This window comes from Solea senegalensis, linkage group LG5 (assembly GCF_019176455.1).
Source record: "Solea senegalensis isolate Sse05_10M linkage group LG5, IFAPA_SoseM_1, whole genome shotgun sequence".
Classification (NCBI taxonomy): Eukaryota; Metazoa; Chordata; class Actinopteri; order Pleuronectiformes; family Soleidae; genus Solea; species Solea senegalensis.
This window is the reverse complement of record NC_058025.1, coordinates 2,328,790-2,400,878: the sequence shown is the minus strand read 5'-3', so window position 1 is coordinate 2,400,878 and position 72,089 is coordinate 2,328,790. Positions and strand designations below refer to the sequence as shown.

The following is a 72,089-nucleotide window of genomic DNA, read 5'->3' as shown; positions in this document are numbered from 1 at the left end:
CTCATGCTTAAATGTGATCATTTCAAGATTTTCACCCATTTTTTATGCACAAATTGAATGGGGAGCCCGTGTGTTGTCTCTCCATTTGACTGTGTCCTCGTGTTCCGAGGACCTACCTCTACTTAAAAGCCTGTCTCGTAGATAATCCTCGTGCTCAGTCAGTCAATAAGTGTGTCGGGGTGACTTTAGCTGTCACTTTTTAACCCCGGCAGAGCAGGCTGTCCGTTCTCTATCCGTCGCTCTCTCTTTGTCTCCGTGACTGACCGCCGGTGTCAAGCACTTACCTCCGCTCTCCGAGGCCTGACGCCTGCAGCTTCAGCATAATCTTATTGTCAGTTGGGACGATCACACACACAGATAGACCCCGTTATCTTAATGAGCATCCAGCACTAATGCTATTGTCTGCATCTGCCCCTCTGGGCTACAATCCCCCCCCAAAGCTAAGTGGCTTTTTAAATAAAACCTATCAGAGCCACGGTTGTTTCTAAAAACGTGCGTGTTATTCATTATCATGTGTTGTATCAGCAAACTGCATTGACCTGGTGGTCCATGAGTCAACGTGAGACTAATGAGCCTCAATACAAAACCTGGTAACTTTGATTTTTTGTCTACTTCAGATGATGAGTGTAGAGGACGTAACGAGCCTCAGATGTGGATGACACTGACTGCCAACACAGGCTGAGTCATCCCACTGTCCTACTTTAGCTGCACTCATACTACTATGTTTTCATTTAAAGAGGGGAGAGGTTTCGAATAAAAAACGACCTGCTTCCAGACGACCGTTTCAGCGCCGTGTCGGAAATAATCTGCGTCCAATTTGAGGCCCGGTCCACACGTCGGTGGGTGTTTTTCATAACTGAGGTTTCCCTCGTACCGTTTTTTAAAAAAAAAAAATAATCCTGTCCACATAAGTTTTCAGAAACGTCTTCATCTGCATGTAAACACAAAAATGTTAACTGTCAACAGGGGGCAATATATGCAACTGTGAGTGTAAAGCCTTGTTGGCCAGTCAGAAGATGACACTTAAACACTTAAAAATTCAAAACCACTCTGTATTGTCCGACTTTTCGAGTCTCAAGTCAGAAGTTTTAACTGAAAACACCCTCAAGTTGGATTTCCAACTCAGAAAGTTGGGGAAATTTCACAAACCCTGACTTAGGATTCCAAGAAGGCCACTCGTGTCGGTCAAACGATAAATAAATAAAGTACTATTGGATCTGTACCATCTGTGGACTTGCTGCTATGCTTTTTGTGTGTGCAAATAACCATTGTTAGCAATACAAGTGGATAACAAACTGTGGTTTGTCCAAGATACGTCTCAAATGAAACCCCTGTCAACGCTCCCAGTTCCAAATTCTGATGTTAATTGAATGCACCAAATATGGACGTGTAAGCATGTTAAAAGTCCAGTTTGCTAATGCTAACACTAGCCCAAGTTTGGCTCAGTCCAAGGCCATTGCACAACTTGTCTCATGTAAACAAACATGCTAACATTGTCAAATAGAAGAAGTTGTCGAAGTTTTCAAAAAATACCCTCCTACATGTGGACAGGACCTGATCACACCTGAAAACGTGCGGTCGTTTTCTAAGTTTTAGAAAGTTTTACGTATGACAAACGAATGTAAGACAGACAACAAGATTTAACGTCAACTTGAAATAAATTCGAAAATTTAGCGGATAAGAACCAGTAAAGATAGAGTTCTGGAACCGTCGTGGTTTCCAAAGGTCTCCAGTTTTAAACATCCTGACTAAAAACACTTTCAAACTAACACTATTTCAAACTGAAATGGAGCCAGAAGCATTACTACTACTACTGCTACTACTACGAAGCGCTAAAATGCCGGGGTAGTATGGAGGCCAAACGAGTCATTTTTATAGAAAACTTTACTAGTATAGATGCAGCAACTCATGCTCAAATCTGTGCCTTTCTTTAAAATGTCCAAATGCACTGAGCTGTACTCTGAGACCAGCAGCTCTGTGAGGAACCTTTTTCCTTCTTTGACTGAACACAGCGCAGCGCGCCTCGGAATTTTCTCGCACAAATTCAGAAGGGGAAAGAAAAAACAATATTGCAAAGTGAATAAAGACAAGGAAGGTCCCATCTGAGCGACACGGGGGTATATGAGCCTGTCACTGGAACCAAGACAAGAAAGAGGGGTTTGGGTGTGAGCCCAGACCAGTGTATCATGGACCAGAATGGCTCAGCTCAGTAGGGGAAGACCAACATTTAGCCCAAGCCTTTTAATCTGCTAATTGTTTACCCTATTTCCCACAGTGCCAAGCAACCACCAGAGGACCTAATCCAAGGTGTGTTGACGAGAGGTAGCTAGGTCAAAGGATTAAGAGCAATGATCCTCTCAGAGGGGCTTCTGGCATTGGGGGTGATAATCAATGTTACGCCAGCACAGAGGGAGGATAATCAGTGTTACTCAGCCAAAGTCTCCTGGTAAAGTAAAAACCGGGGGAGCATTGCTTTCTCTCTGCTTTGAGGCAGCAGGGCGTCACGTTTACAGGCACGACGGCAACACTCATCCCCGGAATCAGCTTGTCGTAAGAATAAAACTCTTCCACGGGTTTAACTGGAGTTTGAACAACACCCAGGAAACTTTATTCCGACAACACGAACACGCGGTTTCCCTTTGAACCAAAAATACGGCGAGTGGCGTCATTGAAAACCTATAAGTAAGTGATATCACTGCACTTAAAGGCTTCTCCACCTCCTAATTTTGGTTTGTAAAGACAGATTTTAGCTCCGCTGAGGAGCTGTAATCCACATTGTAATTACACTTAACTCTCCTACAGCAGTTTTATAAAGACAGCATTATTCCCTTTTGTGTATAAACTCAACATTGATGCCATGTTGTCAAGGAAGAGTTGATTTTATCGAGCGGTGATTGCAGCGCTCGCTCGTCTCAGCCATTTATCTTGCAACACCAAACATCTCGACAACACTGTGATGTCTTCAGCTCTCCCCGAAGCACCTTTGTTTTTGTTTGTTATTCCCCGTCTTTTCTTTTGTTTTTTGCCAACAAGCAAAGCTTGAGGTTTGTACCGCAACAAGAAGATCAATAAATAAGGACGAAGAACCATGAATAATGAAGCTGACACAGCAATATTGTCTTCCAAGGATCAGCGAGTTCGTCAAAGCTGGTTTTCTTTCCACAGCAAAGATGGTATGATATTTATAATCCCCCCAAATCTTACTCTTCTATACATTCTGACACAAATATGAACCCTACTTGGGATTGGTATCAATAAGGTTTTCATCGATACCAATGCTGATATCGATAATGATTATCATATACATAATGCCAACCCTTTTTGTGATATCTTTCTATAATTTGATGATGAGGATGATTGAATGCAGATGGACAGTTGTGAGGAAGACAGGCTTCCCATGCATCCTTGAAATCCTTGAAAAAGACAAGAGAGAGCAAATGACGACGTGATGTCTCTCTCTCACCAAAGACAAAAAAAGATCCCAAAAAGGACAATCAGTTGTCCAGATACAGAGTGTTCTGCAAATCAATAAAAGGGCTTATCATCATGGACGAAGACAAAGCTCTTACAAGTCTTCCTCCCATCTTATTAAGCTGTGTCAACACATTTGATCATTGAATTTGATAGAATTGGACCTGGAAAGTCCTGAAATGGTCGAAGTTGAATTTGGGGTCATCCAAGGTGTGGGAACCCTGTGAAGAGTGCACTACTTAAATCACCACCAGAGGGCAGGTCCTTGCATTTTTCACAAATTTAAGCTAATGAGCGCAAAAAAAATTGGGTACTAGTTTGAAGTATAATATTGTGTTTTTTTATGCCAATTTTTAGAAGTCAGAACAGATTAATCGTTCGACTTCTGGAGTAAACAGTGCAGGGAAATATCAAACTTTGGTATTCGGTGAAGATTTGTAGGGAAAAACGCTTGCGAGCTGCTCTGCGATTTTCTCCTAAAGTTAAGTTGAAATAAACATGAATATTGATAGTGGCACCTTTTTCTTAGATACATTGGTACGAACCTACGAGGAACACGCACCAATTCGTTCCAGACTCTCAGTGCCCGCCCCTAACCACTGCTCCTTGCACTGATCAAGGTTTCTTCTCATTATTGCAGCTTTAAGCACATGTTGTGCTCTCCTGTGACTCGTATACTGTACAACAAAGCCAGCACTGCACTGTATTGCTGTCTCTCCATCTGCCGCTCCCAATCAAGCTGGCAGCAAAAAAAAAAAATTCCCCCCCTCCAATATCAAGCGCACTCCATCTGTGTCGTCGTCTGCGCTGTGGGAAATCTGCCTCTCACAGTTTTATGGAGTGGAAGCCGTGTTTCAGTGTATGTACGTATTCACATGGGTAATATTCTTAGCATTCATCCTGCTCCAGCTCTATCACCCATTCATCTGCTCGGGGCCAGAGAGCGAGTGCAAAGGGTCCATTAGGCGTTAATTACCGGATTGTTTTTCACATATGCTAAAAGGGGCCGCTTTTTTTTTTGACCCGCAGATCTTTTCAGATAAAGCGTAAAAATGATGGCTTCGCAGCGTGGCATTTATTGACCCAGGCTGGATCATTTGCACTTGAAAAGATTGTCCTTTAAGTGGCGAGTCTGGCCCCCGCGTTCGCTCGCACCTGCTGAGGTGCCTCTGAGCAAAGAGCCATTGACTTCTCCTTAAAGACACCAGAGGGGCCGCTCACAAAACCCCAACATCTGATCGCCCTGGAGAGATTTGGGAAAGGGAGAATTTTCCAACTGGTCTTAATTTTAATGTCACATTATCATTTATGCTGCCCCTTGGGATGTTTCCCCCTTTTATTTCTTGTATAAATGTGATCTTTTCTAGAATTCCTATTAGAATTAACAAAGGTAAACTTCTATGTTGGAGTGGAAACAGGTGCTTTACAAAGTAATGTCAATAAATGACGTTATTTTATATGAAATGTTTTGATTTTCATGCATATTCATCCTCTTTGAAACCTTGTCACGGCACTTTCGCGCACCCATGTTGAGGAGGAACTATGAAGTAATGGAAGACAACGTGACTGATATTGTATAATGGAAAAGTGCCAATAAATGCTCTAAACGGGGAATAAATCCGGGAACAAAAACAACAACAAAAAAGATCTCAGCAGAAAAAAAGGCTAATTTCCAAAAGGATAAACCATGAAAGTTTCATTTTTATTCATGAATGAGGATAGAGGTCGTACGTCTTTACATCTAGGCCCACTTTGTGCCAGCTAAAGCATCCGACTTGTGTGTCACAACACACTCAGATGTCATATCAACCAGCTCATGAATACAGCAGCCACCAACCCTTTTCTTAAAAAAAAAAAAGAACAAATTCTGCCAGTGTTTGATTTATGACTCAACGTTTGGTGTCACTCTAAAAGCAATTACAGGCTATGAATGGATATTATACGCACGTGCCGTCTCTGTGAGCACGACATTCTGCCAAGTGCCGGAACACAAGTGATGCTCTTTTTCAAGAGCATCATCGCTTAAGCGTTTGAGTGCTTATGTGAGGATGAAGCAGCTCGTATTGTGTTATGTGTTTTCGAGGTGGATTAGCATCTGTGTGTGTGTGTGTGTGTGTGTATAGGTGAATTAGCATCTCTGTGTGTGCGTGTGTGTTTGTCGAGTTTGTTCAAATATTCTACCGTGTGCACTTGTTGCTCCGTAAGTGTTTGTATAAACAAATTAAAGTAGCAGTTTATGATTAAAAAGCGTATCACACACTGTGTCCTGTGAAGTGAGTTGACCTAGTTAACGGCAGTATTTACAGTATTAAACTGATGCACTGTACACATATACTGTATAAAGAGACACATACAAATTAGAGATCATCTCTTTTTTCTATTTTCCTTGTCATTTCATGTAGTACAATATTACATTTTAATAATAATAATACTTACAGTCTGTCTCTGCGATCTGTTTTCTAACAAACAAACACAATTAAGTTCATAGCTGCTCTCTCGTGTGTGTAAACTGACCCAGGATGTGATGTCAATTTGAATTTAAAGTACAAATGCAACTGTCTGTAGCTAGTTCTAGCGAGCTATCTAGCTAGCTCAATACCTCTCTGTCTTGCTAGTTGAAAGAAAGCACATTATCCATTTATTTATCTAGAAACCTACCTAACTTACACTTCTATATATCTCACTCTAGCTAGCTACCCTAGACAGACAGACAGAAAAAAGAAAGAAAGCTGATGTCTAGCTCATTAGATTATTACATTATCTAGCTAGCTTGAAAGGTGCCATCTGTCAAACTAGCTATTTATCTAGAACAAATAATACATAACCTAATAATAAATACATGAAACAGGTAATCAAAAGAAAACTGTGTGAACATTTGAATTAAACATGTAGTTTTAGTGCACTTAACAACCATTGTCCTGATGAATTGGCCATGCGGCTAATCAGTACACCTCTGGTACAAATGCATGAAAACACACTTGAGTGTTCCTGCTTTGCCCTCCTGTCCTGTTGTTCGACGCCGGTGTCTGCCAGCAGGCTTTGTGTTATAAAAGGGGCTGTGGATCCTGAATCCCGTGCGGCCCAACATTGATTTATGTCATTGTGTGCATTTTCAGCCTCTTCAAAGGTCACCTTGTGTGTCTCCTTCACTCTGCATTCCGCTGCTGCTGCTACTGTTGTGCATTAGCTGCATTAGTTTCTCCATCTTTCTGAAAAACCCTCTCAGCTTTTCCTGTGTTCACAAACAACCATGTCAACTGACACCCAGAGAAAGCATAATAATATAATCGTAGGCAGTTTCTATGCAGTGCCCAAGATTACCCCATTCAGCGTGGACGGACGGGAAAGAGGCTGTCTTTGTTGAGTTATTGTCGATGAAAGCTGCCACTCAGCAGAGCTACAGGCCGCGCTTATCCGCGCAGACGAAACACACCCATCACTGAAGAAAAGTACAATCTGAATTTAGACACGGTGGGAAAACAGCAATCAATGTCAGATGCTGTTTTCAGTCGCCATGTAAGCGCAATGTTACGTTTCAGAGTCTGGTTTTAATCTTTGCTTGTTGTGTCCCTCCTGCACAGAGTCTCTGGAGCCCACCTATCAGCAGCTGCAAAAGATGAAGCTGGACAAAAGTCCCTTTGTGGTGGTGTCCGTGATTGGGCAGGAGCTGCTGACAGCCAGCCACCACACGGCTTCTGTTGTGGTGCTGGAGGCAGCTTTGAAGATCGGCACGTGCAGCCTCAAGCTACGCGGCTCCGTCTTCTCGGCCCTCAGCAGCGCCCACTGGTCCCTGGGCAACACGGAGAAGAGCACGGGCTACATGCAGCAGGACTTAGAGGTGGCCAAGACCTTAGGTAAGACACAACTGGAGAATAACTTGTTATTATTGGGTATAAAATATATTCCCAGATTGTTTTATGGAGCTAATGTGAGCTAATGTTTTTACTAATTATAACAACTGTGGTGTGACCCCTTCACGTTTTCAACAAACCTTTTGCCTCGTACTTGGGTTCACAACTCAAGTAAAGACACCTCTGCCAGTTGAGCTAGTTAGCATATGTAGCATGCTGCAACACACACACAAAAGATAGTAGGCTAAACTTAGGCTATCATTTTACGATAGCATTCTAATGCTACCATTTGGCTTAAAGCACTCTGGAGCAGGCATTTGCGAGTGTGGCATAAACGTCGACAAAAATAAAAAATTAAAATAAACATTCTTATAGTGTAAACTAATAGTTTTTGGGTCAACGGGAGGAAACTTGTTAGCACATAATATGCTAGCTGAGCTGTTAGCATGGCTGCTGGTTCTAGTTCCTGTGTTTCTCAGTTAAAAAGCAGATTGCCAGTGTAAAATACTGTGTTATGCAAATATAAGGATAATAAAGAAATCAGTTGGGTAAGTACGATTTTTAGCATCTCACATAAGAGACAAACAATCCGACATAATGTACGCGAGGGCATATTCAAAAAAAGTTTTATCTGATCTTATGGTTGCCTTTTATATGCTTTTAATGTATTTATTGTATTTTTACTTTAACTTCCTTTATTTTACTGTTTTTTATCTGTTGTGCAGCACTTTGGTAACTTTAATTGTTTTTAAAATCTTTAAAAAGTCTTTACTGGAAAAAGTGTTGATATTCACGGAGTTCAGTGAAGAAACACGAGAGAAAGACAGTGAAGGACGGAAGGAAGGGCAACAAAGGAAGGTGAGATAGGAGGAAAATGAAAACAGAGAGTAGTACTGACTGGCTCCACTCTTCTCACCCCCACACAGTTTGACACATGACTGGGTGAAGCAGCTGGAGATAAGGAGCTGTGGTTCTCAGGTGGCACACAGAGACTCACACTTTAACTTTGGCCCCGTGTGTGTGTGTGTGTGTGTGTGTGAGGCAGAAATAATAAGGCTTTCCGCTGCTTTTTATCCTCTGCCGCTCTGAGATCAACACGACCAGCTGTCAGTGAAGCTGCTGTACTGTGAACAACATGTAACGTCCACTCTCCCTTTTAAGGCGACAGTGGCACGTCGGCAGCGGCATAGATGTGGGTTCATCACATCACATGTTTCATAAGCGGTGGCCGCGGCGCGATGATGTCAAATAAACACCAGCTGCTTTTTTTAATCTTGTGGTTCCGGACTGTAATTATTCCCCCCCCTCCCCTCTCTGTCCAGGTGACCAAACAGGGGAATGCCGCGCTCATGGGAATCTGGGCTCGGCATTCTTCTCCAAGGGAAACTACCGCGAGGCGCTGACTAACCATCGCAACCAGCTGGTTCTGGCCATGAAGCTAAAGGACAGAGAGGTAAGAGGCGGCTGCCGTTCACGTGTAGCGTCACAAAAATCTGCCGTAAAACCTGGGAGCTGCTGAGATGACTGAAGTGGCAGCTTCACTGAATAATTAGCCCAATGGTGGAGCCCAATTTAAATGTCCACTGTGCAGGAATTAGTGACCTCTAGTGGTGACACTGCAAAGTGTTGCGACACTGTGAGTGTCATGTCACTAGAGCTGCCTTCAAAAACCAGAAAAAGGATGTTGTTTGTGTTTGTTTGCGTCGTAAAAGACGTGGAGCGTGCACTCTCGCTGGTTTGTTTGTTTTTAATTAAATTTTATTGTCTAAATGCACAGTCACTTCCTGGTCAGCCAACGATGCCGAGATGTTCTACACTCGGTGTCAGACAGACGTTACGAAGAGTGTTTTTTTAGAGAGGAATTATGGAATTACTGACGCTCCCTTAAAAAGTCTGTTTTTATTTTCACGGAAGTTGCAAGTGTACTTACTTAGTAGTATTTTCCCTTTTTACCTCTAAACTTTTCTAAAATTCATACACTGGACCTTCAAAATAATGAGTTTCCGCGCTCATTGCAGAGGACACACGATTGAGGTTACTACCTTTTTTCTGTCTGAGTGTCTCGCTGGTTGGAGGAGCCGTGATTGTGCTGTGCTCCGCGGCCGTTCTTCAGTTTTTAGAGGGTGAATCTCAAGGTGGAGTTTGAAGGACATGGAGATGTTGCTGCTCTTGGTCTGTTCTTCTTTTTTTTTTTGGGTGTAGAACAGATGAAGGTGACGGGGGGAGGAGGGACGGCTAAGAGGATATAGCCTCAGCAGCTGCTTCACCTTATTACCAATGCAAAACCATTTATGCAGATTTTATGCAGATGTTTATCCGCTTTGTGTAACAGTAAATCTGAGGATTTGTAATTTAGAACGTAATTTGTTGAGTTGTTTGAATTTGGAAGAAGACGGGGTTGGGTGTCCTCCTTCACGCGCTCTGTGTCTGACCTCTGTGGTCATTGTTGGGGTGGGAAGCTGACAGGTGCTTGTTCCAACACAATTCCCGTCACACCAGGAGAAGAATGGCCTCCTGCTTCCACCCCCCCACCCGTGCTCCTTATCCTCCGCGTCCAGGCCGACGGGGCCTGCGTGTTTGTGTCTCCTGATATCGGGAGACATTTAATCAGTCCAGTCAAAGCAAAAACACAATGCTCCAGGATGGAATGGACAGTTTAAGGAACGAGGCCAGAGTTCCCCCCTCGCCGCACCGTCCCTCCCTCCCACAGGCGGAGGAACTGTGCGGGTCAGAAGTGCGATTACGAGTCTGTGGACGCCAGAGCCAAAAAAAACCTCTGTCATGTAAAAATGAGGTTTAATATGGTGTAAAACACAGAAAAGGTCCTTTATGTCAGTGTCAAACTGAGCAAAAATTGGCTGATTTAACATTTATAATAGAATATTAGTTTGCATACTCTCTATGAACATTTTCTGTATGTTGTTCTGGTCTGTTTTAAGTTTTAAAAACAATAGCTCTAAAGGTCTAAAGTGGACACGTCCCACTCCGCCTTTGCTGATTACACAGTATGTAATCTAGGTGCAAAATTACGAAACTAATGAAATTAGGCATATTTTGAGCATCTACATCAATTAAGCAAATCAGAGTATTTCCTTTAAAACCTGAGTTTGAGGGATTTTTGAGGTTTCTTGAAATTCTGGTTTGGAAATCTGACTTGATTGTTCCTGTTGACTTCAGACTATAATAAACTTGGAAATTCCAACTTCCTTCTACAACTGGAAAGTGCCATTATACCACATTGTTCTCCGGTTTTACGAGTTTTTCGTCACTTCTACAGTTCTAGCACGACTTCACTCGACTCTATACTGGGTTTTTCTTTTTTTGCTTTTCCATCAGTGATAGAACCTGGTACCTGGTGTTTTTGACGAGGTTCCGAGCGATACTAAAATGTGACGTCAACAGACTGCCGGCCACTCATTGGTCAGAGAGTGTCGTCACTGAAGACGTCACAAAGGAAATATTTAACAGCGGAGTCTGTTGTATTTAGCAACAGCACTGCTGAAAGCCACGAAGTGCTGAACGATTCTGTCAACAAATCTTTTGAAATCAACCGATTCTAATGATTCAGTTGCACCCAAAACAACTGCTTCACAAGTCACTCGTTTGTGTGTTTGTGTGAGTAGAAGTCGTAGTAATGGCTGGAACCGTGTAATGGAAACATTTGTGTCGTCAAGCTGCTTCACTTGAGCTGCGTCTTACACAGAAAACAATACCCAAACTGCTCCGCTCTCGGATGCCAGATTGTCCCGATGCCTGGTTCAAGTCCTTGAACAACACAAAGAGTTGCAACATATACAAAACGGATCCGCCCCCTCTCTCACTCCTCCTCCTCCTCCTCCTCCTCCTCGTCTTATTCCTCTCAAGGCCTCCTAATCAGAGTCATATGTGTGTCACACCACCTGGTCTCCCTCAGAACACACTGGAGCCTGGTGGAGAGCTCGTTACGACCAGCCCGGTGTTTTTCTTTCTGATGTGGACTCTTTTTTTATCTGGCCTCTCTGTAGCTGAGGTCACTTCCTAGAGGCCGGCAACAGGATGTTGTTTCCGACTGGATTTCCAGTGTTCACAGTAGACGTCGAGGAGAAGAAGGAGAAGGAGAAGGAGAAGGAGAAGAAGAGTTTGTTCAGGAGGAATCTGGCCTTTCGCTGCCGTTTGTGAGAACTTCCACGAGTGTTTACTGAAATCATATACACAGTGAAGTGTTTGATTCAATGAAAGTAAAAAAAACAACCATGTGGCTTTGATATGACGTGGGGAGTGAGGGCTTCAGGTTTTGATCATGCGGGTAAAAGAGCTTGGAAGATGTTAAGAGACGCATTTAAACGACGATCTCTGTGAACTTGATACGGCTTTTATGTTTGTGTGTAATTATACACATTTCTTTTTTCTTATGTTCTAGGTTTTCGGGCTCTTTTCACTCCCATCACTTCCCGTAAGCTTACACATGTTATGTTGATCGTTGACATCTGGTTTAGGTAAAAGGTCAGGATTTTTACAAAAGTCTCTTTTATTCTGCAGAGATTAGAGTTTGGACGTTTAACCCTACTGTGACACACGCACTTCTCATTACCGTAACTCCTAGACGAGGGGTGCCCAGACTTTTTCTGCTTTTTTTTTTGCCCCTTGCATCACTGCATGAACAACTCATTACCATAATCTGATGACAACTGGGATTTCAGTTCCTTCATCTTTCTCTTTCTCAGCTTTTGCTCTTCGGAGGGAAGTCAGCGTCGTACGTTCTGTGAACTTTCTGTGAACGCTCTGGATGGAAGTTTTTGGTTTCTTACTTCATTTTCATACCCTTTCTTCAGTGGAATTGTATAAGTGAGATCTCAGAGGGCCGATGGATGGTAGGCTAACTTTTTTTGTGGGTTTGTTTTTTTTCAGTCTACCCACACTAGCTTTGATATCGACGTATTGGACACCCTTGACCTAGACCGTTTGCGATATGTATGGATATGGACTGGCGATCTGTTCAGGGTGTGACCCCGCCTTCCGCCCTAAGTCAGCTGACCCTCATGTGGTAGAGGATGGATGGATAAACGTTGATGTTGTTGTTCATTCCTTTCACGTCTCCCTGATTCTAATGAAAGATATGTTAAAGATGAATAATCTGCGTCGTCTTTGAAGAGTGATCTTCAGAATCGGAGGTAGCGCCGGTGCCGTGCCGTCGATGTTGCCTCTGTTCTCCTGGGCCGAGTCTATTCAACTTAACTTCACTCTCCTCCAGAACAATTGTCAGATTCTTTTTTTCATTCCTCTTCAAACAGGAAAGCATAAATCACGACGAGGACGTTTCTGTTTCTGTTTCTGTTTCGAGTGCAGTCTCTGTTACGCGCTGAAAAGTGACCTTTGTGTGTCATGAAGGAAGCAGAGATGAGTGTTGTCCATAAATCTGGGAGGAAGAGCAGAATCTGGCTCCTGTTACACGAGTGAACGAGTCGTGTATGGTTTACCTTTACACCGCCCCTCATAATCTCTGTGTTCTGCAAAAGAAAGCAGGTACAAGCCGCTCGGTTTTCTTTTCGCGTCCTCGCTCTGGCCCGTCGCCGGGTGCTGACCTGCCGCTTCTCGTGACATGAATAAATCATCATGGTGGATGTGACGGCGGAGGACGCCGCTGAGAGAAAGGAAAAAGCTGGAGAAAGACTTTAGGGGAGCGAGCGCTCCGTCATGCGCGACCCGCACCAAAGCGGTGAGATCATCGGCGAACGTGAAGTTAGTGTTTTCCTTTCTTTCACTCGCCGCCTTTTTGGAAAGATCCTCAGCAGATTTGCAGCTGTCATATAAACTGCAGATACAACATAAATACACTATTTCAAACTCTTGTGTGTTCCTTTTCCAACTTTTGCTTTTTTTCTTTTTTTCTGTCCCAGTTTCGACACCTGGTTTCATCCGACGCCTGCCAGGAAAGCGTCTCTTAACAAAGGCCTGGTCTGTCCTGTTTTTGAAACAAAGCTGTTAAACTCTCTCTCCTCCCCCGTCTCTCTCTCTCTCTCTCTCTCTCTCGGTCCGTGACGTTTTCATATTTTTAAATAGCAGGTTTGACTGGAGGGAGGTAACCCCTAATTTGGTGGTGTTGGGTGTTTAGGAGAAACTGAGGCGGACTGGCAGCGCCGCGCTCTGTAATTATGTCTCGTGTGATGTAAAAGAGAGTCTCCGCCGCTGACTCTCCCCCCCGAACACCACCATGAGATGGAACTCACGATCAAGGAAAAGACACAAACAAACTTTTCTCTTTTTTTATTTCCATGAGATCTGCACTTCTTTCTTTTTTTAACTTTGTTTATCCATGCTTCTCCCTCTCTCTCTCTCTCTCTCTCTCTTGCTGCTCCATCTGCAGAGAGGAATTTCTCCCCCCACACCCTCACCCCCGACTCTGAAAGTGACACGGACTATTTCATCATGTGTGTTTATCTTGCTGCAACACTTTCAGGGGCTGTATGGATCCTGTAGGAGGCTCGCGGGTGCGATGAGGCTGAGAACTGAGAGCAGAGTCTCAGCACAGTGAGCGAAGAAGAAGAAGAATTGAATTATCGTTATCAGGATACATTTAATCCTTGAGACGAGGTTTTGTCGCATTTAAATACACTTTAAATGTCGTAAACACAACAAACGGAGCAGTATTTCTACCGACCGAAGAAACAGGAACCCTAACCCTCACAAGGATTCTTTCTGTGATGTATTTAAGTGAAGTACAGGATGTTTTATTCTGAAAAGTACTGCTTCTGTTTCTTGACATCCGCCAAGAATGTGCTGCGTATGCATTCCGAGCTTCTTGAACCGAACTGTTCCGCGACAAGTTCACACGATGACGCGATGGCCATTCTCCGGATGACGTCACGTACTCCGCTCTTGAAACGTGTTGTTTTCGAGTGCAGACACTCGAAGCGTCCGTTTACTTTGGGAGCTCGTCATTCAAAAGTATCGCTGGAAGCGGTTCTCATCCACCACGGAGCCCCCAGACTCACCAAGTTGTGTCCGGCCACGGATGGTGGCGTTCATCGCGTCACTAAATGATCACAGTCAGCTGATCGGGCGACAGAAAGACGTTCGTCCAGTCATTCCAGGATGCAGCGAACGTCCGTCTGACCGTCAGTGCGTCACCAGTGTGTGCAGTGACAAATATGACCGTGTTTGGATAAGAAATGTCAGAGATATAACACAGAAGGTGCCACTTTTGCCCTCTCACACTACGTTTTTGTAGTGTACATATTTTTAGTGTCATTTTTCTATTTCCAGTTTATTTGTAACACGTATTATTTACATTTTTCACACTTTTTGGGCAACATACCATGGATACAAAGCAAATACATGTCTAAATCACTTACTCGTTAGAATCTAACAGTTATATATGATAAAACAATAGTTCTTTAATTGCTGCAATAATATAATAAATCACGGTTAGTTTGGCTCGAATAGGAACCTCCTTCATATCATCCCGTGCCAGAAGTCATGATGATATGGGAGCCGTTACATGCTAATAGAGAACAGTAGAGGGGCGGGACTTGGCGCCGTGTTTCATTTCTATAACTCTCGCTCCTTCTGTGATTAAGAAACAGGCTTTGGGGATGAATTCAGGAGCTCATTGAGCTGAAATGCTGCGTTGGGCAGCAGAGGAACACTGTCCGACCAAATAAAAGTTAACAGGGCGAGGGGCGGAGCGCTCAGCTGATGATGATGGTGTTGTTTTTTTCTGTAAAACCACGATGAGCGTTGGGCCCTTCCACATACACCACGACCCGCCTCCTCCTCCTCCCTCCCTGTCGCGCTGGCCCGGGCGCGCGTAGTGGTTGAGCGGTGCGGCGGCTCTAACAGCACCACCAGCCCGCTGTGCCTTAATGACACACAGTCTCTGCTCGGCCCAGTGGCTCAGAACTGCTCTACAGCAGCAGCTCGCTTCGCCATGAATCACGAGAGATGGACGCCAGGCGTCGGCCAATGGGCCGTGACCGGGGAACAAGGGTGTGTGTGTGTGTGTGTGTGTGTGTGTGTGTGTGTGTGTGTGTGTGTGTGTGTGTGTGTGTGTGTGTGTGTGTGTGTGTCCAATGTCATATGAGTGTGTCATGTCCTGTGCGTGTGCATTTTATTGACCATAAATACCCATTACAGCTGGATGAATAGTTGATTTTTAAGAAAAGATAAGATAGCAACACAATCTTCAGTGTTACGGCAGCAAATACAGTCAAGAATTAAAGGTATTAGATAATAAACAGCTGTTTTATTATCTAGGAATTAACAATATAGAAACATTAACTACTAGGATAATAAGAAATAGAATTATTTTTCACAAAATATACACTACAGCCGTAATGTTTTGCCATTCACCCATTCATTGCCCAACGGGATATGGGCTTGTAGGTTAGTGGAGCTGGGAATTGAACCCACAAACTTTCATTTAAAGGGCGACTCGCTCTACCACAGTCATTGTAGAGGACACAAGACGAGTTTGAGGACCTCGAGTACGTACGAGAACGGACTCAAACTTTGGTCGCGTATCGGCTTTGGAGCCAAATGTTGGAAGACTGGTTTCGCTCTTACGTCCGTCGTCACCATCTGATTTACGTGCATGCTCCCACGTCTTCTTCTTCATGTCCTGGTGTATTTTTGTCGCCACACACAGGCTGAATGTATGTACTGCAGCAGTCACTTTGCGTCAGTTCTTTGGAATTTCGTGTGTTTACGGGAAACTTTTTAAGACAGAAAAAGTCAAATATCGATCTGTTCCGACCTCAGCTAGAGCTCGCACAGCAAGTGTTGCTCCAGTAGACTTTTTAAAACACCACCTATGATAAGTTTGGAGTGTCACAACAAAACAATCGTAGTTTGAGACGAGCTGATCTAATCAGCCAGTAATCCCCTGGATTACCTTGAATCCGCTCACATTTTTGGGTGATCTCGTCTCATTGGCTCAAACATACGCACTAGTTTCATATAGGACGGACGACCCAAGGCGATCTCTCCAACTCTGAAATTGATGTAGTGTTAATTTTACACGTCACCTTTTTGAGGTTTCTTTGCAGCATGGGGAAGTGCCGCCATCGTCTCTCTCTCTCTTTCTCCCTCTTTCTCCCTCTTTCTCTCTCTTTCTCCCTGAACTAACCTGTGACGCTCTCACGTCATTTGACATCCTTTACACCGTGATAATGCTGAAGTAAATCCCGCCTCCTGCACCAGAGAAAAAGTCTCAGAGCCGAATGAGTGCATGTGGAATGTGTTTCCACATCATTCTGCAGGTTTATCAGTGTGTGTGTGTGTGTGTGTGTGTGAGAGAGATGTGAATGTGTGAATGTGTGACGCCCGTGGCTATGATTTGTGCTTGTTCAGGTTGTAGTGTAACAGCATATGTAGCGACTTAATGTCTCCTACACCATGGAACGCAGATTGTGTGTGAGCGTGTGTGTGTGTGTGTGTGTGTGTGTGTGTGTGTGTGCAGTCGTACATGTGCTGCATCGAGGTGACGCAGCTTTGTGTTTCCCCCAGTGGTGCATTTGGAAACCTGTCAGAGAGATGAATGACTGCCGTTATATCGACTTCTGCTCTACTCTCTCTCTCTCTCTCTCTCTCTCTCTCTCTCTCTCTCTCTCTCTCTCTCTCTACCACCTCAGCTTCCTCTCTTTCCTCTCACCGTGGCCTGGCACCAGGATGGTGGCTTTAAAAAATTGCGCCGTGGCAGCTTTTTTTATGGAGCAAAATCTATTGATTTAAAGCTGTAGTGTGTGACTGTTTTTTTTCTGTCAATATAAACACATTGTACAGTGAAATATGCGTTTATTTTCTATATTTATTCTGTATATGACACGGTCGATGTCGTGGCTAACACTCAGAATATGCTGCGTTTCTGGGTTTTCTCTGGTTTCCTCTCACAGTCTAAAAACATGCAAACATGCAGATATGAGGATGAGGTAAATGTGAGAAACAACGTGCCGCGAAAGGAGAAATGATCCGTGTTTGTGAACCGTGAGTGGGTTCTTCCTCCGGGGGAAGTTTGGGGTCAATATTTCAAACAACACTTTTTAAGAAGCAAATAAAATACGGATTTAATCATCAAAAATATTGTATTTTATTGTTGAAATTGCAATTGTTCCTTGCGTTTTTTTGTTTGCGAGCGGGAACTCGTTGTCCAATAACAAAATAACTTTATATTATGAACGCTAGATACGTACAATTATTTTGCCGGATGTCACGAGCTCCAGACGGACAGCGACTCCAAGCCTGTGACTTCCGTTCCGTTGAGAAAGAACATTTTTCTCTGGGTATTTTCGGTGGAAACGCGCCGAGGTTTCAAAATCCCGGGTAAATGAGAAAAGTGGGACCTTTGCTCACCAAAAAAAGGTAAACAAAACCGATATTGATCACAGTTTACTTAAAATGGGATATAAATCCAAGGAAATGTGCATGAAAGGACAACATAAATCCTGTTTTTGTCTTCTCTCAGCGTTTTAAGGATTCTTTCCTCTCAGGGGCTCAGACTTGCTACAAATGCGTAATGGAAACGCTGCGGTGCTTTGTGCAAATTGAAGTGCTCACAGTTGGGAATTTGGGTAATTTGTCTGGAATATTACACCTTGTCGCTCTCTCCCCCCCCAACCCCCCGCCCCCCTTTGCTTTTTGCTGCTCCAATCAATGGCAATCCAGAGCGACAGATTAGATAACAAATAAACAGTGACACGGTCGCCGGAGACTCCATCGCTCTCTGATCCGCCCGCTGCGGCGCACTCTATGATTATAGATGACAGCCGACAGACACGTAGATAGACACTGCTCAGCAGAGGGAGGGGGGTCCGCCGGGGGCTCACCGGCTCGCCTCCGCTGCACCGCAGGACACCGACAACGCCGGCGAGATTCTCGGACGATTAGGCAAATCAGATGTCCGATCATTAATCTCGGGCAGCGGGATTTGTTGTCAGACGATGAGCGAGATGAAAACAGATTATTGCCGAAGGCATCGGCCAGAGGAATGTTGCACTCACACGATAAACTTTGATTAAAATGAATGTGTCGTCAACAGAAACCCGTGTGGTTCCACAAACCGAGAACTGGTTTTAAATGGATTTTCCTTCATTCCAGTCAATGCAACAAGTGTCTGGACAAACAATAACGCTGTCCATATTTATATTCATCGTCGGCGAAACACCAGTCTATTCGAATGGCGTCCCAAAAGCATCCTCTTACGGCGCTTTCCATGATACAGTTCTCGCACGACTCGGGCTCTACACAAGCCGGTTTTGGTTTCCTACCCAACATAAGACACACAAACTCGTGACTTTGTAAAGCAGTTGTTTTGGATGTAACGGAATCATTGGAATCAGTTGATTTCAAAAGATTCGTTCACTGAATCGTTCAGTACTTCCTACGCGACTGGTCGTGTTTCCGCGGAATGTTGAGATTTTAGACATTTCCTAGTTTAACGTAATGTTTGCAGAGATTTTTCAAGTCTTTTTTAACTGATCCACAGTTGGACGTTTGATTCTCGTGTCGATTCTTGAAGTCGTGCTCATGGCTCTTCCAGTGACGACACTCTCTGACCAATCAGTGGCCGGCACTCTGTTGACGTCACATTTTTAGTATCGGCTCAGCTCGATTGGAACCTCGTCAGAGCAGGAAGTAAAAAGATAACCCCAGGTACCAAGAACTATCACTGATGGAATCGAGTCCATTGTTTTATTTACACGCTAAATTGACTCCAGCCCACATCCAGTCTGCTCCTGGAAACAAACCCAAGCCCGGATCAATGGGATTGAGGTTTTGTGTCATGAAAGGACATCTGGCATAAAAAAAAAAATCTCAGCCAAATCTAATTTGCCGATCATCTGCTGTGGCGACCCCGAGAGAGATTAGGTAGAAAACGTGGCAACAAACGGAGGAAAAGAACTCCCAGAAAGAACCTCACTGCGATCGGATCTCCATCTCTGCATTAGTGGCCTGTACGGTCTGAACTGAGACCTCGAGTGAGGTAAAGAAAGCACACAAACAGTGTCGGTATCGATACCCAGTCCTTCTCATGGAGAGAGCTTTGAATCTGTCATCTGTGATTCACTCGTTATCTGATCTCGTCAATGCCATCGTTGCAACCGAGCCAGTGTCATTGAAATTGTAATCCGGGGCAACTAAAGTGTTATTCACCGGTGACCGAAAAGGCATCGGAGACCAGACTTGGGGACCAGACCTCCTGTCAGAACCTTGGCACAACCTCATCCTCCTCCTCCTCCTCTTCTCTGGGCCTCGGTCCAGTCCAGCCCTCATGTAGGCCAGAGAGCCATTTAAAGCCCTGGAACTGCATCCCCAACAGCCCCGCCCCCCCACCCGCCCGCCTGCTTTCTCCAGCCCAATCGATAGTGGAGCTGTCAGCAAGACGAATGGAGGCTTTAGGAAGTCCATTTTAATGAAGGAGACGAGGAGAGAGGGAGCGAGGGAGAGAGGGAGAGAGGGAGAGAGGGCCACTGAAGGTGGTTATTATGAAGGCAGGCAGAGAAAAGGGCACCGAGTGTGTGTGTGTGTGTATGTTTATCGAACGTGTGTGTGTGTGTGTGTGTAATGCACTGTCTCCACTGACGAGGGCTGAGGTTCGGGGGGCGGAGCCGGTTGATTTAGCTACAGTGAGACCTACTTCTAGTGTGAAACGACTCCTTAGCTACAGTAACACAGAAACCTACATCAGTGGACGACGGGGGATTCACACACACACACACATTATGAATCATGTGACAGGACGAGAGTCATTTATAAGCCACTCTGTGTGCAGCAGACGTTTAATTTGGGATTACGTTGCTGTTGCACATCGTTTGTTTGTTTTCAGACTCGCTGAGGTCAGAGGTTCAGTGCAGACACAGTGTCGTCCTCCTTTTCCCCACTCGTCCGAGCAATTATTGGATCCGATTAGTCAGTGCAATGGTGGGAAAGGGGTTTTTTCGATTGATGTTGAAATGTCTATCAGCCTCTGATGAAAGCTCATGATGCAGATAAAACCACCTGACATCCACAGAGAAGGTTTCAAAGTGCTATCTTACCATTTTAGTCCATTTTGACTTTATTTTTAAGCTGATATTTAAGCTGTTATTACACGTTTCCCTGTTTGAGAAATGTATTTATTCACATTACAGCACAGAGTCATGAAGGTCTGCTCCAAAATAATCGTGAGTTTAGCACAAAAAAGTGTTGTGTTCTCTCCTCTATAGACCAGAATTCTTCATCGTATCAAATACAAGTCTTTATTAGGCAAAAAACGCACAACTGAGTCAAATGAAGCGGGGGAGTATATAGAGTATATAAAGTATATAGATACAGTTTATGTATATACTATAAAACAGGTGCAACAATAACGTGGCCACAGTTTTTGTTCTGATTTTACAGCGCTGACGGTGGATCAGCGGTGGAGCGAGGCGTCTTTGTGAACGGGTCATCAAGACCATTAAAGCTCTATATGTTATATATAACACTGTACAATAAGTTGTACAGCGATACGTCACGATACCTTCTCGAGATGATACGTGAGACATTTGCGTTAAAACCACAGATGTTCACACCACTTACAACCCTTCCTCCTCCCCCTCCTCCTCCCCCTCCTCCCCCTCCTGCGTCTGCACTCTGCCCGTCCTCTGACCTTTACACAAGTAAAGTCTCAGGTAGGATCCAGATCAGTCCTCGCCACTCATCGTCCATCTGTTAAACAGAGGACGGGGCTTGTCCTCGGAGATAAGGTGAAGTTCAGACGTGTGTGAATGGTTTCTCTATTTACCAGAGAACAAGGGGTCTCTGAGGGAGAGGGGGAGAGAGAGGGGGGAGAGAGGGAGAGGTCAGCGAGTGTTTGATGTTGGCGTTCTACACATAGCTGTGGTGAAAAACACCGCCAGTCTTCTGCGAGACTCCCTGACTTTACGCCAACGTCGGGGATTAAAGTGCATCTCCTTCACGCGCAGGTCTGCTCACGGCTTCCTCGACACTCCGTCTCCGTCTCTCATCTTCAGCTTCTGTCCCGGGTCACAGCACCGTCAGCGTTCCCGTCCCAGTTGTTTCTTTGTTGGACAGGAGCCCTGTGTCTGTACGAGGAGGTGGAATGTGTCTTTGTGGAAAGCTCTCAGAGAAAGCAATAAAACGGAGAGAAAAAATATACGAGGCCCCAAGTGAGTGAAATGAAAGTGCTCCATCTTAGCGAGGGGAAGGAGGCCTACGGGTTCTGTTTATAATTGACCTTGCAGCGCACACACACACACACACACACAGAGTCTCTAAATAACGGTGAGACAGGCCTTACCTCGGCTACACATCAACCTCAGAGAAGAAAAACACGGCTCTTGAACTTGCCGTCTTATAGAAAAGGACCGCGAGGTAGTAAAATATTCAGGAGGCGACCCGGGGGTGAAGTCCGCGCGTGGTATTTTTGTTTTTGAAAAGTTAGTTGATATTGTTGCTGTCAGCAGGTGTAATTGAAGCCACTGGCCTTTGCCCACCGTGAGGTAACGTCTGGACATCTTTGCTTCATCCACTCTTTTGAGATTTTTGAGTTGGGATGTAAATTCCAACTTTGTTATTATTTAAACAAATAAATAAATAAATAAAATACACAAGAATCTTTTTGTTGTTTAAATAAACCAAAAACAACAAAACATCGACGTTCTGTCAGTGTCAGCTCGACAACAACAACAACAACAACAGCTACAGGCAATAAAGAAAGGATCAATAGCAACAGATACATGAAGACGTATGAGAAGAAGATAAAGATGACACCTCGGTGTCTGGAATATAGATTTGTTTTTAAGAAGCAAAGAACACTTCAATATCGATCTAATTATTCAAAAATATTGTATATTATTGTTTGAAAATACACTTGTTCTTTGGGTTTTTTGCTTGCGATTCTCACCATGGGCGGGGCTTAGGTAGCTGCCTGCTGATTGGCTATTGAGTTTTGGAGTGACAGCGACTCTTTCACATCTGCTCCTTGTCTCTGTCTTCTGTCTCTACCTCCCGTCCCTCTTGTCCTTTCTGTCACCCAACCTCTCCTCTGTTTCACCACAACCTGTCTAGGCAGACGTCTTTGAGTCAGAAGCTAAAAATGTCTGTAATTCAACTAAATCTTACATCTGTCATCAATAATCTTGAAAAAAAGTGCATTATTACACTTTCGTGTTTGGTCTTTTTGATTGAGGATATTTGATGATACATGTCGATGTTAACTGCGTTCAGAGTAAAGATTTGGAGCTGAGGACTGAAGCCTGTGGTACTGTTTTTTTTTTAAATAATTGAATCGTTCAGTTCTGTGCACGTGAATCCCCTGCAGTGTGTGTGTGTGTGCACTCTGTGTTTTCCTGCCATGGGCGTGCAGTTCTTGGCAGGAAGGCAGAACACGGCGTTACACCCCCACATGTGGATTCTCTATTGAATTTACCGTATTGTTTGTATTTCATAGAATCCAGAGGAGGGGGAAATTCATATTCTGAGAGTTGTGGTTCACAAAAGTTTGTTGTTGCATGTGCGTGTGTGCGTGTGTGTGTGTGTGTGTGTGTCACTTGTGAGTTTGCAATTGAATCAATTCCCTTTGAAAGTGTGACAGCTGGACAGCTGATAATTACGCGCAAAGCACCGGGGGATTCAACGCAGACTTGGAACTGAACCACGACCCTGATGGGGGGTTTTATTGAAGGTGACTCAGTAACTTTATGAAAAAAAATTGGATTTTCGACTCCAGAGGAGTGAGAAAATGAGCCTGAAACGTATAAAAACTGACATATTACACGTTCAAATGACACCGTATGACTGTAGAAGTGATTTCTTGTCATAATGTTCCCGGGAAAATGGCTATAATTAGTTTGTACATCAGGTTTTTTTCCCTCCTCTGGACAACACACTGCTGCATGTGTGTGTATAATGAGTCGGGGCCGTTGTGAATATGTGCACGATCACGTTTTTGACTTCAGCGCCATTCAGAGGAGCTTAGCGTGATTAGAGAAGTGTGATCCTCTGAGGAGTTAATGATGAGAGACGCAGCCGACTCCACAGAGGCCAATCACGCAGCAGCCGCTGACGGCACGCCGCGGATTATCGCGTGTGTGTGTGAGTGTTCACCACATGCGGGAACATGTATGATGGGATTTCACGTCTCACATGATCTACTGTATGTTAGAAGCTAAAAACAGTGGTAGATTATAGACAGCAGCATTTGCTGGTTACATACTAATTGTATAGTTTTTCAGTGTGACGACCTAATTATTAGACGTGTCTTTGACCACAAGGTGGCAGCAGCATTGGTCAATGGAGTGCGTAGGTTCCTTGAATGCATCTCATAGCTTTCCCTGTAACTTCTGTTCCTGTAAACGTTGTTACTCTGCAAAATAATAAACATTTTCTTTTTCCACTTCCAGCCATGATATATGATACCATACAACACATTATGTGACATAAGATATATGATATTATATAGTATGTCATTATATGATACCCCATGGTATATAATACAACACGATATACAACATACAGTATATAATATATGCCATGATTTATGATATTGTAACAATATTTGTCATAACATATCTTATGATATATGATATATATCATAAGATATGATATATATGATGTATATCATACGATATTACACAATAAGACATGTAACATGTAATATAAAATGATCATTTATGATATGATGTTTTATATTTCATGTATGATATGAATTATGTCATGATATAGGAAAATAGACAAATATACATTTTCTTTACATTGAATTTGAAATGATGTTAGGACATGATATGATGTAGGATGTTCCATTAATGCAATTTGCACCGTTATTGAGCTGTTTTATGAGGAGGATATGACATGTTATATAACACATGATATATATCATACGGCTCATAACGACATGACACGACAAGATATTCAACACGACACGTGAAACGACAAGATTGTGACAGTATTTTGTCATAATATGTTGTATGTGTATATTATACAAGACCCGACATGACACGATACAATGTATGGTATAATGTGATCATATATGACATATGTCACGATATAGGAACAAAAATATACATTTAAATGACTTTTATTCTTCTGTCAAAACACAAGATATAGTTAAAGGGACAGTGACGCTGATATGACACAGCTCTGTCTCCTTCTTCTTCCTGCTGTGTTTGAAATGTCGGTGTGTGTGTGCGTGTGTGTGTATAAATTCAAAGCAGAATCCCATAATCACAAAGAGAAGAAGTCGCTTCATGATGTCGGTGTCAGACACAGAAGTCGGGGACAGGAGGAGCCTCTCCGTACCTCGGGGTCTAGTTCGGGGCGACGCGGCTCGGTGCAGGAAGCCGGCGGCAGTTTCCCTTTTCCCTCGCACTCCGGGGAACTGAGTGACAGGCTTAATGACGCCGCCGGGGCCGCGCCGCGTCTCCGACTCATTTTCCAGTGTGATTGAAGTTCGCAGTGGGCAGCATTTCATCAGCGCTGGGAAGACAAAGGGGAGCTGTTCGGCGTTGTCCCGGGTACGCGCGAGACGCCGGTGTGTTTGCACATGTTCGCCCCGCAGCTCTGAACACAGGAATCACTTTATGGATGCGGATGTTATCCGAGCCTGCGCTGGAATCTCCAAACTCAACTCCACGTGATGATGAGCTGAGTGTGGACTCGGCTTGTTTATTGCAGAGCGATGCAGTATTGTATTGTGCGTCTACTCCACACACACACACACACACAGTGAGAGGATGATGTTGACACTGAACAGAAGAGACTGCACCAACAGGGTTTTATGTCTGGGTCAGTGGGTCATTAAACTCTGCTGCAGGAAAAGAAACCAAATATAAAAGCACTGTCAGAGCTTAACTGACAGGTGAGACCTGGGTCATCATGGTACAGTACAGTACAGTACAGTACATTTACGGCGCATTCACACCAGCTCCTTCTTAATTGAACTCTACTTCTTTAGCTCTTCAAAGTCCGGTTCGTTTGTGGAGAAGCGAACTCTGGTCCGCCTAAAATACAAGTCTCGGTCCGCTTCAGGTGAACCTAATGCAGGAAGCGGACTACAGTGCGGGGCGAAGACAACAGTGAACAGACTCCAATTCCGATTAACCTCATATCTCGTTTATTTTACGCGCTGAGATTTTCTGGTCTGGGATAATGTCCACTCGGTGTTGTAAGGAATCCGATAACGTCAAGGTACCGGTTCAGGTTCTACGATATGTTGCTCGATCTCCGTGGATTTAAAGTTCGCAGTCAAAGCTCGAAACCTGCACTGGTGCCATTCATTTTTTATTTTTAAGAAGCTTCTCCTGCCAACATGGCCGTGAAAGCAAACTGAGTCATGTGACGTCTAGATCGGTCCCTGCTCAGTGTCGCGAGATATTTACACCTGTATGAAGTAAACATTTAAAGGCGTGTACAATACAAAATAACATATGATATGACACGACATGATATGATGACGTTATATGTAACATTGTCTTATGAGATCTCATAATATATGATACAGTATTTAATATATGATATAATATCTAATGACATGTTATAGGAAATAGATATAAATAATATATTTATTATATTATTATTATATTATAATATATATTGTGTAATATATTATGTAATATAATATATTATAATATATTTAGTGTAATATATTATGTAATATAATATATTATTATATGTAATATATTATATTATATATAGTGTAATATATTATGTAATATAATATATAGTGTAATATATGATGTAATGTAATATAATATAATATATATAATGTAATATATTATGTAATATAATATATATAGTGTAATACATTATGTAATGTAATATATTATTATATATATTATAATATATTATGTAATATAATATATTATAATACATTATGATACACAACAATATATTCACTATGATATATGATGGTGACATATATATCACATGGCACGACATGTTATTTATATATGACAAGATTTGATATTGTAAAGTGTAAATATGAGCTTATTATATATGATGAGATATAGATACTGTCAGACAGAATAAGCAGGTAAAGCAACTAAATACAAATTATATAAGTCGATGATTGATGTTTTCTTTATCTTTTCTTATTCACTCGTTCACATTTGACTTTTTATCTATATTGCAACATTTTGCCGGCCTCCTTTAAGCGTTAACAATAAAAGAGACTTTTGTGCGATTGATAGCAGATATTGGGTGATGCAGGCTGACGGAAACCTGTGTGCCGTGTGTGCAGCAGGTTGTCGCTCAGGTCTGGTTCCAGTCCACCTCACGTTAGTCCTGATCCAGTTGTTCCTGCAGATGGACGATGAGTCATGTAATGGATTTGTTTGTGTTGGCTCAGCTCAGCCTGTGAATCCACCGCTCTTCTCTTTACCCTTTTGTTTGATGTTTTCCTCACCGTTGTCAGGCAGAAGTCCGCTCCGTGTTTTGGCTGCGAAGGCCACATCCTGTCACTTCACGGCAGCGCAGAAGTGGCCCGTGATTGCTCTGTCACCCCAGAATGAAGAGGCCAATTTAAACACAGACACTTTGAAGCCACAGCGCGGTGTTTTCTTTTCCCTTCTGCACATTTGGTGCTCATGTGTCGTGTCTGCTCCCCACACCTGGAGCCCCTTCATCTTGTCCTCTGTGTGGCAGCTTTCCCTCCTCCTCCTCCTCCTCCTCCGCTGGAAAATCCCTCCGTCTTACATTTGCACGACCTCAAAAAAACAACAACAACATGCGATTCCAGACAAAATCATCTGCATTTCAAATTGCAACACAGTCCCTGCAGAGTGTTTTGGTAAACATTTTCCCCCCTTCTCTTTCCAGCTCCTCCTCATGCATCATTGTCCATGAGGACGTGTTGCTCCCTTCCCCTCAGACTTAAGGAGCAGAGAGGTGTGTGTGTGTGTGTGTGTGTGTGTGTGTTGCAGCAGCAGAGATCAGCTCTAAGCAAATCTCAGCACATCTCAGGTGACTCAGCCAAGATGTCGACTTAATTTGTGGCTGAAGGGCTGTAAGGGAAGCCAATCGCCTTTTCCCACTCTGGCTTGTGCTCTGCCACAGGCGAGGAGATACAATCAGGGCCCCCGCTAGCAACTATTTACCCTCCCTGTCAATCAGAGTCGTGCGGCGAGCGCTCACAGCTGGAGGCATCGCAGGCAGGTGGCGTCGCGTCTCCCGGGAAAAGACGCCTTAAACGCAACGTTCTGCGTCGACACCCGATAACGCTGCAGCTCGTCACATCCGTGAATCTCTCGTGTGTTCAATATCACACCCGTCACACTGTGGCATCCTGGGAAATTTGGGACTCAAGGAGAATTGTGTTGGATGACGATTGAGCTGTTTCGGTAAATTTTCCAAATAACTTTCTGATGTGAGTCGACAACGTTCTACTGTACTAAACCTAACATCACTGACGTTTTCTCTGGGGTTTGGTGAAAATGTGTTGTTTTCAGTGATTCAAACTTAGGTTTCCTGTCGAACGGCGAGATGAAGCTGTAGAAGTATCGTAGCACGAGTACAGAATTTGTGAAGGCCGAAGATTATTGTTTTTATTTTGCAGCAGGTACAAAAAAACGGTTAACTTCCAGAAACAGAGCTTAGAAGAACTGCAACGAGATGCATTCAATGACTCCAGTAACTGACGACGTCCACAAACGCACACTCCAATGTGTGTGTGGGCCCGATGTTTATAAATGTGTACGTGAATAGTACTTCTATATATACTTATAACGCGTAAACATTCCCCTTTAATATAGCCACGGATATCGTAATCCCACATTTCCGGGATGTATCAGTTACTGCACGTGATTTTTGAGCAAACATCCTGCTAATCTGACGCGTCTTCTGTATCGTTCTGGGACATTTTGTGGACTTAAGGAAACTAATAAGTATTCTGGATGTGATTTTCCTGCATTCACACACACACAGATGCCCCAGGAGGCCGATGTGTGCAACTTGAACGTTCCTGGGATTTGGTTTCCATCTCTGCTGCTAAATCTCTGTAGCAGTGTGAGGCAGCGTGCATGTGTGTGTGTATGCACACATGTGTTTCTGAGCATGTGCTCGTATGTGTTTATGGACGTGATAATGCAGTCCAGCCAGAAGAATCCTCTTTATCGGCCTCACCAGTTGTGAGTTCCTCTGGAGCGTCGTGCAGGAGCCTCAGCGTCTGCAGGGCTACCGCTGAGGCACCGAGGTGACCTCCTGCTTCTGGCTGCTCAGGCCACAGCGCACACACTCAGCAGGCCTGTAATTACATTTAGGGAATAAAAGCACAGAGGGAAGGAGGGATTTAAAATGTGTGAGAGGTGTAACCAGGTCCTTTCACTCTCTCAGCTGCGCGTCAGCGTCGCTTTATTCACCATCCAGAGTCTGTGGTGAGGAAGGGTTTTTAACGTTGTTCACGTTACAGGTTTTAGAGGTTTCTGGGGGGGAGTTTTCTCGCCGCACCTGGTGTGAGATGCATTACAGCGCAGGGTGCTTTCATTTGTCAGCGCGACCTTTTGAACGGAGACAGCAGTGCGGAGCGCTTTCATACTTTACAAACTTACAGTGTGTGACATTTCGTTTCCTCGTTCGAGAAGCTAACAAGCACGCTTTCTTAAATGGCTTGGAAGTTTCACACGGAACATGTGATCAGTCACGTGTTGGTGATTCCATGGTGGTATCTTTGACTAGAAACACGGCTGCTTTTACCTAGAATTGCACTTCACAGTCAATCAGTCGTTCACTATGACGTAAAGACTGATAAACAGAATAGAAACGCTGCGAGTCTGGACTTTTCCTCGTCACTCTTCATTTCATTCATTGTGTCAGACTGTGGCCAGCTCATATTGATCCTCGTTCTCAGACCTTAACCTCCTCCTCTCCTCCTCTCCTCTGTCCTCATTTTCTCCAGCTGTGTGGGCAGACAGAGACAGAAATGCCCTTGAATGACCCCTCGATTCCTCGCGTCCTTGAGTCGGCGCCCCCTCGTTTTACCCCTGAATCCTCTCTCTAATGCAAGTGGGAGCCTGCTAGCTATGCTATATATGGCACTTTGTCCTCAGACGGAGCAGCAGAGGCCATGACAGCGGCTCATTATCATTAGACGGATGGAATTTTGAAGGGATGTCGTGTTAGAGGTTCACGTGCATCTATTTTAATTTTAATGTGCATGTACGTAGAGTTCTTCTTCGTCTAATAATATCAAAGTCCTTAATCACGGTTCTTGTCGTCCTTCATCACAGTTCAAAGCTCTTGAAGTAGAGTTTTAAGGTTTTGTCTTTATACACACGTCCATGGATCTATCCGGTAGAGTCTCTGATGTGCTTTTATTTGCAAAAACAAATAGAAATAGAAATCCCGGATCTTTTGTAGAGAGCATACAGCGTGTACCTGGTGGATTCGAGGCAGTCTCCACTGCCCCCTACTGTCTGTTAGTAGGAAAAACAACCTTTCAACATGCGACCCCGGAGTACGTCAGAATCAGAAGGTGTCGTGAGCAATGGTAGCGTTTGTTTTCGCCGTTTCGACGCAGAGAAAACCGTTGTTGGAGGAAGCGACGAAGAGGAAATGCAGGTAAAAGTAGGAGAAACGGAATGCCGAGCGGCATGGAGCGTCTCTAATGGTGCGTTCCAGTCGTGGTCAGAAGTCAGAATCTCCGGAAACTACGAGGGCGTTTGTTGTTGTAGAGAAATGAAAAATGGGCCGACACACAGTTCACACTGGTCTGCTTCTTGGGTGTGTTTTGAATTGTTCATTTCCCTGCAAGAGCAGAAGTAGGACGAAGCAACAACGACAGACACATTTATTTATTATAGAAAAGTGATGGAATCTTGAAATGTCAAAGGTTATCTCCACTCGCTTAGGAACTCATTGTGCACTTTGGGAACGCTTATTTACCATAATTCCAATTCCAACATGGTATTTAAATTCAATTTCTTGCTTCACTGTTTGCGATAAATTCGCGATCTGCGTTTTTTTCTAATCTCAGGAACAGAGTCATCACAGAGGTGATGTCAGTCCCAGTTCTCTCCAATGTTAATGGCAAAATCCAGAGTTACAGCCGTTCTAGATAGAGTTCCTATTGTGTGTTGGTATCTGAAAGTAGACCTTGAATGTCTGTAACTCTGGATTTTTCCGTAGCTACAGACAGAAACTCTCCCTCCGCTCTGACCTCAGATTGAAGCTTGTGCAGAGGGAAGCGTCAGAGCTCGGTGTTTACCTCCCGGACGGAATGACTTTCAGACACCACTGTGATTTCCCCCCTTCTGTCACCACAAGGTCTCTCTGGGATTGATTCAGCGGTGCCGTGGAGATTTGACTTCGGCACAGAAATAAGCAGCAGCAGCAGCGGCCCCTTCAAGGCTTCTGCTCTGATTTAGAGTACATTAAGATTCATCCACGGCGGCGCCCCCCGTGTGTGTGTGTGTGCGCGCCACTTCTTCAATTTCCTGCTCAACCAGACTTTACGCTCATATGTTTATATCAGCAGGCAGCAGCAGCAGCAGCAGCGGCTGCTCTGCCCGTTTTCCCATTTGAACAATGCTGACATCCTGTCACAGGGGACAAACACGAGGAGGCGGAGGCTGGAGAGGTTCAGCCGAGACGTTCAGTTACCGGCGTGCGGGCCCTCCCCTCGCCTCCACTCGCTGTTTCAGCCACGTCTGTTTTGTCAGAGAAAGAGAAGCCACTTGAAAGCTACACTCAAGTTTTTCCACCACCGGCAATCGAGACTGTCGGATCCAATTTTCCTCCGCGCCGCTTGTGTTTCTTCCCACTCGACGGCCTGAGTGATGGATATTCCTCAAATAAACACACAAGATCATTCTAGAACATAGGTGTCCTGCTTTCAGTGCATAAATATACACACACACACACACACATATATATATATTATTATTCAATAACAATATACTCTATTTTTCTGTATAATTTTGTTTAATATTAATATATCACTGGTCCAATATTTAGTAAAATAATGTTTAACATTACATAATAATGTTAGATGTGTTGAAATGAGCAAAAATATCAGTCTTTATATTATATACTTTATATATTATCAATTTCAACTGATTTTACAAAATGTGTATCCTATAATGTTTTTGGTCACATCGTCTGCATATACAACGATTTTTATAATAATTTCCTATTCCTATAATGTTAATTATGTATATTTACTGTTGTATTCTCTTTAGTTAATTGTGATGTTGTCACTAACATTTCCTCTGGGGAAAAAACACGTTCTCAAACTGTGGCACGTGTACCGTCAGTGGTACGCAAGCTTTCTCTGGTGGTACTGGTATAAATCTGCCATTTAACGATGTTAATCAGAGACATCAGTATTTTCTTCGGTGGTTGTTGGTATAAAAAGTTTAAGAACTACTGTTTTAAGTGAAAAGTACACACTAGTTTTACTCGTATCTCAGTATAAATGCAAGGAGCGTCTCGCTTGACCAGCTGGGTTTGTTTGACAAGCTTCAAACCTGGCAGGTGACGTATGGTGAGGTCACAGTGTTACACGGGGCGGATTATTCACCCGGTGAGTTAAAAAATTCCAATTTTGGCTTTTTTATTATCTTCAGTTTATGACTATTTTGTCACACAAGCATTTCCCGTGACGCTGGACTGATAAATGATCGTATTATCTTATAGCAATAAGCGTTGCAGAAAAACCAGATATATTATTGTACTTTGTGCCTCTCTGTGTAAACTCATATGAGTGACTTCTGGGTCTGTGTCGTCTCCTCCGGCACCAGCTCATTTCACAGTCTCCTCACATCGCACACAAAAATAGTTATTTTTCCCTCTAAAAACACACAGTATACTGTGTGTGAGTGAGCACTGAGGCTCTTCTGTGTGTTTTCTGCTCTTCACGCCTGTTTCATGTGTCCACACACACACACATGCTTACATGTCTGTCAGACAGACAGACAGACAGATGTCACAAGTTCCCTGACCCGCAGCGTTGACCTTTGGTGACAATCACTCCTCTGTGAACGTGCCCTGTGAAAACTGAAGGAATTACCAAGCTACAACACACACACACACACACACACACACACACAAACAAGTGTCTCCAGTGGTTTCTCAGCACTGATAATCCATCAGATTAGCTCAGATTATTCATGAAGGAAGTTGGTTTCCAGGTGTAGCTTCTGTGCTTGACAGTGGAGACGTAATGTATGGACTTTATTTAGCAGGCAGGACGACAGAAAAACCAGGTTCTCAAACTGCGGTACGTGTGCCACCAGTGGTACGCAAGCTTCCTCTGGTGATACTTCAGAAATGCTGTTCTACTGTATATACGGCGATAAATCTGCCTCCTGTGACTTTACTCACACGTTGGTGATAATGGTGAGAGGTCAATCATGATGTGTCCTCACTACGATATAAAAACAGGTGTGTGTGTGTGTGAGAGAGAGAGACTGAGGGAATAGAGTACACACACACACACAGCTGAATATTTTATCACACGCGTCCTCGTCCTCGTCCCCGCCCCCCGGCGTCCACACTGACATCACCAGCCTGTCTTGTCTCTGCACTCCCATCCTTTTCCATCTCATTTTTACACACACACACACACAGAGAACTTCACCGTCCTCTGAGTTTATCACAGTTGAGCTGTTTCCCCTCGTCTTTTCTTCCTCTTCTTCTTCTTCTTCTTCTTCATCAGAACGCTTCCCCGCAGGTGAAGTCAGATCTGAGGACTCGCTCTCGTCCTGGGGACGTCTCCACTGTTTCTCCTCTCTCATCCTTCAAACACAATCTCTCCTGTTGGCTTTTATCTGCACCCCCATACCCTCTCCCCTCACCCCTTCACTCCCTCCCTCCCTCCCTCCAGTGTGAGCTGTGTTTCCTGCCGGCAGCCTCGGCCCCGCTCGTTACAGGGAGACGCGAGTGCACCGTCCTCCTCACCTTCTCTCTGCACTTCCTTTTAATTAGACAGCTGTTTGTATGTGTGTGTGTGTGTGTGTGCAGTTAGGGGCCCCCGAGTGACTTCAGATGTGTGTTATCTTTCTTGAAGTGATTGATATCACAGCGGTTCATTTCAGTCTCTGAAGTTCAGCTCAACAAGAGGAAGCTGCAGACTGGAAAGAAGAGAGAAACCCAGCATCTGGACACTCTGGTTTTCACGTGTATCTCAGTATAAATGCAAGAAGCGTCTCTTTTGTCCGTCTGGTAACCACCTCACTGTCCTACCCGGTTCCTTTGACAAGCTTTAAACCTGGCAGGTGGCGTAGCATGAGGTCACGGTGTTACGTGGCGCGGATTTATTCATGTCACAAGTTTACTTCATTCACTCCAGTTGAAAAACTCCAACTTTGGCTAAAACTGCGCTTCATACAGTGAAGGGACGTCAGCACTTTCCAGGACCACTTCCCTCAAATTCAAGGACGAGAATGTGCAGACACGGCTTAAAGATGGGAGGACAACTTGTAAGAGCTTGTCTTCGTCCATGATGACGTCCACTTTTATTGTCCTTTTTGGGATCTTGGTCTTTGTAAATTTGTCTTTGGCTAGACAAAGATCTTGGAATTTTAATGTCCCAGGCATGACGTCGTAATTTGCTTTCTTTGCTTAGCTTTACAAACAAACACGGGAGACAACTTCACTTCTTTTTTTTTTGCACAAAAATTCAAGCACTTTCAATGACCCATTTCTGTTCAGGGTGATTTTTAAAAACTTTCAAGGGCCTTGAATTTTGTTTTCAAACCCGTGGAACTGCGGAAAACCCTGAAACATTCACATTCACTGTGACCGCAGCATTATTAAAGGCACCAGTGTGTGCAGTTGCTGATTGTAAGTCTTGGCTTTATTAGAGCTTGTGTCGCCGGGTGACATTCCCGCATCTGCACGCAGGAAGTGATTTATTTTATGTCAAGACAGACACGAGAAACAGCAACACTGGCCTGGAGTTTGACTGAAAAACGCAAAGAACGGCAACACACAAGCAAGTTCTGCTGCTCAAAAAAACTAACATAAATGCTACAATGCTAATGCTAACAACAACAAGTCACGCACTGTACCTTTAAGGCGTTCACCACACAGAAATAGAGCTCTCTGAATCAGAATACTTTATTTATTTAAAACAACCCTCAGGAAAGAAAATATTAAAACACAATATTAGCAGCAGATAAAATATACATGTATATACATTAACATCAAATATACATGTGACAAAGGCATGTGCTCATTAAGAGATGTGACCTTTATGAAGTCCTGTGGCTATAAATACAGTTAGCAATAAATAGAACTAAATGTGAATGTAAAGTATGTACAGAGAAAGCAGTGAAAGTGATTTGAAACAGACGCTACTTAAAATGTCGTTATTACTCCATGTATGTAATTAAGAGGACAATTATGTAGCAAAGCAGCAGATATTTAAGTACTTTTTCCCATGAACACAACTAAGGTTTCAATAAATGACTTCACATACACAACTCCCCCTTAAAAATGACTCTGTCGTGCATATGCCAGACCAGTACGTGGCGCTCTAACACCACCACCACTTGGAGCATGCGTGTTCAAACATATTTATTTTTAAAAGTTAAGAACTAGCGCTTTAATTCGGTGAAGAACGCTGCGACTCTGACTCGACGTAAGCAGAAGTAGAACAAACATGGAGGGCCTTTGTTTGCTTTCTCTTCTGTCCACACGGAGGAAGGTTGCGCACATGCCGGCGGTTATTAATAGTGCTCGTCTCTCCTTCAAGGCCACAACTCAACCATTTACTCTGCATCTCCATGACAACCGGGGGCCCGTCCCATAAGCTGTGCCACTCTGTGACGCTGTAGCCTCGCTTGTTTGAAGTACGGCGGCGTTCTCTTACACGGCTGCGAGGCACAACCGCACAGAAGTGAAGTGGTGAAAGCGCTGGGCAGCACGTCTCTGTTTTTAGGGCAAGAAATAAAAACACACACCAGGCGCTCAGAGTCACAAAACTCGCCCCGACAACCACGAGCTGCTCTGCTGCATGACATGAGGGGCTAATTATGCTAAGTACAATACATTACCTCTAGCATGTGCTACGAAAGCAGCCGTTTCTCTAATGTGCTGCAGAATATAAACTTACTTTATTGGCAGAGGAGGAGGAGGAGGAGGAGGAGGAGAATCCAAAAAAAAGGACACCCAAGATGCTTCCATGCACAGTTGAAGCTGAACTGTGCAAGTTTAAAGTATAAACCAACGTCCGCTACAAAAAATGCCTGGTTTTCATAGTGCGAACATGTATTTATTAGTCGGATTTATTCTATGTTAGTCGGGCTAACATGTTAACGTTTCTTAAAAGTCTGGTTTTCGTAGTATGAACATGTTTACTTGTAAATATTAGTCGGGCTAACATGTTAATGTGTCTTAAAAGTCTGGTTTTCGTAGTACGAACATGTTTACTTGTAAATATTAGTCGGGCTAACATGTTAATGTGTCTTAAAAGTCTAGTTTTGTAGTATGAACATGTTTACTTATCAACATTAGTGGGGCTAACATGTTAGCGTGTCTTAAAAGTCTGGTTTAAATAGTATGAACATGTAAATATTATACTATGTTGCGTGTCTTAAAAGTCTGGTTTTTACCATGTTTACTTGTAAATATTAGTCGGGCTAACATGTTAACGTGTCTTAAAAGTCTGGTTTTCGTAGTATGAACATGTTAACTTGTATTTATTCGTCGGACTAACATGTTAACAGTCTTAAAAGTCTGGTTCTCTAGTACGAACATGTTTATGTGTATTTATTAGTTGGGCTAACATATTTGTATCTTAAAAGTCTGGTTTTCGTAGTACGAACATGTTAACATGTATTTATTCGTCGGACTTACATGTTTACGTGTCTTAAAAGTCTGTTTTTCATAGTATGAACATGTTTACGTGTATTTATTAGTTGGGCTAACATATTTGTATCTTAAAAGTCTGTTTTTTGTAGTACGAACATGTATTTATCAGTCGGACTAACGTGTGTACATGTGTCTTAAAAGTCTGCTTTTAGTCGAAGTAACACGTTTATTTGTAAGTCTGGTTTTAGTTGGACTACTATGTTCCTGTTTATTTAGAAATGTTTGGTTTCAGTCGGACTAACACAATAATTAGATTGTAGTTTTGGACTGATTTTCTGTGTCAGGGGAGAAAAATGGACGAGTGTGGTTGGAGCTGAGCTTCTCTGATTAACATGTCATCTCCACCCTCTCCCTCCTTTTTCACCTCTCTCTCTCTCTCTCTGAGGCTGAACAGGTCTACCTTTCATTAGGAGGCTCTCAGTGCAAAAATGTGTTTGCTGATAAGAGCCCGCAGTTTATCAACAGTTTATAAAGGACTGTGTTAGGATTAATGCAATCAGGACACGAGCAGAGAAGTGCTCGGACGCTGTTTACACAATCAAATCTGACTCTTGTCGAGGGATTGAGAGGAGTTGGGGGGGAGAGAGGGAGAGAGAGAGAGAGCAAGAACAGGCAGGAAAGATAAGTGCAGAAAAAAAGGGAATCAAATTAGACTGAAATTATGTATTATGTATGCAATTATTTCTCTCCCGGACAGACTGTTATTTTTGCGATACATCGAGGGAACCAAAAAATGAGCAGTGGAGGGAGAGAGTGCAGTCAGAAGTGTGTGTGTGTGTGTGTGTGTGTGTGTGAGACATGGTCCCGGTGTCTGTCCCCGAGCCAAACTCAGTGCATCCATGTGAGCTGGCAAAGCCGGGCTCCTCATTATCTGCCCATCTTGGCTTCCATCTGAGGAGGAAAAAAATGCCCGCGTTGCAGTCTCACTTTGGCGGGACACTGATCACAAGAGCAGCTCGTCTCAAGCGGAGACACCACTGCTCTCCCTCACCAGTCCCACTGTCTCGAGGACAGACACGGACGAGGGGTCCTCCCGAGTTTTCGACGCAGAAAAGTGGAGGTTTGAGTCGGGGAGATGGAGCGAGGCTTCAGACGGCACATGTAATTGAGCGGCCCCAGATAGACGATCTGCGAACATGAAACAGCAACAGTTGTGACGGAGGGTAATTGCCTCCCTGGGCCCATATAAAGCCTCGTCGACTCTTTAAACTTCAGCAAATTGCTGGAAGTCCTTATGTCAGCAGGTAATTGGTTCCAGGCAACGGCAGCCATGTGAAATGAACGGAGGATAGGTGGAGGCGGAGCGGCCGTGTGCGTTTTGAAAAATAATCTATGAAAGATTCAAAGAACGGAGTCGTTTTAAGAGTCGATGGAAGCGTTTTGTTGTATTGATTTTTTTTCTCTCCCCTCCAATAGCAGGGTTTTTACTTTTCATTCATTCCGAGGGCTCAATATTGCGAAGGTGTCACTGCCAGAGTGAAAATAGCTCCTTTCTCTGTCACCACATGTTTTTAGATTTCATCTTTGTTGTATTCTCGTGGAATAATATCTATGTAAATGTCAGCGCAGTGAGATGAAAAGCAAGAATCACCGCTGGCCTTGTTTCGCAACACAACTTCAGCACCAGACCAGGTTTTCCTATAATCACCCCAAGTTGTTCCAGAGACAAGGAGGACCAGAACTTTGACCTTCAGGGCCTCTCCATACTTTCATTCTTCCGTGTCCACGGAGAGTTGATCGCACGAACGGCGCTGCTGGTCCATTCAAACTGAAATGAATCAATCTCACATTCTATTATCGTCGTGGCGATTTCCATGGGCTGAGATACGTTAGTGTCCATGTTTGTTTACAACTCTTCAACTTCTGTGTAAATGAAACACACTATTACAGTCATTGCATTCTTTCAGCGATTGGACGGGTGGATCTGCTTGTATAGCCTCACCTCCACCAGTCCACCACCAAGTGACCGTGTGGTTTGCCGTTGGCATGCTCCATCCTCACAGTTATACCTCTAGCACTTTGAGATGAATTTGTCCATAGGTTCCATCCATACTGCATGTTTTCATTTATGAACGGTATTTTCTGGAGCGTCCACGCCAACATTTTAGCTCTGTTTCAGAAGTAGTTTAGGAGAATATGCAAAAGCGTTGTATCCACATGGAAACCACCATTTGTGGAGCCCTAATACTTTTTTGAAAAAACGATGATGTCATGCATTTGCTGTCGCCATCCTTGTTGTTGAGTTACAGTGCCACATACAACCTGGCTACTCATCAGTGTTTGGAGTTTTTCGAGGGGAATTTTGTTCATACAAAGACATGAAACAATGCTGTGTTTTTTTACACTGAACAACTTGAACGTCCAGCGCAGAATTGATGCATTTTTGAACACAAACAGAGCAGTGTGGACGTAGCCTGAGTGTCCGGGTGTCTGGCCTGCGTCCAACCCCTCCTCCTGGCTCGTGTATACAGAGTGGACCCTCAGGAAGGAGATGCTTTATTAGCTAGCCTGTGATTAATCGAACATCTGTTCACACAAATACAGCTGACCACAAATCCCCGATGTTTACCCGCTGAGTAAACAGTTGATAAGTGAGCGGGGAGGGCGTCGTGTAGGGGGTCACGTCTGTTTTTTGTAAAAATCTCCTAATTTCACACACAATTTTGGACCCCGCTTGAGAAAATGGAAGGTAGAGTCGAGGAATATTGTTTCCAATGTTTTTAGCCTGAGGGGTCTCGCTGGCAGTCAGTCAGCTGTTAGCCACCACACACACACACGCAGCTTTGGTGTGAAGCTGCCGTCCCTCGACTCTCGGCTGATTAGCATTGTCTTTGTTCCGTCGGTGGTGACGCGCCGTGAGGCATAGTACGGTGGGCAAACTGGTGGCTTGCTTAGCAGTTATGGTTAAAGAGCAACACGATAATCTGCATTGTATCTTTGAGTTGTGATGGCATGCGGGTCACAGACAACAACCTTCCCACAGCACCTTAGAGTTTTAACTCATACAAACCAATTAGAGCAGTACATGCGACGCCAACTGTCAACTCTTTTAAGGTCATGACATTTCAAGTCTTCTCCAGCAGGATGGACCTGGTGGACTTTTCTCTGGAGCTTTCGGGAGACAACAAACTAATCAGAACATGTCACTGAAAGGACGAGTGAAGTCATCTCACTTCAATTGCCCCTAAGAGGAGAGTTTGCAATGACACAGCAATGGAAAAAAAACATGTATTGTGATTGCTATTGCTGTGTTTGCCCATTCACATGGTTCTTAATTCATGATAATATGGAAAAGTAGGCGAGATTAGAGGTAAAAAGATTAGTGTAGGAGGATGACAAGGGTGGGGTTGACTTCATGGAATTACATGGAATTACCAATGTTAATTTTCACTCATGCTTTTAAACAATGTCACATTAGAGACTGTTTGTAGAACTTACAAGTTCAAACAGAGTACGATGAAGCTGCTCCTCAAAAGTAAAAAAAAAAAGAGAGGTAAAATTAAGTAAATCTTATGACACAATTTTAATAAACCGTTAGAAGTCAAAATTTGTTAAATACAGATGGTGACAGTGTTAAGCTTCTTTGTTTGTGCTTCAAGGGTTGTTAATATTTCATTTTAACATGTGGCCAATGTTTGTGAGTATTCGACTATAGGTGACTTGGAATTAAGTGTTCATTTTGCATCACATTTTGAAGACAATACTCAAATCACATCTGTTGTTGTCATCATGTTTTCACAGCATTGTCATAACAAAATGCTTGCTTGCACAGTGATTTGTACATAAATAAAGGTGACGAATCCAGCCTTGATTTATTGGTGCATGTGATAAACAATAATGCCCTTAAAAGCCAAGGGATAAGTGCAAACACATTATATTCTATGTACACTTATCATTACTACTATCCTGTTTATAATAAATATTCAAACACCTTTTTAACAGTTGCAATAAAGCTAACCTTCCTCTTTGCAACAATGAAGACACTTACATCCAAACTCAACCCACTTTTCTTTTCTTTTAATTTAAATGAGGTGATTCTGCTGAAGAAAGAACATCAACATGTGTACAATACATTTATGGTTTGTATTTATACCACTGTTCTAGTCTTGATGACCACTCAAAGCTGCTTTACACTACAGTTTTGCCATTCACCCATTCACACCCTTTAACTCACACTTCCATCCATGTGCAGCTCTTTTCCTATCACACTTCTTTCATACCTATTCACTCGCTGCTGACACAGCATGTAGACTAGCGGATCCAGGAATCGAAGCCACTGTATTTTACTCATTAGAACCTTTTTGTAATTTTTTATCTTGTTTTCGGGGGTTTTTAAGCACTCTTATTTCGTCAAGTCTTACAGTACTGTTGTTAAACTTAGAAAGTTTATTTAAAGACAAACAATTGTGTCATGATGTCAGATTTACAGTTTTAATGATCACTCACCATTACAGCAAGAACATGAATGACATAATGAAATGAATGATAAAAACTAAATGTCCCTGTAGTAATAGCAGCGGGTCAAACATAATGGCAAGAGCACATATGGTCTTTTGGAAAAATGCATAAAATCTCTATGATTATAGCACTTGGCCACAGTGATAGGAATCAGTTAAGCTTTGGTGTGTGGTGAGTGAGTGAGGGAGTGAGTAAGAGAGAGAGTGAGGGAGAGAGAGTGAGAGAGAGTGTGTGTGTATGTGTGTGTGTGTGTGAGAGAGAGAGAGATGAGGACAATCCAGTGTCAAAGTCATCCAGAGCAGCACGGAGCCTCCAGCAGCCTCCACAGCCTCAGGAGCAGCAGCGGCACCATCACCATGAGTCTACTCAGCTCATCCAGCATCAGCCTGGCTGCTCTACTCATCCTCACCTTACCAGTCTGCAAAAGTGAGTAAGAAGGAAAAAAAAAAAAAACACTTTATCTTACTTACTTTACATATTATTTATTTATTTATTTAACTTAGCAGTTTGTAAACTTTCAAAAGGTCTAGCAAAACTTCTTTCTTTTCTTTCTCTTCTCATCTTTTGATTTAAATTAGTTTCATGGTGTAATATATCAGTGGTGTTTACATCATAAAAGTTCTCAACAAATGTATATTATTATGTTTTATTCCTATTACATATTATCCTGTTTGTTCAGCCTATCTATCTATCTTGATAGATAGATAGATACACTTTTTAAATTTTAATAAACAGTTATATTTAGATTTACAAACACATTCAAACAATGATGTTTGTCCATCACAACTGTCAACTCATATATATATATATATGCAAACATACAGTTCACAGATATACAGATAAATAATGTAGCCTCCATATTTGATGCAATCCCACTTTTTATGTTGTAAACAGAAGCCTCTGTGTGTGTGTGTGAGTGTGTCTATAGGCTGCAAGGAAAAATTTGATTCAAAACAATCTTTTGTGGACATTTTGACCCTGTGTGGCCCTTAAATGACTTTTTGAAGGTTGTTTTAGGTTTAGGGTTAGATCAAAGTTTAAGTTAGGGTTAGGTTATGGGTGAGGGTAAGACATTTAGTTGGTAGGGTAAGAAGCTAGAGAAAACATTAGCTCTATGTGTGTCATCACTAAGAATGCTGAACAAGAATACGAGAGAGAGAGTGTGTGTTGTGTGTGTAATATGTGAGATTTTTATATATTTTTATATAATTAATTAACTCACTGGAACTCCAGTTGTTTGTGTATCAGGAATATTTTTTTCTTTTAATCACAGTGTTTGGGTTAGTGTGTGTGTGTGTGTACATTTATTACTGAATGGCATCACATCGAAATCACTTAAACCCAAAAGATCAAAAAGACTCTTCCTCCATAATAAAATGGCTTATCGTAAATAGTTTAAGGAGATTTAGCCAATAATAAAATTTGTCTATCTATCTATCTATCTATCTATCTATCTATCTATCTATCCATCTATCTATCTATGATCAATCCATCTTATCTTTGTCATTATTAAATTATTTCTTCTCAAAATCAACGCGGCATTTCGGAAACACTGTTTTGTGATCTTGCAACCTCTGATTGGAAGTGTACACTAAATCAGTGTTTCTCAATCCCGATGATAATGATTGACATGTTTAAATATTACTGTATGTCTCCCCCTGTACTGTCAAAGTGACATTGGTGTCAGTCTGCACATTGTTGACTGGTTTGCACACAGAGACGCGAAGAGTTGATCCAGCTTCAACTCATGAACAGCAAAAATCGACCTGCACCGCGTTCTATAGCTCTTACCACTGTTAATGGAAAACCACTGCAATCATGTCGAGGTAGAATGTCGACAAAACAGTCGTATATGAGGAGCTGCTCGTCATCACGGCACAGCAGAGGCACACAGACCTGCTGCCTCTGCTCTGCTGTGTCATCATGTACTCATTAGTGTTCCGACAGTAATAACCTACTGTTGTGGGCAATATTTTGTCAGAATGATGCTAAATCAACAGTGTGCATTTCATAACTGTGTGTTTCTGCGTGAAAAAACAAAAACAGGTGCTCCAGCAGAAGTCCAGCAAGTCACAATAGGCCAGAGTCAACCACACAGCCAGGTATATACTGCATATGTATATATATATATATATATATATATATATATATATATATATATATATATATATATATATATGATCTTTTCTTTCTTTTTAAATGTGCTCTATAAATAAATGTGACTTCTTTCTTTCTTTCTTTCTTTCTCATCCCCTGTGATGCTCCACAGATCGACACCGTATGCTCGTCATACCTCTCTGCAGACCATAAGTTTCAGGTGAGTGTAGGGTGATTCTATCTGGTTTGCGTTCCTTTTCTTTACGCTTTTCTCTATTCTTTTTAACAATATAAATGCATTACTGCATTAAATTGTGTTCTTTGGTATTCATTCCAGGCATCTGACGTCTTAGGTGAACTCTGTGTCATGATGCTGGTTCAGAGGTCAAAGGTAACCCTCATCTTACTACAACTGTGTGTCTCCACATTTCTACATGAAATGTCCTGTAGAAACACAAGAGTGACACTTTCTTGTTTTCCCAGGAGCTGAGGGGACAAGAAAAAAGTAAAAGGGTAAGAAAACATTGCAACTATTTTCCTGAAATGATTCTCCTCGACCCGTAAAGACATTAAATCCATTTGTTTTGTGTACGTAATGCACATTTTTTTGTAACTGTACATGCGTTTTTCACGTACAGTCATGGTCATTAAAATAATAGCTAAATCAGCCGCTACAGTACTTTTGTTGACCTGAGAACACACCTTCACAATGTTTTTTTCAACTGCGCTTCATGTGTAAGTGGTGAACATGTGCAGCATCTAACAATAACAATTTAACAGCCCAATGAAATGTCAGGCAGGCAACACACACACTGTTTGTGTACAGCTCTTGATAACGCTACTTACCTGATGAAATTAAATATTGACGGACATTTTGTAACAATCACATTCTGTATGATTTGTCTGTCATTAAAATTGCAAGAGCCAGAAAAATAAAATAAACAGAGACACATAAATTGAGTTTTTTTTCTTCCGAAAATCAGTCTTGATGTGAAATATTAATTGTCATTCCTGGTATTTATTATCCTTCATGTACATTACAACAAATCACAGGACATACGTTCTCTTCCCACAACAAGTCATATTTCTCCAATGAATGACTATGTTTTTTTTTGCCTTTCCATCACTAGTGTGTAATGTTTTTGTTGTCTTTAAGTAAAAGGTGTTTCACTCCACGCTGCGTACTTTACGGAGCTGTTATTCATATCTGTGCGGCTTTGTGTGTGTGACATATACACTATCCATCGGTCTTTTTTTTTTCTTTCAATCTCACTGCCACTGACTGACTGAAAAAAAGCTATTAAAAGGCAAGGTGCTTTGTTTTTCAGCAGACAAACACAGTGCATGCAGTCAGTCAGTCATGAAGAGTGACAGTGAAAAATATTAAAGAAATGATTCAAACCTCTCACCTGCCATACAGGACTCGTTTGATAGAAAAAAATACAATTGCAGCATTTAAAGAGGAAATAGTGCATTGCACTTTTGTATGCTGGGAACAAATTTTGAAATGTGTGCTCTGCATTAGTTGTTCTTCCCCACTCAGCAGTAATTATGATCTAAAATTAGTGCTTTCGACAGGTGAACTCATCACTCATTGCTGTCAAGCTTTGACGTTTACAAAGCGGATAGAAGGAAATAAGAGCGAAACATGTGGAGAGTGTTTGCTCTGTAAAACCCAGATGTGAATGTTTGTTTATGTGTGTCAGCTGTTGGCTTTTGCCAGTGGGCGATAACCGTGGCACAACTTGTGTTTCGTGTCTATCCAGGCTGAACTTCAGGGACCTGGTGGAATCCAGAGCAGAGGTTACTTTCTCTATCGGGTATGAATGTTTTGATATCAAGAAGCAAGAAAGGAAAAAGAGAAAAACATGCGCGTATATTATCCGCATCTCGTATATTATAATAAACATGAATAATTAAATAACAATAATGACATTTTGCTTGCACTTGCAGCCACGAAATGGAAGAAGATCCTTAGAATATGAGTAAAATAAAGGTAATTCCTCTGCCCTGATGATACATTTTTATTGTTTGTTGCATTTTAACATAATAGCTACTGACAATGTCTTAAAGAGATACAACAGCATTTGAAATTTGAAGGGAATAAATTATTATGATTTTCAACAACAGGGTTCACAACTTAAATTACCAATGTAAATCATTAAATGTTATACTTCCTTATGTATTCCTCTTTTATACCCTTTACTTTTAATTAAGGCTGAAACAAGTACTCGATTAATTGATTACTAAACTAATATACATATATTTTGATAATCAATTAATCAGTTTGAGTATTTTCTTTAAAGAATTAAAACAAGTATCTCTGATTTGATCAGTTTCTTGAACGTGAATATTTTCTGGTTTCTTTGCTTCATGTAACAAAGAAATCCTTCAAACTGAATCATTTTGGTTTGTGGACAAAACAAGACATTTGAGAACCACTGATCAACATTTTTAAAAATGTTCTGACATTTTAATGGACCAAGTGATTACTCGAGAAAATAATCGACCCATTACTCGATAAATAATCATAGTTTCAAAAAATAACTTGTATATCTATATTTCTGCAGACTTCCACATGCTATTTGAAATGTTTGCTTACATGACATAGCCAATGTTAGAATTAATGTCTATTTATTTACTAGAAGTGTTGTGACTTCAACATCAAACTACATTCCTTTACCTTTTCCTTCAAAATCCATCATTTTTTAAAACAAATTTTGACTAAAGTAAAACATTTTGACCCGCCCAGTCTGCCTTATAGAAGAAATGCAGTAAAGAAGTAATTTAAGGAAATGCAAACAATTGCAGAAGTTCTTAGTATGTTGTAATCATCATCGTCACTCACTCTCTGCAAGAAAGCACTTTAGGGAATTACAGCCATTTGATTGTTGCTGCAATTGTTACATCTCTTGTGATTAAGAAGAAGGGAATGCTCAGTGAAAATGGATAAACTTGAAAAAGTACAGGCTGCTTCAACCAAGTTTACATGGAATTACAATATCAGAGACATGCCAGTGTTTGTGTGTGTTCGTGCCTTTGTACTTTTATTTAATTAAAATATAATTGTCTGACAGTCTCCATCTCTGAATCATTAGGGTACAGAGAAGACAGAGACAGCGAGACCCAAGCTGCTGCACCACGACCGACTGATCCAATCTGCAACCACAGCCCTCTGCCACTGCTGTATAGTGATATCTGAATGTACACAAAGAATATAATTATAATACTAGTCATTGTCCAGATTTTATTTTGTGCTATATATTTGTCATTTGCATTAAAATGCTATAATGTGTTTGCGTGTTACGTTTGATTTGTTATACACTGTATTGTAAACAATAATCTTTCACTGTGTTTAGAGAAGCATGAAATAAGTCATTTTTTTTGCATGGATGCGGAATTACTGTAAATGATTAAAATGAAAAGTAAAACACACATCAGGTTTATTTACACCTTAAATGTTGCATGAAGAAAAGACACTGTTAAATGTATTCTGTCTATTTTAACTTTCAATTATTAAAAACTACGCTGTGTAATCATACTTATTTTTAAATGTTTATTTTAGATTAATAAAACATTTTTCCTTCCCCAATGTGTACTGTCACAATTATAACAATGAAGAAAGGAGTAATACATTGAACAAGAAACTAATACAGCAGGTCATTAAGTAACACAAGATTTAATAATGCAGGTTTGCATTTTAAATTATAAACATAATTGTGGAAATAACAAAATTAACTCCAATATCAATATTATTTGTCATTATGAGTCAAAAGCCATCGCTTTATATTTGTGTTAATAAAACTGCAACAGAGAATTCTCATTATAAATAGTGCATTTCTAAATATAATATTTTCTTCCTGTATTTATCGTCCTACATCATAGCGGAATTATGATTTTTAACAGTGTGTAACTAAAAAAACTAAAAACAAATCAGGAGGGCAAGTATGTCATTGCGAGTATAAACAGCAGGGGCCGCCATCATCCTAAAAATAAATCTGAATCCAAAGGTACCACATCTGCAGTTGAGATGTTCATGTGCTGATATTATTGTGGGAGGATTGAAATGATGAATGATCTTTCCATGGAATATTTTGTTTGACAAATATTTCATTGGCTTTGTTAAAAAGAACATACTGTGTTAACTGGATTGGCATGAAACCTAAAAAGTGCAGATAAATATATATTTTTTCATCACCTTCTTTATGTGAATTTGGATAATAATAATAATTATTTTCAACATTATTATCCATTTCCCGGTATCACAATCACCAAATGAGCTGCTGCGTAAAACATCACAGGACCTATTGTCATTCAATAAAACACAACCATTACCTGACTTTAAATTGGACTACAAACAATAATCCAAGGCTGATTTTGAGATTATTTCACTCAGTTTTAATTTGAATCATTGTCAGAATTGCCAGTGTCTGTAATTTGTCCAAAACACAACAGTCTGACTATGGATTTTATTAATACATTTAATATAATATAGCAAATTATAGTAACAAAAGAAAATGGCAGATTAAAATTCCCATTCACACAGACAACTTTAGAAAAAAAAACAAAAAACAGTTCCATTCACATGATTCAATGTGGCCAACAATGGTAGTGCAGGATTTCTTGCTTTGGTTGTTTCCATGGTGATAAGCGCCAAGCCTGAGGCAGAGAAAACAATTTGATGACCAATGGTGAACATTTTTAAATGTCCACTATTTAAACTGTCTGTGCTGCTGTAACATTGACAGTTTTCCTATGGTGGGACTAATGAAGAAGTATCTTAAAAGTACCAATTCTGTTCCTTTTGTGTTCTTTTGTTCAAGGTCTGACGGCAAACTTTTTGCCGTCCCTCGTTTTGTCTGTAGCTCTCCTGTCGCCTGCCCTGCACGTGTGACCCATAATATGACCATATTGCATCCAAGACTGTCACCTGTCCCAAATAATACCGGAAAACTTTTTGTATACAAAAGTTGTGACATGCCAGCAATTCACAATCTACACACCATCCCATAATTGTATAATGTCTGTATAATTAAACAATTACCAATAAATTATAAAAGAGCTATAGATATAGCATTCTTCTCTCTTTTTCTTGAAAATACTTTTTCAAAAAGGACATGCATTATGTGTTGGCATAAAGTCTTTATATCTGTGGTAATTAAATACTTTTTCATTCCTTGTCTCCACAAGTGATTATGTCTAATTTGACAGATTCTGCCCTGTGACAGTGGCATCACAGACATTTCAGGGAGCAGGGGCTCAAGTACAAAAAGGGGCACCCCTTCAGAATTATCATTTAAAAACAAAAGATAAAATGGCAAATCTTGTACTTGCTTACATATTTATTTCAGTAATCATATAATCATGCAAATATTCAAAGTGTCCATTGCAAAATTACAAGTTAAAGAAATAATATTAACACTTCTGTGTTGAAATCTATTAAGAAAACAATAACAAGGCTTCCATAACAGTACAGTACGGTACGATTTGGAAAGGTAAAGCCCTGTGCTTCGACTCAGAGCAGTATCTTTACTTTGTAGACGGGGTGTGCGCTGTGCTGGATGGCTGGGTCAGTGAGATATGTAGTGTGACGTTGTACCGGTGCGGCGACTACGAACAACAACATTATTATTACTATGTTACCCCAAGGAAAGGGTACCAACAATGGATTGGTTGGGGCTGGTTATTTTGGTGCTATTCCTAATGGAAACGCAAAAAAAACATGTGCCATACCATACTGAACCAAATTGTTCCACTCGGTGGGAACACTATTACACACCTTTAACTGAGAATTAATACCATTTGACACATTAAAACAAATATATAACATTAGAAAAAGAAATATTTTTCAAAAGGGGTCCTTACCTGGTCAGGGGGTAAAAGGGCAGGTGCACGTTTATGCACTTTTGCATTACAATGTGGCTGTTGTGATGTATATGTGCATATAATTATCTGAATCTGAAGGACAGCAGCACGATAGTAAAGACCCTTTCGGCTCCACTTCTAACTTCATGAGAAGGCTGCTGCCTCAGCTCACTCAGCGCAGTCCACCGTCAGCAGCGCCACTGACTGAAGGGATATCCCGACGAAAGGGGAGACTGATCGGGGTAAGTGTGACATCTCAGCTGGTGACCTCCGCTCCATGTTCATGTGTGTGCAGCTCAGCTGGTGTCTCCCTCACTCCCTCCCCCTCTCACTTTCTCCCTGTATGTGTGTGTATGTGTGTTACTGACATGAGTGACGCTGCAAACGGAAGAGTTTTTTTTTTGCCTTTGCTTGTTTTGGTGTCAGGAACTGGCCAAAGGCCCGGTGACCCACATTCTCTAATGCTGCATGTTAGCTACAGCTAGCTCACTCCGGCTAAAAGTGGGTTGACATACATATGTGAGATTGTTGCGGGCGAGTTAACTGCTCGCTGCGTTACGTTACAAACTCGTGAGGCAGCTGGAAAATCCCGCGTATGTGATTTTTGACGACTAGTGGATCACTGACAGCGTGTGTCGCGTGTCGCAGTGAGTGTGTTAAACTGTTATAAAGCTGATGTTGTATTTTACAATTTGACGTTAGCTCGTAAGCTAGGTGGCGTTAGCTGTGTAGCTGCCGGCCGGCGTCGTCGGAAGGACAGACGTGTTACACCTGGTTCGTCACTTCACACACGGCGGAGTGGACCGTAGTTCTGGAGACTTTACATACTTGACATCCGCTCACGACTCTCCGACTTGTGTTCTTCCCACATCTGCTGCTTCTTCTTTGCGAGGGTATGTGTCTTTCTTTCGTATTAATCACTGGATCTGTGACTGCTGCGTCTCAATCCAGATTCCCAGGCTGGTTTTGTCTGACCTGCTGTTTCTCATCCAGCACACGACATTCACCACACAGCCTCTCCATGTTCTGTCCTGTACCTGTTGGTCTTGTCCCCAAATGTCTGTACATCTGTACCAGAGTCACATTTCCCTGGTAATGAGCCTACTGATGCAGCCTGATGTTTTATCTGTGAACCAGTCACATACATGTAAATCAAATGAGTATGAGAAATAATTTGGCTCCTCAAGAAAGCGCAGAGCACACGGTATAAAATGAAATATATTGTCATTATAATTAGCACTTATGGCATAATTACAGGTTGATTCATTTATTTGACAATCACTGTCATCCGCTATTATGTAATTATTACATGATAATTATTTATGTAAGTAACACTTGTTAACTTCATAAATCCTGTTTAGTGTAAAATAAAATCTTTGTTTGATCTAAAAGTTTTTGTGGCCTGTTTTGTCTATACCGTATTTTTTATTTATTTATTACAGTCTTTAAGAATCTAGCCATAATAATCTTTTTAAGGACAATAATGGCCATATTGAGTCCCAGGTTCACGTTGTTTCATAGTTTGCAATACATTTCATTCAAACCTACTGTAAGTATATGACTCACTGTGGTTTGATACAGAAACTAAAGCACTAATTAAGTATTCAGCCTCATATATCATCTGTTTTAAATTGATGTTTGTAGAAAGATGGAATCTAACACAAAGATGCTCGCATATAGGATTGCACAAAGGATTTATGACAGGACATGATTAACTATTCTTCCCAGCAGGTAAACTGCTTTGTCAGCACACACATAAATCAATTAAACATGAAGGCATTGTTATCAAGCAACCTTGTTGTTTAAACAGTCAGCTCGCTGCATGTGCAAATGATATTCTGAACCTTCAGGGGAAGTATTTTAGCATCAGGAGCCTGTTGCTCCTGCTGCTCTGTCATCGTGTTACAGAATCCTCTGGAGCCTCCTTCTGGTTCTCTCAACTGTTTTAAACATATGGACCATAGGAGTGAGTGTGAGAGTGAATGGTTGTTTGTCTCTAGCTGTGTGTGGCCCTGCGATGTACTGGCGAATTGTCCAGGGTGTACCCCGCCTATCGCCCGATGTAGCTGAGATTGGCACAGCACCCCCGTGACCCTCTGGTGGAGGATAAAGCGGTAGATGATGACTGACTGACTGATTACATGTTTTAAAGCAATTTGAGTGCAATAAACCAATATATAAGCCAAGTCTGTCATTGCAATAGATTTTAATTTCATGTATACATTTTTTATTTTACTACGATGCTGATTCTGATGTGAGATTCAAGACTAATAAAGGCAGCTTGAATCATTCAGTGGACTGAAATTGCACTATTGGTAGAAAATGTTAGCAGGGTCATTAGAAGTCTGATAATGAAGAGTGAAGTTTGGAAACTGCAACTGTAATTCTTTGCTCCTGCAGCCTCAGTAAAATAAAAAGTTCTCTCAGTGACTGTGTATTCGTCAAGGCCTCAAGGATGACTTCTGTAGTGTCAAGAGCTCAGGGGCAATCTTTCGACTGACATTTCACATTCCACAGCAACAAAAGGGGTCCACAATTTATGGGAAAAACCTCAGTAACCTTTAGTATTTACAATCCCTCTGTTTGTGCCTACTCGCATACATAGCTAATTTCATTAAGGCCAACTACGTGCAAAAACCTGTCAGACCTGCTATCATGAGACGTAAGTCTTGACTCAGTGTTTTGACTCAGTCTGTGCCAGTGGTGACCGTGACTTTGACGTTATCTCGTGTCCTTTGCAGATGAATCCCCCATAGCTATAACTTGTAGGGATAAAAGTACTGGAAGTATTTTAACTTGTTCAGCATATGAGACTTAACTTTTGATGGAATTTGGTCTCTTATTTTAACACCCAAGATGCTGGCAGTCTTAGCACAATTTAAATTAAGCTGGGGAAATTTTCTTATTAGTCTGTAGAATGTTATATTCTGAGTCAGCTCAGCTACATTCAGTATTTCAGTCCTGATTGAGTCTGCAGATTTATGAGATTGCTTGTGAATTTGCTGTCATTGCATCTGCTGACTTCACAAGCAGTGGTCTGTTACTGTATGCTCACTGACTTATGCTCCTTTGACCACAGGGCAGCAGTGATGGGAAAACTTTAATGGGCTCACTTTGTCAATAAATATAGACTATACATTTATACATATATACTATGCAAATACAGAGACAGTACATTCTCAGTAGAGCAATAACAAATCCAACAGTCTGTCTTTACTGTTTGGGTTTCTTGAGCTCTTAACAAAAATATGTCCACTGACAGCAATATTAGTTGTGAGAAAAGTCCTTTTCCCACAAAGCATTGTTTCTCTGATGACCTCTTAAAGCTGAGTGGAGTTTTCCTCTTGAAGATGATTCAGACTTAGTCAGACTTTACTTTCTCTTTCTGCAAAGAGCTGCAACTAGCGATTATTTTCATAATCCATCAATCTGACGGTAATTTTCTCTATTAATCGAGTACTTGTTTGGGCCGTAAAATGTTGATTGGCGTCTCCTCCTTTTGGTGTTGTTTTGGTGGCCAAATTTTTGGTGCATCTCTAGTTTTAGTGATTTCTTTGTTCTATGGAGCAAAGAAACCAGAAAATATTCACATTTAACATGTTAAAAAAATCAGAGAACTTGTTTTATTTCTTAAAAAAAAACACTCAAACCAATTGATCGATTATTATGGAGCCCTTCTATTTTTCTTTTTTAAAGCGTGTGCACGCTTTATAACGCGCATGCGCAACTTATTATCATAAGTCACATGCACACTTTACTAAGTTGTGTGTGCGAGATAGTAAAGCACACGTGCGACTTAGTACCCTAACTTCCAGGGCTCCGTAGTTTCCAGTTGTTTGAACAGATCTGAGTTAAAAAACCCCAAAACAACGTATCTGTCATTTTACAGATCGTCTCACTGAAGAAAGAGATGATCGTAATTGTTCACGTTTGGCCGTTGTTGTCTGTTTTGATTCAACGAAGCGTTTGGACCTGGAAATCGTATTTTGAAAGGGTGTTACTTCAGATTTAACATAGACGTTGCCTGTTTCCGCTAACACACCCTATGTCATGACTGAAAACCAGCAAACACCTATGTGCCAATCCCAAGTATGCACTAATTCCAGCATTAAATCAACACTTAATGAATAAGCAAATCTTACACGTATGGCTCCTATACAGGTTATTACATAATAAGATGATGCTATATGATTTTTAGTCCTATCAAGAAGTTCTGAGAGATTTTACATTAATATTGAATTGGGATTATTTTGACTGAAATTGCAGTTGTGATGTGATTCACTATATGATAGGAAATGGTAATTATTACATAGTTTCATTTGTGCAGATCCGTGATAAATAAAGATGTTTTCTTCAGTCTGTAGCATATGGTGTGTATAGGTCAGGACAATATTGAATCTAAAATGGTAATTTGACACATACAGTATTTTGGCTTTAAGAAATAGTGCACCTTCTGCTATTTGAAAATTGCACTAGGCCATATATGATTTTGATTAAATTTAAATAATTGTTCAGCTCTATTATCAAGTAAAGAATCATGTCAGGTCTACTGGGTTTCCTCAAAAAAATGCGTGTTTGTTTTGGGGGATGCACCATTAGTCATGAACCAAAGAAACTGGACATCATTGTTAGCTGATGCAAGGAATGTGGCAAATATAATGAGGCATGGCATGACCACAAACTAATCTGAAGAGCAGCAAAGGTAACACAAATGTCTCTGAACAGATAAGTGGAGGCATTTCTTCAAATAACTCATGTTGTACTTTGTGCCCAGTGTATTACCATGAGTATTAAAACTATTTTATGACCAGTTTGAAGGACTGTCAGTCAGTCAGTCAGTCATCATCTAACCGCTTTATCCTCCACCAGAGGGTCGCGGGGGGTGCTGTGCCAATCTCAGCTACATCGGGCGATAGGCGGGGTACACCCTGGACAGTTCGCCAGTCCATCGCAGGGCCACACACAGCTAGAGACAAACAACCATTCACTCTCACACTCACTCCTACGGTCAATTTAGAGTGTCCAATTCACCTAAGCCCCACATTGCATGTTTTTGGACTGTGGGAGGAAGCCGGAGAACCCGGAGAAAACCCACGCACACACGGGGAGAACATGCAAACTCCATGCAGAAAGGCCCTTGTTCCAACCGGGGCTCGAACCCGGGTCTTCTCGCTGCAAGGCAAGAGTGCTAACCACTACACCACCGTGTGACCCAGTTTGAAGGACTGGTACAATAAAATCATAACAAGGGCTATAAAATATTCAGTTTCCTGTGCATAGACACACACACACACACTCCTTAAAATCACTATGTAATAATGAGACAAGGTTTATGGGAATGCACTTCTAAGAGCAGATGTTTAAAAGTAGTTTCCCTCCCCAGCTGATGGCCAGGGGCTTGCCTCACACTGTCACTGAACTTCCAAGAGGTGTGTATGTGTGTGTGTGTGAGTGTACGATCAGAGCTGCGCTCTTATTTCTGCAGTGCTGTGGGAGGCTCACAGTGACAATGGTCTGGTTTAGTAATGCGAGTTTCTGCTCATTTGTAAACATAGCTTCTCTCTTCCTGTTCACTAGGTGAAGAATTCAGATTAGATTACTAATCTGTCAAGCGGCGAAGCGGTTATTGAATCAGCCGTCACTCATAGACATAAGGTAAGATATAACTTCTGAATTATGCTGTTGTTTGTGGCAGTGGACTGTTTTTAGAATTTGTCACTTTATTAAGTAGACAGTCTGTGCCAATGAAGCATGGGGAAGCGTTATTCATTTAGAACTATTGCAGGGCCTCAGTGTTATTCATTCACGCTTGCATAATAGTATATTTCTACAGTCTGATCTCTGTTTCTCCTGAATTTAAATAACACAATCACCACAAAGTACAAAAAAAAAGTTTGGTACACTATATCATGCATTGTAGATCTATTTTCTACCTCATAGCTTAACATTAAGCAGACATCTTTTTTTCCCCACATTAATGTAGCACAATGAAGTGCTTCCCAAACTACACTTTGAGTATGGATGAAATATTGATATGACAATGATGTAACAGCGAACTTGTCTTTATTCATACATCCTCAGTGAGACACTTCATCCATGTATTTTGGGTCAAAGCAAAAAGTCACATTTTAAAACCAGGTTTTGAGCTGTAACATACTGCTGATTGAAACAAACAAACAAAAAAGCAGCAATTATTGTTGCTATAACTGTTATGTCTACAGCATCTTACAATTCCTGCTTGTTTGTATTTTTAATGATGTATTATTTATTCTACTCATCTAGAATGAAGTTCAGACTTCCAGAATCTTATTCAGGACAGACAATACAAACTAGTGCAACCAAATTAAGCAGTAACAATTAATGGAAATAAAAAGGTAACAACAGCAGCAGTGTAAACAGGAGTTGGAATTTTTAATTAGTTACAAGGAAGCCCTGAAAAATATGATGTTGGCAACATGCTGTATTTAATTTACTGTAGCCTGTGTTCCAGTTTATAATTAGAACTGTGTGAGGTCTTCCCATGTAGTCCAACATGTCCCTTGCTGTAGATCCAACTTATATGCAACATGTGACTCGGCTCTTTTGTTATCATGTCTTTGTCCAAACAGGTCCTCCCTTTTGCATATGAATAATTTAATAATTTTTAATAATAGTTACTTTTAAATAACAGTAATGAACTACAGCATCTCAACTCTTTAGTTGTGATCTCTGAACTCTGATCTCACTGTTACAGTATTCTCTGAATTAGTCCTTTTCACCCTCTTGTGGACTCACCTCCTGTGTTGGCTCATGAGATACTAATTATTATCTATACTAATTATTAATTTTCTAAAATGCTTCTGTAGTCAAATTCTAAACACTTGGCATATTGTTGAAAAAATGTCTATGGTCAGGCGTTTAGTATTTTTGTTGCTACAAATAGTGGGATTTTGAATTAGGGTAATTAGCTTTGGAACTGAACCAGGAAGTTCTAGTTTCAGTTGACTCTCTAAAAGCAGCCGGAACATTGTTTCACTCTCTACTTTGTCATGATAACTTCTAAAGCTTTACTGATTGATCCAACTACACTGTTAAAACTACTGCCAGGTAGCCAGTGTAAAATGTGATGATAATTATTTGCAGTTGTTAAAAGATGACCCCAATAATTACTTAATTAAATGTAAAACATTTAAAATATTGATGCATAAAATGTAGAAACTACATTTACAAAACATATTTCAAATAAAGCTGCAAACTGAAGTGTTTTTGGTTTTTTTTAAAGACATGATACAACACATGATCATAGTCACATAACATCATATTACACAGCACTAACGACAAACAAGTGACTACTAATTGGTCTGCATGAAGAATGATGTTTGATTTGAGATTGTGCCTGGGCAGACCATGGAAGCACTGTATTCAATTGAGATTAACTCAGTAAAGTGAATTTTGGCCTGGACGAAGTAGGTTGGGTTTGCCCTGACACATCAGTCTGTCGAGTATAATGAAAGTGTTATAGTAAAGGTTCTCACAGAGCATGTTTCAAATGGTTTAACTTGTCTTGGGTGCTAGTGTTAAAGTTAACATAATTAACAGTATGGGTTGCTGGTCATATGTTGGTCACACTGTGTTCATAGACTGTGAATGGACTGAAAGAGCTGCATGTCTTTAGTCATAGCTTCCCTGTGCTTTCAGTTGCCCGCCGAACTTCAGTGACCCACTTGGCAGCAGTTTGAGGCCCCTGGCTGAGTTTTTCTCTGCTGGGACAGGAGGCCAGCAGTCGTTGAGGGGCCTCTGCCAACCACTGCTGCTTGCCTCTCAAACATTCCTGTCTATGGTCTGTGGAGTGAAAAAAGCAAAACAAAGACTCCTTTTGTGCCTTTGGTTCTGTAGATGTGTTTGCATGGAGTGGAAACACAGCTGGCTGCCCAGCGTTGAGGGATGGTTTGCCCAACTGTGCTGCAGTGTGATGGGCAGTTTTGTAGTTTTTTTTTCCAGACTTAATGAACATAACATTGTTAAAAACAGTCATCAGAAAACGTAGGGGAACAGATCTTTGTTTACTGTGGGTAGGCAGGATTTGTTTGTATTAACGATGGGATATATGACTGATTTATTATTTGTTTGTATGTTAACATGAGTCTGTTGCTTGCAGGCTGACACACACTATTATTATCATTCATATTTTATAGTACTTGAATGTTCATCAGCACCAGTGTTGTTGTTCTTTTTTGAAGTTGGACTGAATTGAACAGTTTTCCTAGAAATTATGTAAAAGCCGTAGTCTGTGTTATGACACCATGAAACCAGTTTACCTAATCACTGAGATACAAAAACCACCAGGCAGGACTGTCTGCAATCAGGGTTCAAAGACAAAATAATGCTTTGTCAAAAAAAATGTGAACGATTTTGTTGAGTCATTTTTCGTATGCTGGTTGGTAACATTGTTGCTGGTTCCTCATTTGATGAGAGGCAATGGAAAGCTCCACAGAGTAATGTTTTCGACTACTGAACACTGCAGAAAAATTTGTCACAGTGGAAAACGCAGTGTTCTGACTTACTTACTTAACAGTAAAGCCTGTGCTTCTCCTGCTAAAACTGCTTTAAAAAGAGCCTATTGCTGTCCTAATCACAGTACCACATAATAATATAAGACAAAATTGGCACAAATATCATTCAGATAATCACATAAATAATAATGGAAAAGTAGGATTTGGCAGTGTTGTTTTTAGGAAACAAAGCATCCAAACATACACATTTTTAAGAAACTCTTTAGCTTGCCTCTGTATGAAGCGCTGCTTGTCCAACATTTGTATATTAGCAAATAGTTTAAGCTCCCATTAGAGTGGTATCCTAATATCTGATGATGGTATCCTCTCCAGTGGAGCATTAAAATACAAAAGCTGTATATAGATGACTTGTTTGCCTGGATACTTTAATTATGCCACTTATAATGTTCTTTTTTTGCTCTGCTCTGTATATGCAGTTCCTTTCCTCTTATATATATAATAGTAAAAGCACTCCCTTATATAGAAAATCCACTTCATAATAGAAAAAGGACATACTTCATGAAACTCTCTACAGTCTAAGTCTGAGTTTCATCGTATGAAGGAGGGAGCATCAGCTGTAGAGGAATTCAGCCGGGCTATTTTTACTTCTTACGGTGAAGCCAGTTGCTATGGTGTTACCCATTGGCACCGTTGCTATGCTGGCATCTCAGTGAGGGGTGTGGAGGGGTGTGTGTCAAGCGGCACCATGGATCCACCTCAGGGTGACTCATATCCTCAGAATTCTGCTGCCCTACATATGAGTATTCGTGCACAAATTCACGTACACATACACAAACAACAAAGACAAACGGCCATGCTATGTGATCAACAGAGAACCAATGGAGTGTTATCCGTTTCACTTGATGTGTTTGAGGGTGTGAAACATACATGGAAATTATTAGGTGTGCTCATTTAAATACATCTGCTAGTCAACATGGTGGACATTTGGCACCTGCAGTGTTTTGTCCCCTTCTCGTTTGTTGTCACTTACACTCGGAAACCTTTGTACATCATGTAATTAAGTGAGGAAACATGATATGCAGGATGACTGAAATACTGCTCACACCTTTTAATGAAGGCACTTGCAGTGTAAAATGCTTAAAACAAGTAAAATGGCTTGATTGTGTTGATGGTGAAGTGTAGCATCTTTGGCAAGAACATGAAGGTACTGCTTGTGGAGCTGTGATTAAGTTAGATTGGAGGAGAAGAAAGTAGGTCATTGGGCCAGCAGGTCACCGAAGCACAGATGACATCACAGTTATACAACCCATGCTCTCCCAGTTACACAACACTCACTCTGTGCTGCAGTTACTGCTGCAACCTCTGCTGATACTCCACTGTCAGCTCTCCTTTTTTCTCTTATTTTTCTCTCAATTCACTTGTATAATTATTAATTTCTGACCTCTAGTTGCCTGCCTGTTTTCAGCCATGTTGTGTGGTTGAATGTTAGTGCTGCAATGTGTAATGGCTGTTGATTTTTGTTGTTGTTGATGATGTTAGTCACGGTTCCCACAGGTCCTTGAAATCATTGAGGTTTGTGAATTTGAATTTTTGTTTTTCAAGGCCCTTGAAGGTTTTTTAAAATTGCTCATAAATAGATGTGGGTCATTGAAAGTGCTTGAATTTTGTGCAAGAAAGAAGTCAATGTTTAGGTAAATGTCTTCTGCTGCTGATGTGTCCTTGATTGTTACAACGCCACCTCCTGTTCCATGTGTTCTGTATTGCTTGTTGTGCATAAGTGGGCACTGCTCACTGTCTCTCTCCGTGGTTGAAATGAGATTCCAGGCAGAACAATGAGTGACTAACGTTAAGCAACAGAGACCAAATCACGCTATGCCTAGGAAATGCAAATTCATGGCTTACCAAAGAAAATTACAAAGACTGACTTGACCAAGATCCCATAGTGTCATAGAGTGTCCTGCAAATCAATAAAGGCGGATGCCATGGGCAAAGCAGCTCTTACAATTTGCCCTCCCATCTTAAACTGTGTACAGCACATTTGGTCCTTGAATTTGAGTCAGTTGGTCCCAAAAAGTACTTTGTGCCAGTCAACCAATTTGTGGTAACCCTTGTTCATATTCTGCCTCTGTTTAGTCTTTGTGAACAGGAACAACTGGGTTGGTTTTAGCAATAGAAATGTTTCATTGGTACTCGTTTGTGTTTTCAGTCATACTTCAACCTGTCTCACTTCCCTAGTGTGGTGTTTCTGTTGGCTCCATCTGTCTTGATGTGAAAAGACACACTCCCTGTGTGCTAGTCGAAAATGTCAGCGAGCGACACAAGATCTAAACACTGCTGTACTGAAAAACAGAGAGAGAGAGAGAGTCTTGTGGAGATGATAGGCTTAATTGGCACTGTGTGAGTTAATATGACATTGGTTTGAATGTAAAAGACATTTGTTTGTGTTTAAATGATGCACTAAAGCTTTTAAGTTTTTTGGTACGTACAAACCTGTAGATAAAGCCCTTACTACAACTCTCTGTGTGTAATTACTCACATGTTTTGACTGGAAAACAATACTGCTTTGGTGAAAGTCATTAGGCTCGGGTGTTAAAACCTACTCCTCCTCTTACTGTCGCATTTTCCTTTGTGTCTGCCAAACCAAAAGGTGGAACAATGTCTTTGTTTTCCTTGTGTTGATGAACTTGGAACCAAGTTGATTTAATGTCTTTGTATCAACACAGGTCTTCTGTTTAAGGCCATTTAATATAAATAGGTCATTAATTTACCTTACTTTAGACTTGAGATCTTCAGATGTTCTGATGTTGTCATTTTAATATTTATTATCTATGTTTTTCAAAGTTGGAACAGGGGATTGAAGTGCTATTAAATGCGATTGAAGTAAAAATATTACATTTCACAAACACATTTTAATGCATCAAGGAACGGAGCTCTGTTCGTTATGTATTCAGTGACTCCTGAGATATTTTCGGTGCCTCCCCAAAATGATAATATTGCTCATGGTAACAGACTTGATGTTTTACGTGCAAATGGTATGACTGCAAATGCTGGTGTGTACCAAGATACGGGAGAACAACACTGCAGGGATTTTCTCACCTTCACAAATAGGCCATTATTGTGACTAAACCGCCCACACAGGTTGTGACAGTAACTGGTTGAGGAAAATAAATGGGTCAGATATTTAGGCTAAAGACCCAGCGGGCTTTCTCATTTTATATGACTCTCTATTGTAGTCCTTCCTGCTGAAGGAGGAGTCAGGAGGTTGGAGGAAGGCCGAGATGGGCTGAATCAGTGGGTGGTGGATGTAATAGGCGATGACGGTGTGGTGTGTGTGAGTGTGGGGAGGATCAAGCATGACTCAAAACTCTCCTACACTTTTGTTGGAGATGATGGCGCTGGTCACTTCAGAGACACTAGAGAAAATGTGATGGTTGTTTGGTGTGATGGTTGCAAGCTGTCCCTGCCGTAATAATTATAACAATGGCCATCACACCGCTTTAAAAGGACTGACCTGCTCCATCTGACACAGATCCCTCACACTTTTTTTGGAATCAGGAAAATATGCATGTACCTCTTTTTAATAAACTGCCAGGCTGCTGAAGTAAAGGTCCACCACAGTACAGCAGGAGACAGCTGGTCATCTGGATCTTTAGGAGAAGAAGCATGGGGATAAAAAATACCCAAAAGAGTTGAACCCATGCAAAATTAATCCATCACTCAAAAAAACCCATACAGAGCTAGCTCCCTCATAACTTGACATTAAGTGGCTAAGTGACTAATGAATGATCAGTAAAAGTAAATATAGTGCATACAGTATGCTGCATGTTGTAATGAGGGCATATAGGTAAAATGACAAACTATACTCCCAGCATCTGTATCTGTATAAGACTTCTCTAATGACCACAATATGTTTTTTTATTATTTTCATTTTTATCTTCGGTAGACTCAGATGTTGCTGCCATGTGCCACACTCTTGCCCGAAGCAGACGAAAAACTCAGCTCAAAGACCTTTTGATCGAGGACATTTTCAGAGACTCTCCTCCAGGACTCGCAGAGCTCTGCCACCACAGTGTATCCACTCAGCCCCTGTCTTCATCCAGAAGATGCTTTCTCATGCTTTCACCACACTGGCTGTACTGTCAGTAAGGTAAGATTCGGATTTGAATGAACTCTGTTTTTAAACACTGATGCAGCTGTAGTTACCGTATGTTGTGGTCTTTGTCTTTTTTAATCAAAGGTTTATTCCCAAATGTCTACCTCACGATTAAAAGACCCCTCTCCAACACTGCGACCCTGAACAGGATTCAAAATGACCTCGAGCATTGACAGGTATGTTTTGTTTTACCTGTATTTGGCTTGCTTTGTGCCTCCTCTGCAGGCAGCATCCACCCATTCATCTCTCTCTGTTCATGCTTCCTACTCTTGTGAATGTGATGGGTCAGGAACATAGAGAATTGATTCTATCATATTTTGCAGAAAACACTTGCTTGGTTAAGGAAGTGAGTAGATTTTGTTGGTCAATGGACAAATCCTGTTTTGTGAATGTGATGTCTCAGGAATACCTCAAGGAAATCCCAAAAAATTCATTAGATTTCTGTTGTTGTCAAAGGTCACAAGTCAACGTTACTGTAACCTCTGAATTCTAACTATACATTTGAAGCTATACGTCCTAAATCAAGCAACCATTTGCCTATAATGACAAAATACGCAACACAGTGTGTTATATTCCATTCATTCTTAGTCCTTACTACATACTATATGTAATGAGTCTTGGATGAGGATTTAGGATTTGGTGGAGGGACACAACCTTGAGTTATTATGCTTGTAATATTGATTGAAAATAAACAAATATATTGGATTCTAAGTCATAGAATCCAATATTAATTGATCCATCACACTTGTGTTGATTGATTTTAGACTGATTAAGCTGATTTTACGGACACTGTTACTGATTAATGTGTTCAATTTGATTATTTTCTGCTTTTAACTCGGAGTGAAAACTGTTTGGCTTTACCCTCTGGTTTCTTTGCTCTGCAGGGATGATAGCAGTATCTTTGATGGGCTAATGGAAGAAGATGAGAAGGACAAAGCAAAACGGTGAGATCCTTGTGCTTTGATCCTCCGTCAGTTTGTCATTTTTATTATTTCATTGTTGTTTAATTTTTAATGTATAATAATGCAGCTTTCACCAGTGCCAGACCATAGTAACAAAAGAAAATGTGTAATTTGTGTCTTAAGTATGTCACGCAACAAGTCTGAGAAGAAACGCAGAGACCAGTTCAATGTCCTCATCAAGGAACTCGGCACAATGTTGCCGGGAAATACCCGCAAAATGGACAAGTCCACTATTTTGCAGAAGAGCATCGACTTTCTACACAAACACAAGGGCAAGAAACACTATTGTTTGTTTCACTACAAGCTTTATATTCCACAAGCTTCATTTGGATTTGACCGTTATCTCACCTTTTTTTTTTCTTTTTTTAGAAATCGCTGCTCAGTCGGAGTCAACAGAGATCAGACAAGACTGGAAGCCTCCTTTTCTTAGCAATGAAGAGTTCACTCAGCTGATGTTAGAGGTGAGCTTAGTCTCTCTTTGCTAAACATGGAGCTCTATATTTTTCCATGTCATTCTTTTATTTACATGCAATAATAAAAGTAAATTAAAGGAACACCTTTTTTCTAACAGGCATTAGATGGATTTTTTCTTGCAATTATGACTGATGGGAATATAATCTATGTTTCTGAGGGCGTGACGTCTCTACTAGAACATTTGCCTGTAAGTATAATGGCTCAAGATGTGAATTAATGGTAATAGAGAGTAGTTTTAAAGTCAAACTCCAGTTCAGTATTCACTATGAAAAAGATTTTAAATTTGATGCACCATTACCATATTATTTACCATCATCCTTGCCGTAGAAAAAAGTGTAAAGCCTGGGTTAGATATGCTGCTCAACATGTAATCCAAAATGCAGCTGTGGGATTTCCCTAATTGCAATCTGGATTTGAAAATTGCTAATTATTCAATATTACAATATTGTCATACAACAATTCAATTGGTTTGGACGAGGTGATATACACTCATTGCGCTAAGTTTAAGTGTGAAAACATTATATACTCATCCTCATTGAAGATGTTGTGTGTTTCAGTCTGACCTTTTGGATCAGAACCTGTTAAACTTCCTACCCATGGGGGAGCAATCAGATGTGTACAAGGCTCTATCCTCTCATATCATGGAGGGAGAGACACTCACACCTCAGTATCTGAAAAGTAAGTGCTACAGATTCTGAATTGTCATCTTGTGTTATGTGTTGGAATTTTCGATTCTCTGTTATGCTCTTGTCAGCCAAGTGTCGATGCTTAGACTGAGGCCTTGTGGGTTTTTTTTTTTTTACCACCGTCTTTTTTTTTCTCTTCAGCAAAAAATCAGCTTGAGTTCTGTTGCCACATGCTCCGAGGGACGATTGACCCCAAAGAGCCTCCTGTGTACGAATATGTCAAGTTTATTGGAAACTTCAAGTCCCTGAATAATGGTGAGTTCCACAACAAAGGTGTTTCAAGGGTCCAGTAAAAATTAGCAACATCCAGTGGTCTAACCTATGGAGAACTTCTCCTCTTACCCCTTCCTTTTCCAAGCCACTGGGGAATTACAGTGGCTTTCACATACCAGGAAAGATGTCATTCTTCATTTGTGTCATAAGCATTCACTTCAAAATGTGAAAGGCATACTGTGTCTGGTTTGTTTATTTGGACTACTGTTGAAAACATGATGGCGCAAGATGGTGGCCGCATAGAGCGAAAGGTGTGGTACACCCTCAACAGGTCGCCAGTCCATAGTTTCTGCCACTAAACCGTCCTAAATGTTACGCACTAGAGCTTTAAACCTTCACAAATAGGCAATTTTTCCTGCTTGTGAGGTCTAACAATGGCATTTATTTTTTCCTCAGTGCCTAACTGTACCCGAAACGGTTTTGGAGGAGTGATTCAGCGTTCACTTCACTCTGCCTTTGAAGACAGAGTGTGTCTCATAGCAACTGTAAAGCTAGCCAAACCACAGTTTATCAAGGTGAGAGTCCACATTACCCAGTCCACCCAAGGTAAACAACGTTTAGACTTCTCTCTGTGTTTATATGCCATCTGCTGTTGCCATGTTTCCTTTGTTTAAAAAAAACAACAAACCCACAGTAAGAAATGTTTTTTTACTCGTTGACTGTGGGTGGAAAATGAAGCTGCTCTCAGACATCGTCTGACGTCTGGACCTTTGCTGTTGTGAACACGTCTGATCCAAGACATTCTCCTGCTGCATTCAGCTCGAGTGTTGAGGTTGATATAAAAATCATGCAGCAGCAATCAACATCAACCGTTCTGAGTCATTAAAAGATCTTAAAAGTAATTTTCATATTTCGTAAAGGGAATACGACACAGCATGCGTTAAATGCTAAAACTAGGCTCTTCAGAAACACATTGTCTCCTGAGCTGAGGATCAACGATCACTCATCATAATGATTTAGTAGAAAATGTCTAAATACTAGTAGTCTACATTTTCTTGTCCTTCACAGGAGATGTGCACTGTAGAGGAGCCTAATGAAGAATTCACCTCCAGACATAGTTTAGAGTGGAAATTTCTCTTCTTGGACCACAGGTAGATTTATGCCTATTTTTCAATGTCTTCAGTTCTGTGTGCTTTTTATCATATAAAACATGTTATACTTGAATGAATTTGCTGATTCATGGCCCTAAGAAGAAATGATCAGATTATGTTTTAAATGTATGTATTTTTTTGAGAAACAGAGAGACCTTAGTGGGTGTTTCTTGGATATTATAGTACTGTGTAAAAGTCTCAGGGCACCGCCAGCTTTGTGTTTTTTATGTCGTATCAAATTCTGTGATCATTGGCATTTGTACTGGAATGATGTGACTGAAAGTTGGTCTTATATATTAGCAAACTGTCAATAAGTACAACTCATACAACATGTGTATGCAATGTAAACCTGGTGTAAAAGACCTTTTCCACAGCAGATATTTGCCGACATAAAATAGTAGAACCAACAGAGGTTTTACCAGTAGCATTAATTATTTTAACTCCAGGTTTAAGATAACCAGGGTTGTGCTGTTTTTCACGTGTAAGGGTAGGTCACACTTAATACTCAAAGCTGTTTTTTTGTAAAAATGATTATATTTATTACAGATAAAACAACCAGATAAAGATAAACAAAACTAGCTGATGTTGGTGTGTCTTCATTTAGATTTAGCTGTAGTTTGTTACTGGTGTGAAAGCAAAAACATGTAAACTGTCACCACAGATATGTGATTTTGGCATCAAAAGAGTTGTTAAACTACTACTAAATCAATTTTCCAATCGTGTCAATACTGATGTTATGTGACTATTTAGCTGTATTGGTTCAAACATTACTAATAAGAAACCGTGAAAGAAAGTCATCATGGTTTAGAAGTGGGGTCACTGAGGTCAAGTTGCATGCTGTTCCGACAAACATTGTGTGACCTGGGATCATTTATTGGCATGTTTTCATCTGTTGTGGTAACTTGATGGCAGTATGAATGTGAAGAAGACTTGTTTAGAAATCAGTGTTAGTATTTTAAAAGAACAACGTTTCCAGTTCTCAATATAATGTAATTTAACAATAATATTTATTTGTCCAGAGCTCCACCCGTCATAGGTTACCTCCCGTTCGAGGTCCTGGGTACGTCGGGATATGACTACTACCACGTCGATGACCTGGAAACACTGGCTAAATGCCATGAACACTGTGAGTTCACTTTTCCTGGCATCAGTTTAGGTTAAAAGCCTAAAAAAACCTATTTGTCAGATGCCTTGTGAGGTTTTCAAACTTTAAATGATAATCATCTCCTTCTCTTGGTTTCATTGTAGTAATGCAATATGGCAAAGGAAAGTCCTGCTACTACAGATTCCTTACCAAAGGGCAGCAGTGGATTTGGCTCCAGACCCACTACTATATCACCTATCATCAATGGAATTCCCGACCAGAGTTTATTGTTTGCACACACACTGTTGTTAGGTACATGGAAGATTTACCTTCTGATATTTATGTATATGTAGGTTTGAAAATAAATAAATAAATAAATAAATAAATGTAATCAGGACGGTATGAACACAATTTTTATTACTCTCTGTCTATAGTTATGCTGAGGTGAGGGCTGAACAACGCAGAGAGCTTGGAATTGAAGAATCACCACTGGAGATCACAGCAGATAAGGTAAGATTCAGGACACTGTAGCCAGTTTTCCCTCATTCACATTGCTATTGACACTGTGCCTCTTTTTGCAGCACTATCAGGATTCAGGCTCTGAGTCCCAGCTCAACACTTCCAGTCTGAAAGAGGTTTTAGAGCGCTTTGATCACAGCCGGACACCCTCTGTCTCATCTCGCAGCTCACGCAAATCATCACACACAGCTGTGTCTGACCCAGCCTGTAAGCACCGTTAACAAAAGCAATGTGGCAGCCCCCACATCTTAAATTGAAGGATCTCCATGTAAAAAACACTGAGCATCATAAGTCATTGTTTTCCCCTTAGCATCACAAATGAAGCTTCAGGGAGACCGGAGTACATCAGGTCGCCAATCTGTCTCTGCCGTTGAGATGACATCACAACGGAGGTCGTCTATCAGCAGTCAGGTCAGTGGCTAGACTTGTGTGTTGAGCATTAAGAGAGGAGATGCTCCCTGATGTCTCTCTTCTCCTTATCCTGATTTTTGTTTGTGTCTGTATTGTTTCTATTAGCAGTCGATGAGCTCCCAAAATACAGGACAAAACGTAACTCCATCCATGGTTTGTCAACAACAGCAGCAGCAACAACAACAAGTACAGAACAGTGGACAAGTAAGACATATATCTCATATATGTACACTCTACAGTGTTATATTAACAGGACACAGAGGGACTCTGTTAGATAGATCTTTACCAAACTTGTCTTCCTTGGGTCACCTTTCCACTAAACTTTTTGGAAATCAGTTCAATATTCTTTGAGTACTCCTGCAGAATGACTGATTATCTGACAAAAGACAGAGGTAATGGACATTGTTTCAACAGTTTTGTGTATAAATATGAAACGTATTAGTCTGTATGAAACTAAATGCAACACACTGAATGCGATCTTAATCTCAAGTGCCATGTACCACAAGAATTCACATATAAACAACCAATTTTGTATCCCTTCATGTTTTCATGTCATTGGTCTTTCACAGTCAATGGTGCAGTTCTCCAACCAGTTAGATGCCATGCAGCACCTGAAAGACCAGCTGGAGCAGAGGACCAGGCTGATAGAGGCCAATATCCAGCGGCAGCAGGATGAGCTGCGGCAGATTCAGGTGGAGCTGCAGAGGGTGCAGGGACAGAACTTACAGGTGAGACTGCATGGGAGTATGTGGGAACAAGGAAAATACAGACCAACTGATCAATCCTTGTTTTGTGTTTTTATTATTTTGTGATGAATTTACTGTTTGGATGAGTCCTCTGGCGTGGGAGTCTGCCATATGTTCCAGATGTTCTCGCAGAATGGAGATGGAGAACTAACTCTTAGCTCTGTTCAGGTGGCCCAGGTGAATGCTGTGGTGCAGCAAGGAGGGACGCTCAGCATGCAGGGCCAGGTCATCTCTACAGGGCCTTTACAGAACAGCATAAAGCAACAACAACATGCTGTCCAGCCCCAATCCCAGCAACAAACACTCCAGGAACAGAGTACAGCACTCTCTCAGGTCAGACCAACCAAATACTGTTCAATAAAGTTCCCGTGTGTAAGAATTAGTGACATCTAGTGGTGAGACTGCGGATTGCGACACATAAATGCCTTTCCATACCATAAGGATGTAAACTCTGTCACAGTGCTTGCCACACTTGGATTCTCCCACTCTCTCTGCTGTTAATGTGGGTGGAGCCTCTTTTCTTTGTTTTTGTGTTATAGGTTTCTGCTTCAAAACACCAAACACACACACACTCTGGCTGGTTTGTCCACTCATGCTCCTGTAGGAACATCCGAAAAACAAATGTTACACACTGGAACTTTTAAACAACTTCTCGCTGTTGCATACTGATTATTTTGTGTGCACTTCACATGTTCTCACTGTCTCTGGTCCTGTCTATTTCAGTCTCAACGGCCATCTCTCACTCTGCAACCACAACAAAATCCACTGCCTGTGTCTCTCTACAACACGATGATGATCCCTCAGCAAAGTCCTGCCAACGTGGTCCAGATCGCCACGAGCCTGGCACAGAATACTGGACACAACACTCCCGCAGTGGCAACATTTGCGCAGGACCGTGGTGCTCAGATTAGGTTTGTACTCCATCTTACAAACACCAAAATCTTTTTTCGCAGCTACCTTGTATTTCTTCACTCACTGCGTGTTTATTATTCAGTAATAGGGCTATATTTCAAAGTTCACAAGTGTCATTTCCATGTGTGGCTGTTACCTGCACCTGACCTTTGCTCACTTCCTGTCTCTCACAGGTTTCCTGCTGCTCCTCAGCTGCTCACCAAGCTAGTGACAGGACAGATGGCATGTGGGGCTGTCATGGTCCCCACGACCATGTTCATGGGTCAAGTGGTGACGGCTTTCGCTCCCCAGCAGGGCCAGACCCAGACCATTAGCCTTTCCCAGCAGCCACCACAACAGCAGCAACATCAACAGCTGGAACAGACGCAATCGCAGGTCACAGCCATGCAGCCAGGGCAGACTCCACTGGCTCAACAGCAAACGCAGTTTCTGCAGGTAAGTAGAGTAACACTGCACTAGGCAACTTTGCAGTTTAGTGGTTTAAACATTTTTTTATGAAGTAATTGCAATAACATGCCGCACTGTGCGGAGGTAGCTGTTCATTTTGGTTTGTTTAGCTGCAAACTTAATTTCATTTTGGTAAATAGGAGGATGTGCATGTGATTTCTCACAGTTTGGAAGTCACCACTGAGTAGCGAGTAGTGATTAACAGCATTTACTCTGTAAGTAGGACAATGTTAAAGATGTGTGGTAAAAAAAAGAAAACAGTTTTGATAATCTTGAGGTTTTTTGTAAGATGTGGAAAAAATGCAACCATTTCTTAGATAACCACTTTTTTGACTAAATGGTTAGTTTATAATAAAGATAACAGTTTATAACTAGGGCTGCAATAACAGTAGTTGCAGCCCTAGTATCCTGGAAAAATGATTAGTCTTGCTGTATTGTATTAGTAATTGGTGTTAATTCACATAGTTGTACTTTTTGTGTTTGTGGTTGCCGCGAGCCAGTGTTTGAGAAAAAGTAGTGACTTTCCATATCACATTTTTCCTTGTGTATTTCAAGTAATATATGAGCTCAGCAGGTTGACCTTTTTCCAGCTGAAATCTAATTTGTTTCACCAAAGGCTCCTCGGCTTCTTCATGGAAATCAGTCCACACAGTTGATCCTGCAGGCGGCGTTCCCTCTGCAGCAGCAGGGTACTTTTGCCGCCACAACCCCACAGCAGCAGCAACAACAATTACAACAGCAGTTGCAACAGCACCACCATCACCACCAACAACAGAAGCAGTTACAACAGCAGAAACAGCAGCAGCAGCAGCAGCAGCAGCAACAACAGCAGCAGCAGCAGCAGCAGCAGCTGGCTCCTCACAGAACTGATAGTTTGTCTGACCGCTCCTCGATGCAGCCACATTAGCTGGCTACAGCCGATCAGAAGTGGAGTGGGACAAACCTGTGCCTCCGAGGCTCGGGAAGTGATTTGGGGGCGGGCTGTGGCTTCCCTCGCCTCATACGGATCTTTAATTGTTTTGCTGTTTGCACATAATTCTGGAGCTCAAGGCACCACAGAGAATCCAGGACTGGGCTCATTGTGGCTCTGGGTAGTTGGTGTTTGGCTCCGTATTGAAGCCTTTTCTCCAAGAACATGGAGCCATGTTCCCTGTGAAGGACAACCCCCTCCCCCCAGCCCCTCCTTGTGTGTTCAGTGGATGCGTGAGTGTGTGTTTGTGTATGTGTGCGCTCTAAGTAACCTCACAGGATTATTTTATGCAGAGCTCACCAGTTAATGCTGTGAAGCTTCAAGGACGTCCTGCAAAACAGCCAAAGGCTTTTTTGTCTTGGATGCTTTCTCCTATTCTCGTTTTTGTCAAAAAAAAAGAAGATAATTATGGGTCAGAAAATATTTTTAAGAATGTGGTGTAGATTGAACTTTTATTGTACAGAACATTGTGTGTAATATGTAATGTAAATATACTGAAAATCTACTATTTTATATGATGCATGAGGTGAAATGCGTATTCTGTTCTTCACAGCTTTGAATATGCTTTTTTTTCTAGTAATCAACGAAAAAAAGATCTTAAAATGCACAGTGGCTGATATTTTTCACAGACTTCCTTTCTCCGAGAGGATGCGTTTGTTTGTGCGTCTGCATAGCATACTCCGTCAACACTGCTTGTTGTGTCACAGTTTGTAAAAATCCTTGACCCATATTTTCACAGAATTTCATAAAACTGTCAAAGACGATATGCATTTTAATGTATTTTTAAGCTTTTTAATGTGCTTAGAACTGCACACTAAAGACTCCAAATACAGCTTGAGTCACATATTGTGAATGAAATAAATACTACCAAGATTAAGCTACCTGTACGGTGTCTGAAGACACTTAATTCCACATATAAACATGTGTCACTTATAGAAGACATACAGTATATATTGTTAACATGTTGCTATCTTTCTCAGACTGAGCTTCAGTTAAATGATATACCAAATGATTTCCCATCAGTTTGCTCCGCATCCATTCAGCCTGATCACTTTCTGGAGTTTCTGGAGAGGCAGACGCTGGTGCAGTGATTCCCCAAAGTGTGGACTGCACAGGAAGGCTGTGAGAGGTTATAGATGCATACAATTGTGTTTTGATTTTCAGTTTCATTATTAAGTTTCAAATCATCATTACATGCTCACAGTCACTTTTAAGAAGTCATCGAAGTAATAAAACCAAGCTGTGGGATTTGAAATAAGAGTTATTCCTTTTTATATGAAGTCTATGTGTCGCGTGTTGAAGCACATTTACACTGTAATACACTGTATGAGAAGAATAATAGAAGAACATATTATATATAGATATATATAGAGATATATATCTATCTCTCTCTCTCTCTATATATATATATGTATATATATATATATATATACTGTATATAGATGTATATATACAGTTGAAACCAGAAGTTTACATACACTACATAAAAAGACACATGTGCTTTTTTTCTCACTGTCTGACATGAAATCAGACAATCACTTCACCTGTTTTAGGTCCGTTAGAATTACCAAAATTATTTCTATTTGCTAAATGCCAGAATAATGAGAGAAGGATTTTTTAGACAATTTTTTATTACTTTCTTCAAAGTCAGAAGTTTACATACACTAAGATTATTATGCCTTAAACAATTTGAGAAACCCCCCCCCCACACACATGTGATATCAAAACATGCGGCTTGATTGGGAATGGTGTGCTATGACTTTACTTTTTCGAGTAACCATGGTGACAAAAATCGCAAAAAACTGCGAATAATTTCCACATACACATGAATGGGAAATGGTCGAAAGAAGGAGAAAAACCAAGCCCACTTTGGAGCATCACAGTGTCGTCATACTTTAACGTAGGAACGTGATTGTAACTTTAAACGGGTCACAAAACTTGGGAATTTTCTCACCTAAGACAAAGTTTTGATACATATTACAGTTTAAGTTTTGTACATTTTTTTTTTTAGGTTTTCCAATTTTACAATGATTGTGTGGGGCGTTGCATGGGCATCGCCTGTGTGACACACTGAGCTGAGATCCAGAAAAATAATCACAAAAATCTCTAAACAAACTCTTCTCCTGCCCACAATTTCCAACCTACACAGACAATTTTACATAAAAAGTCATAGTATAGTATGTCGTCCAAAATCGGTCAAAAAAGTCATAGTATAGTATGTCGTCCAAATTTTGACAAAAAGTCAAAGTATAGTATGTCGTCCAAAATCAGTGAAAAAAGTCATGTTATAGTATGTTGTTCAAATTTTGACGAAAAACGTCATAGTATAGTATGCCGTCCAAATTTTGACAAAAAAGTCATAGTAT

At 41.3% G+C, this 72,089-nt stretch overlaps 3 protein-coding genes across 5 annotated transcripts in view; all 3 read left to right on the top strand.

Annotated features, from left to right (window-relative positions):
* The window catches only part of LOC122769412 (tetratricopeptide repeat protein 28-like), a 164,265-nt gene extending 152,198 nt beyond the window's left edge, over positions 1-12,067 (top strand). Inside the window, exons 4-6 of the mRNA XM_044025932.1 lie at positions 7,053-7,325; positions 8,645-8,775; positions 12,026-12,067. Coding sequence (XP_043881867.1) covers positions 7,053-7,325; positions 8,645-8,775; positions 12,026-12,067 — 446 coding nt within the window. The remainder of the gene's footprint in view (positions 1-7,052; positions 7,326-8,644; positions 8,776-12,025) is intronic.
* Positions 12,068-40,775: 28,708 nt separating this feature from the next.
* On the top strand, positions 40,776-46,099 carry LOC122769731 (neuromedin-U-like). Its single transcript, XM_044026523.1, has 8 exons — positions 40,776-40,967; positions 42,588-42,643; positions 42,811-42,858; positions 42,976-43,029; positions 43,122-43,151; positions 44,405-44,458; positions 44,592-44,634; positions 45,737-46,099. Exons 1-7 carry the CDS (start codon positions 40,808-40,810, stop codon positions 44,625-44,627), a joined length of 438 nt encoding a protein of 145 aa, XP_043882458.1. The 5' UTR covers positions 40,776-40,807; the 3' UTR covers positions 44,628-44,634; positions 45,737-46,099.
* A 2,587-nt stretch (positions 46,100-48,686) lies between these two features.
* clocka (clock circadian regulator a) lies at positions 48,687-70,978 on the top strand. 3 transcript variants are annotated; one of them, XM_044026521.1, is made up of 23 exons: positions 48,687-48,745; positions 54,081-54,158; positions 60,939-61,142; positions 61,233-61,324; positions 62,033-62,092; positions 62,234-62,382; positions 62,480-62,571; positions 62,682-62,771; positions 63,142-63,262; positions 63,412-63,525; positions 63,940-64,058; positions 64,552-64,634; positions 65,654-65,760; positions 65,883-66,030; positions 66,153-66,228; positions 66,300-66,444; positions 66,548-66,648; positions 66,754-66,852; positions 67,218-67,376; positions 67,563-67,727; positions 68,118-68,305; positions 68,480-68,741; positions 69,370-70,978. In XM_044026521.1, exons 4-23 carry the CDS (start codon positions 61,305-61,307, stop codon positions 69,658-69,660), a joined length of 2,589 nt encoding a protein of 862 aa, XP_043882456.1. In that variant the 5' UTR covers positions 48,687-48,745; positions 54,081-54,158; positions 60,939-61,142; positions 61,233-61,304; the 3' UTR covers positions 69,661-70,978. The 3 variants fall into 3 exon arrangements, with proteins under 3 accessions (XP_043882456.1, XP_043882457.1, XP_043882455.1); XM_044026522.1 differs by lacking the exon at positions 48,687-48,745 and adding an exon at positions 48,903-49,396 and having other exon boundaries at positions 66,757-66,852; XM_044026520.1 differs by lacking the exon at positions 48,687-48,745 and adding an exon at positions 48,903-49,396.
* The last annotated feature ends 1,111 nt before the right edge of the window (positions 70,979-72,089 follow it).

Bases quoted from the DNA above. Each gene is read 5' to 3' on its own strand.
- LOC122769731 (XM_044026523.1), top strand. From the start codon at position 40,808: ATGAGGACAATCCAGTGTCAAAGTCATCCAGAGCAGCACGGAGCCTCC. The intron at 40,968-42,587 runs GTGAGTAAGAAG...AAACAAAAACAG, and splicing joins CACCTTACCAGTCTGCAAAA to GTGCTCCAGCAGAAGTCCAG. The intron at 43,030-43,121 runs GTAACCCTCATC...TTGTTTTCCCAG, and splicing joins TGCTGGTTCAGAGGTCAAAG to GAGCTGAGGGGACAAGAAAA.
- clocka (XM_044026521.1), top strand. From the start codon at position 61,305: ATGACCTCGAGCATTGACAG. The intron at 66,229-66,299 runs GTAAGATTCAGG...CTCTTTTTGCAG, and splicing joins TGGAGATCACAGCAGATAAG to CACTATCAGGATTCAGGCTC. The intron at 67,377-67,562 runs GTGAGACTGCAT...AGCTCTGTTCAG, and splicing joins TGCAGGGACAGAACTTACAG to GTGGCCCAGGTGAATGCTGT.